At 43.7% G+C, this 72,089-nt stretch overlaps 1 protein-coding gene across 1 annotated transcript; it reads left to right on the forward strand.

Annotated features, from left to right (window-relative positions):
- The first annotated feature begins 18,128 nt into the window (after nucleotides 1-18,128).
- LOC138247181 (killer cell lectin-like receptor subfamily F member 1) lies at nucleotides 18,129-45,416 on the forward strand. The gene is made up of 3 exons (XM_069201926.1): nucleotides 18,129-18,277; nucleotides 21,622-21,728; nucleotides 44,499-45,416. Exons 1-3 carry the CDS (start codon nucleotides 18,140-18,142, stop codon nucleotides 44,614-44,616), a joined length of 363 nt encoding a protein of 120 aa, XP_069058027.1. The 5' UTR covers nucleotides 18,129-18,139; the 3' UTR covers nucleotides 44,617-45,416.
- Nucleotides 45,417-72,089: the final 26,673 nt, after the last annotated feature.

Raw genomic sequence — 72,089 nt, forward strand, 5'->3', positions numbered from 1 at the left:
AGGAGAATGACCCCAGCCTGGCCTTCTAAGTCAAGGGTATTAGCGTTCTGAATCTGTCAGTGATGCAGCAAGCATAAGAGTAGGTCCTTTCCATGAGCTGTTAGGGGAAATAAGAGCTCCCTCCCTTCTGGGCTGCTCAGTTGCCCAAGTGTCCCCTCTCCTCTCACAGCTGCCGGGCTGTGGTTGTTGGTGTCAGCTCCTTTGATTATCACGCCCTGACTGGCTGGAAGTGAGCCAGCAGCAGTGGCCACAGAACCAGAAACCCCAATCACCTCTGAGCCAAACACAACTTATGAAAGTACTTGCCAACTTCTGCCAGCTGCTGATTTGAGGAGACATCTAATTACAGACACAAACTCACATTTGTGAAGCCGGTAGGTCTGATGCTGGGGGTCTGCATTTTGTCAATTCTTGTATTGTCACAATTTTTACAAAGCGTTATTGCTCGGGCAGCTGATGTGCCCTCATTATATTTTCTCGTTGTTTTCCTTCGTCCTCATTAGGCTGTCTACTCTCTGAGCGGTTGCTGGGTCAACTTGCAGAGAAGGTCTCCGGGTGTCGGGAGCCTTCCTTTCACCCTAAGCTTTTGTAGCGCCGACCCTTTTTTTTTTTTTTTTTTGAGAAATAAACCAGTCAGCCGGCGCACTCGCGGTTGACAGGAATCGTACATAGATGCTATTAGAAACTAAGTCGGAGGTACACAACAAACAGTACAGGTGAAAATATCACAAGGAGTCAGGTGCAGAGAGCCAGGCCACTTGCAACGGGGACCTGTCTGGACCAAGAATCTCACAATATGCAAGGCGTCTAATCCCAAGCACGACGAGAAGAAAGTAGAGAGTTGCTGTCCGTCATCGATACACGTAGGCGCCGGGTGGTTCACGTCGCGCGGAGTGCAGCGCGGAGCACGAACGCTGCCGAACGCGGCCGCTACTGCCGCTACTGCCGCCACCGCTATTGCTGCTTTTTGGGGGCCCGAGGAGAACTCTTGCCGGGCGGCTCACGCTCGGAGCACGGAGTTTGGAGCTCGGAACTCGAGCCGCGGCTTTTGGGGGTCGGAGGATTCTGTGCGCCCCGGCTGTGGGTTGGCACTCCGGCAGGGTGTGTGGACGACCCCCTCCCTGCACCTTTCCACCACTGTGTTGCTTCTGTGCGGCGCGGCACGGCAGGACCAGGCGTAACCTGGGCGCTGGAGGAGCCAGAAGCCAGAGTCAGAGGGAGTCAGAAGGAGATGGAGAAGGAGAAGGAGAAGGAGAAGGAGAAGGAGTCCTGCCATCCTGCCATCCTGCCATCCCCCTGTGGACCTCCAGTGACCTCCTGCGGCCCCTCCTGGAAAAGACGCTGAGCGGGAGAGCAGACCGGGGTGAGACCAGGACTGACCGGGAGAGACCGGGTAAGCAGCCTTCGTGGGGGGGGGGGGTCCCTGTTCATACACTGCATACATTGTTATACGGGACCCTTCCTGGCCATTGAACCCCTCTCCTGCTCCTGTTCCTGCCCTCGGCCCGGCCCCGGCCCCGGTCCCGGTCCCAGCTCCGGCATCGGCACGTCGTCTCACCCAGCCTCACCCAGCCTCACCCAGCCTCACCCAGCCTCACCCAGCCACAGCAACAGCTCTAGCCACAGCCAAGGGGAGGGGTGCGGTGAGCAGTGAACGGTAACCGGAGGATGGTTGGGACAAGAGGAAAAACAAAGAAGGCTAGGGAGGCCAATAAGGCGCTCATCCACCTAGCGGAATCCCAAAGATCAGAGCAGGAGCTCAAAAGTCTACAAAGTCTAGGGTTAGACCAGAACCAGGATCAGGATCAGGACCAGGACCAGGACCCCAGAACCATCCAGCAGTCCCAGGGGGGATTCGCAAACCTAGGTGAGGACACAGCAGACACAGCAGACACAGCAGAGGGTGTCCAATTCGGGTCTCCCGCCAACAAAAGCGATTCCGAGCCAGGAGAAGTGTCAGGCGGGACATTAGAAGTGGTGACACTGCCTTGCTCGCCAGCCCATACTGACTCTGACGATATAGTGGGTGCCCTACTGAATGCAGGAGAAACTGTAGGCGAAACTGTGGGGGGCCTTCTAAGTCCTCTGTGCAGGAGACATAAGTATACACCGACGCACCCGGGCCCGGGTGGATCCACGGGAGTAAGGAAAACTAGACCAAAAACAAACACCATCACTAACTATTACAACCAAGTGAACTTGAACTCAGAACAGCCGCAAACGCAAAGTCCTAAAGCCAGTGGCCTCCGATCACAGCCACCGGGGGAAGTGGGTGGCTACAACATGGGGGGGGTGAACTGGAGCTACCAGCGACCGGGCTCCAGGATACTCGCCCACTTCAGCAGCAACAGCAACCGGTTGGTTTATCGCAATTATTCTGCCCAATGAGTAATCCTCTTGGGGATGGTGAAGTGGAGTTAAATAACCCCCCAAAGTGGAGCAACTTTTTGGGAGAGCAAAGAATAAGCAACGATTTACCTTATCCTGACCCCCAAAGGGGACTATTGAACTCCGGGAATTTTTCACTCACATCCTCTCCACAATGTGCCCAAGCAGAATTCATAGCACTCCAAAACGTAATGGGTCCAGAAACAGACTACTCACCATCTAAACAGACCCATAAAACCCCAGCACCACAGCTTCACTGCGAAGACAAATTGTTAAAACTAATTTGATGCTGGGCAGACTCAACAGTAGTTCCTTCAGTCTGGAGCTGTCCTCGCTCGACAACTCCGTTATTGGCAACACAGACCCTCAACTAAACAGCATAACATCAGAAGATCTAAACTTCCTGGAAGGTAGTATAATCATAGGCCACAGAGGAAAGGAAGGTAAGAATCCAGAAGGTCAGATAACCAACAAACAAAGTGGAAATAGAGATGACCTCTCACTAGACCAATCAATTCTTAGTATCATGAAAGTTATATGTGCAACACTGGGCTCAATCGCAACAACGATTATGGCCCAGTCTCAAAAATTTGACGATCAACTTGAACTGACCAAACAACTTACATCCTCAATACAGTCTATAGATTACAGGATGGCCCTAGTAGAGGGCGTAATTAGGGAAAACCTGTTGCATCAAGCAGTGGCCGATAAAATGGACAAGTTGGATGGACAAGTTTGTGGACCACTGCTGGAAAAATTATCGGAAGTCCCAAAAGTAATCAAAGACATAATCGAAGACTGCAAACATAGCCTTAAAAGCACACAGGGGTGCATTCACGAGCTAGGAAAAACAGAATCTAGTTTAATTGAAGGGCCAGCAGACAGAGAAAATATAGAAAGGCACTTCGGCCCAGGACGAGAGAACTATCCAGATGCAAAAAATCAGACACCTAAGAGGGAGAGAACCAATGGAAGTCCTGAATTTGGAATCAAAGTCTCAAACACAGCAGAAAAAAGGCCACCGGGTAAAAGGCCTCAACTAACAGGCAGATGGAAAAACACATGGAAGAAAGCTAGAGGAAAAAAAAAAGCACCAGCAGGAAAGGCCTTAAATATGTTACAACAGATAGGCCTAATAGGAGAAATCAGGAACACAGGTGATGAGATCGCCCAACATCAGTATAAAGATAAAAGCATTAAGTCGGAGAGTTTTGAGAAACCTACTGATAAAGTTTTCAACTTTATAAATAAAAATCCCGGATTATTGTGCCAGAAAAGTTGCACTCACCATTCCCATATAAACCGCATACCCATTGGCCCCAGGGGACACCAAGCATCTGGGCATGACTTAGACAAAGAAAGGTGGTCCGGAAAAGATCCTGGAACAAATCATGGGATAAATGAGGCAAAGGACGGTAAATGATCCTCCAGCCAACGAACAACCCAAATGGAGCCCAGGAACATCCAAACCTAGCACTGGTATCGATAAGCACCTCCCAGCTACAAAAACTGAACATTTAGTTCAGGTACACTACTTAAACATAGTAGAAGACCACTACGGAAAATGCCAGCAGCCTCCGAACTCCACTAGTGAGGGGGCAGAACAAGATAATAGCAAAGGCGAAAATAGAAGGGCAGAGACCCCAGAGTATATACGAAACGAACAAAGTATAAGAACAACCATGTGCGTGGACAACACAACAGCCCCAGTTCCCGCACCCCGGACAAAGGCAAAATATTGTTCTCAGGGCAGCCCTGGAAATTATAATCTCAGCAACCAGCCTGGGTGGATCACTGATTCGCCTGCACCATCGCGCCCAGCACTGGACCTGGAAACCAATGAAATCAAAGGAAAAAGGGACAATTGGCCTCCAAAAAGGCAACCCTACGAAGAACAAAGGAACAAAGAATTGCAACTGGGGGGGGGGGGAAAGGCCAGGTAAATCGAACATCTACTAGTCGGGCAGCTACCACTCAAGACAGACAAAATGAGAACACCCAACTCCAAGGAAGACTGTCGCAGGAAGGTGGCGGGCACACTGTGATCCGGTCTGAAACAACTAAAAAGCCCGAAGCCACGATCTTGTTTATGCCTGAGTACTCCTCAAGAGGAAGTCACGACATCCTGAACAGGTCTAACATCTTATGTCTTGTCAACTCCCTGCCAGCCTTACAGAATGTAACAACTAAAGATCTCCTTTCAGTAAGATTCATACCAAAAAAAGAATTAGAGAACGGGGAATTAACAGAAACAGTCTGGGCCTCACCTTGGATAGCAGAACAGATCTTAAAATGTTCAAATACGATGAAGACCTGGGGAATATCCATTGCTACTCCGCAAAAAGAACTATATCCTACAATACTTCTTGAAAAAGCTACAGACCGAAACATGATGCGTAGGCAAGAGGCAAAAGGCAATTTTGGCTCGATACTTCAGGGAGCAACCAGCTCCAAACAACAACTCCCTGAACGAATAAACTTGAGTAATATGAGGTTCTGCCTGGTGGCTAATTCCCCTAGAAACAGCAGGGGTAATCCCCCACAGTTACAGAATTGCAAAGAGCAATCATTTAAAAGCTCGTAGCAAAAAATGGATAACTTGAACATAAAAAATAAAATCAGTCCCACATAAAAAATTCTAAGCTGGAACATAGCAGGTTTAAAAAACAAAATGGAAGATAGAGACTGGGTTGAATTTATTAAAAAACAAGACATCAGCTGCTTCCAAGAAACTTGGTCTACTCATGCTATTGACCTAGATGGGTTCTCCACCTTCCACTCACCTGCTATTAAGCAAAAAACAGGAAGACCCTCGGGAGGTCTGAGTATTTGGATTAGAACTTCATTACTAAGGAACTCCGTAGTAACTCACACCATACAAAGCAAGGGAATCCAGACGCTCGCAGTCAAATACGAGGAATGGTCACTCGAAATAGTAAATGTGTATTTCCCACCTATCAGCCGGGCTCAAGTTATGCCAGGGGTGCGGCTCCTTAAAGAACATATCCTAAACAAAAGAACCATGGATCGGAGGAACCCAGTACCAGGTCACATGAACAATTGCTCTCTCCAACCTTGTAAAACCTTTTTATTGATATGTGGTGACTTCAACACTAAACCTCATTCTATCCTCTGGAACGAACAAGTAGCAGAGGAAGATTATGCTTGGAATATCCCAACGCCTCTTATCCAACGTTGTAATGACACCAAGAAAGGAGAATTGATCTTTGAAGCATTAATAGAAGGAGGACTTCGCACATTAAATGGGAGAACAAAGTCAGATAAAACCTTTAAATCTACCTTTCGAACTGGAAAAAGGCAAAGCATAATTGACTATATGGCAATAAACATCGAAGCCTGGCATTATGTCATCGATATGGAAATAAGGGACAGAATCGAGAGTGATCACGACCCACTGCTAATGGAGATAGTCCATCCGGGCACGAGCCCAGGGAAGGCGGAGTCTCCATTCAACGGAAATAGCCTAACAATAACTATGAGACCAAACAGGAAAAACATATTAAGGTCAAATGAGGATGAACCTTATATGAGTGTTCCCAGCCAAACCTGGTTGTCATTACTTAGCACGTTCTTAAACCCATCAGTTAATGACGCTATACCCCTCCTGCATAACTTTAATAATTTGCTACTGCAAACAAAAAAGGAAAAGATCAAGCATCCTCAAATCAATCCTAAAATGATGGAGGGCTGGTTCGATGAAGAGTGTTTAAAGCTAAAAAAGACCTTATCACAAGCACTGAAGAACCGGCACTTGAATGATTCCAACGAGCAACATTTTCATGGATGCAGGCAACAGTACAAAAAATTATTAAGATACAAAAGGAAGATATTTCCACATAAACTTTGGAAAACTTTACTGCAAGCAATAACGGCAGGGAACTCCAAAAAGTTTTGGGAGATAGTCAGGTGGGGATGCGAAGGTCCCCCGAAAAACCTAGAACTGAATATTAACCCTCAACTTTGGGTAAAGCACTTTACTGCCTTGTATCAGGAAGTGGCCAAGACAGCACCAGGGATGACCAATAACCCAAACATCCTCACTCAAGGGCTGGGAGGCAGAAATCAAAGATTAAGTAAAGTATTTCCTCTTCAAAAGACCCACGCAGCATCTTCAAATTGTCTTGTTAGATCGGTAAACGGAACCCAGAATGTACTAGTCTCTAACGAATTTTCCAGCACAAATTCCACGCAAGTAGCCCATGTCATTCCACGTGCAATGAAGTTAATATCGGAATTCAGTGAAAAAGAGATTAAACAAGTTATCCTCCTCCAAAAGCCGCATAAGGCTGCAGGCCCAGATGGCATCCCTTCAGATGCTTACCGTAACCAGCTAACGTTATGGTTACCTGCTCTAGCCCGTCTATTCAACAGTGTTTGGCATTACGAGGTAATCCCTCCTTCTTGGAAGGAATCAATAATCGTTCTAATTCACAAAAAAGGGCCTCGGGACATGGTGAGCAATTATAGACCTATCTCACTGCTTGATAGTGTTGGAAAGATTTTTGCCAAATTGATTCAGTCGCGTCTAGACCAATGGCTAGAGGACGGAGATTTAATATCAACACACCAAGCGGGTTTTAGGAGAGGCCAAAGTACAACAGACCAACTTTTTAAGCTAAACATGATCTGTGCTAAATACGCCACCCTTAAAAACTGTCCATCATACCTGGTCTTTGTGGATCTCCAAACAGCCTTCGACAGCGTAAATCGCCAAACATTATGGCAGCTATTGTCGGACATGGGCATACAGGGAAAAATCTTAAGGCTGCTAATTCTATTGCATACAGGAAACACTGCCAGGGTCAGATATTCTACGAAAAATGATTATACGGCCGAAATTCCAATTGAGCGAGGTGTAAAACAAGGCTGCGTTTTGGCCCCAACCTTATTCAATTGTTATATAAATAAAGTAAGTCAAGTTTTGAAGGAATTAAATCTGGACGTGCCAAAACTAGCCAATGAAAGTATACCTATCTTGCTCTTTGCTGATGACGCCGTATTACTGGCAAGAACAGAGATAGCAATGCATGGTCTACTTAGGGGCTTCGAATCTTTCTGTACCTCAAGGAGCATGGTAACCAACGAGGGGAAAACAAAGTTTATGATTCTCAACCAAAAACAGACGTTGCAATCGACTTTTAGGGTAAATAATAAGCCTTTGGCCCGAGTGGCCACCTATGATTACCTGGGCTGCAGATTAGATGAAAAACAGACATGGAAACCACAAATCTACAAAAGCAGAATTTCCTTGGCCCAACAAGCCGGAGCAGTACTCAGATTTGCAAAAGCTACAGGCAATCATTCCGTGAGCTCCGCACTGCTTGCATACAAAACAAAAGCAAGAGCCGCAGCACTTTACAGCGCAGAGATCTGGGGATTCAGAAAGATTCCATCAATACAAGTAACCGAGAACAAATTTTTACGCCGATTACTTTGTCTAGGTAATGCTACACCAATGAACGCAATAAGAACTGATCTACAGATGAGAAAGGTTGAGGACAACATCGCTCTGGCTCCAGTAAGATACTGGATCCGTATTTGGACAAAAGAGGCTCTCAAACCATTTAGAGACGTACTTAAGGATATCATGAAGCTGCAAAACCATCGGAAACTGCCCTGGTTCAAACATATCTCAACTATCCTGGCCGCTATCGGCCAGGATGGCTTTTGGCTCCATCCAGAAAAAATCGGAAGGCCTAGTCTAGCTGTCATAAAAAAGGCATATTGGGAGCGAAAGACAGAGATTATGTGCGAGTCATTTAGCCCTTTATTCAAGCGGTATATTTTGTTTAACCAAGAGCTTAAACCAGCAATATTCATAGACAGTATTTATCCGGAGGAAAAAAGGGCTCTCTACTTTAAATTCCGTATGGGCACACTACCAGTGACAGCGGTGGTCAACAGATGGCAATCCGCTCCTCCGGGTAGATTAGAATGTTGTCCATGCCTTCATGGTGGTCCGGAAACACTTTCCCACTTCCTTTTATTATGCCACTTTACGCTCAGACTCCGTAAATTGTACCTTCGTCCACTTTTCAGAACTTATGGAGTTAGGAAGTGCAAGGAGGCGGAAGTGCTATGTATGCGTTCAGATGAGAAATACATTGTGACAAAGGTCTCAACTTATATCTTGGAAGCATGGAAATTACGTCTATCAATGCACCTACAGTTGGCACAGGCACAATAGCCTATGTTATCCCGCAGCTATTTAGCTTGGGAAATCGGTGCAGGGTAGTGTAAAACTGGGTTAGGCCTCGGGCTTTTATTAAATGGTTGGAAGGCAAAGCAAGGCCCCAAATGATTCGTTCCATAATAAGACATTTTAAATATTAGTCTCATAATGTTTTTCTAGAATAAGTTAAGCTTTTATGTAAATTATGGTCAAATCAGGTTTTACGATAATGCATGGTAAATTGGATACATTTTGGCACATGTTAAATCAAAAATTCAAGCATAGTTCCTTTTATTGAGATGTTTTATTCAATGTGATTTTTATTGAGTTTGAGGGATTGATATCTATTGTGTGATTATTGTTAAGGCCGGATAGGCTAATAACAATTAAATAAATGGTAAAATGGTAGGATGTGCCCTCATCAATCTAAAATAGAAACATTGGATTAAGACAAAAAAAAAATTCTTCTAAAAAAATGTATGCATTACCACAGTATTCCCTGGCACTGATGGGAATTACTTTGTATGTGGAGGTGCACATTACAAAAGGGCAGTGTGCCTCAAATCAAACTAAAGTCAGCCAGTGACTGAAGTGGGCTGAAATGTTGCCTCTTGATGTATGTTGGAGTGAGTGGAAGAAAGTTTTAAGTTTATGCTTTATTGCGTAATTACTTAAAATCATTGCAACTGTTCAAGAGAAGACGTTAAAAGCTCCATAAAAGAATTAATACATTCTTGCTTTCTTTGTGGTCTTTAGTCTGGTTACGGCCTGTTCATGTGCTGATCGTCTTGAGATGTATAGTCATACTTACTGGAACAACACTGAGTTACTGACTCTTAAATTAGACATTTCTAGGAAGGAAACTAGGTGAAAAACATCAGAAAGCATTTTTTTAAACTGATAAGTAGTTCAGTCCACTGGTGGAGTATGCAGAGGGCCGATGGTGGGAATGTTGCAGCCATTATTCATGAGCCTGGAAATGACGGTGTTCATTTCCTATGCCAGTTGAGGGCTTGTTTTCTCATCTTTGTTTTTTGTGGCATGTTTTAAGGAATGTTCTGTTTTTAAAATAAATTTTGCAAAACTGGCCAGGTGTTGAATGCTGCACCACAGACTAATGGATGAAGTCTGGCTGAAAACCCCTATAAGTAACCGTGGTATCCGTCTGCAACTCACACGAGTTGTGCTGTCTCTGCCCTGTTTAAATGAAGTGCTGTCTGCACTTGCGCTTGGCTGACTCAGTCCTAAAAAAGCCTCTAGCCTTTGAAAAAGAAGGGAAGAAAGAAAGAAAAGCAAGAAAGAGAGCAAGAAAGAAAGGAGGAAGAGGGAAAGCAAAAAAGAATGAGAAAGAAGAAAGACAGGGTCATGGTTGCAGAGATAGAAGCACTAATTCATTTATATTCTGAGTTTTTCTGAGCTCCTCTTTGTATTACTATTCTACTTCAGAAGTGTGTGTTCTCCACAGCTTTTTCAGACTACCCCAGGATTAGTGCACTATTTTTATTGCAACGTGGAGATTTTTATAGACTGTTTATTTCACAGACACAAAATGACACAAAGAATCAGAAGAACAAAGGTTGCACTGCATATCCGGATAGCTTACTAGGAATCAAAACACTGAGCTATCTCAGCAGCATGGCAAGGGATCACTGATCCCACTGTCTCTGATTCCACTGTAAAGAGCTGCCTACCTGGCTCATGGATCTATACATTATTACAATGTTTATGCATTATTTCACCGGCTTCCGAAGTCTGTGTGATTATATTGTAAATGAACTATCTCACAGCTGCATGAAGATAGCCGTAATTCCATCTTTAGTTACTGAAGCATCCGAAGGTTTCTCATATTTTTACAGGAGTCACAGGATCAAATATGGGATACTAAGGCCCTCATTCTGACTTTGGCGGGCGGCGGTCCTCCAAAATCAGGCCGCCGAAAGACCGCTCCGCGGTCAAAAGACTGCGGCGGCCATTCTGGCTTTCCCGCTGGGCCGGCGGGTGACCGCCAAAGGAGCGCCCGCCGGCCCAGCGGGAAAGGCCCTGCAACAATGAAGCCGGCTCCGAATGGGGCCGGCGGAGTTGCAGGGGTGCGATGGGTGCAGTTGCACTCGTCGCGATTTTCACTGTCTGCAATGCAGACAGTGTAAATCTTTATGGGGCCCTGTTAGGGGGCCCCACGACACCCGTTCCCGCCATCCTGTTCCTGGCGGTAAAAACCGCCAAGAACAGGATGGCGGGAAGGGGGTCGGAATCTCCATGCAGATTCAGCCCATGCAGGGGAAATCCGGCGGGAAACCGCCGGATTCCCTTTTCTGACTGCGGCTTTACCGCCGCGGTCAGAATGGGCTGGGAAGCACCGCCAGCCTGTTGGCGGTGCTTCCGTGGTCCCCGGCCCTGGCGGTCCTGGACCGCCAGGGTCGGAATGACCCCCTAAATCTCTAAATGCACCCCACCTATGTTTAAATAAAAGTGTTACAAGTGTGCGGTGAATTAAACAAAACAAAAGTTGGCTTTCCTCCTGCGCAAAGTTTGTTGCAGACTGATTTATGAAACTGAGTCGAGGATAAATAATTCTGCATGACTGTCAATTGACATCCTATATTATTGAAGCTTTCGCTGTGTGTATCATGTTGGAATAGATAGATATAACTACACGTCATTGCTTGTCTAGTAATGAAGTTTCAAATAGGTACAATCTGCTAGCTGTGAAATACAGCCGTCAAATGAAGAAGGGTCACTCCTAAGGGAACTTACAACAGCATTGGCAGGAGACAGGAACTGATAAAACTGGAATGTGCCTTGTGCTCACATCAAGAGGGCCTGCTAGCTAATCAGACTCTAAACACCAGGGCACCACTAAAGTAATTATAAAGTAAAAAAACCTGGAACTAAGAACCAACCAGGTATGTGGACGGGCACCATGTGAAAGAACAAAATGCAGGTGTAGTGGGCAGAAACTTAGGTCCATATTTATTCTTTTTTAGCGCCGCATTTGTGCCACTTTTTGATTCAAAAGCGGTGCAAATTTACAAAATACAATTGTATTTTGTAAGTTTGTGCCACTTTTCCGCAAAAAATGACGCAAATACGGTACTAAAAAAGTATAAATATCGGCCTTAATGTGAATCACAGAACAACAGACCAATGGATGAAGACAGATATATTACATATATATATTCTTAGTGAAATCACAGGTGTTGGCTAGCATTAGATCACAAAAGAGGTTTCTGACCATGGCCGACTGGTGTTTAACGCCAGTCGAAGCAACGCAAGATAAACCCCTGTTGTAGATATTATATTTGTGACAATTGTATTAACATTCCATATTCACAAATTCATTTGATTTTTACTCATTAGTAAAATATTTCAAGAATCAAATCTATAATCATTTACAAATATGTAAGTGTAAGTGTGGCTCTGAAAACAATAGCAGGCGTTAGTAAAAAGGCGCATGGTAAATATGAAAAGATTGTACTAAGGGCTAATATCTTTTTCTTAGTCTAAGAGTGAAAGGTTTATCAATGGAAAGCTGGCATAGGCCTATGCTATGACAGCTTGTTGGTGTCTTTGTGGCTCCAGAAACATGTACATTTGCACAACATGCACATGTGACTGTCGACCGTAATGCAACTGGGCCCTGTGAACTTAAGCGACAATTTATAGGTGTCTTGCTTGGTGTAAGCTGTGGCCTATACATGTCATGATGGATTTAATTCATGCATTAAGACTGCACCTGTGTCTGCAGTGTTACCAAGCAGTAATCAACCCTTCAATCTATTTTTGTCTCATATTTTTGTTTCTGTTGACTGAAAGCAAAGAAGTGGCAATTCTGCAACCTCTTGCAGCCCACAGATCCATAAGAAAAACTACAATCAAGTCCATAAAACAAAAAACATTGGGTACAGAGGGTCACAAAAATCAAGATTTCCCTACAAATTTTATGACTTAGTCAGCCACTTTTATCACAGCTCATCTCCCAACACTCATTGACTCTATTAGTGAATCCATCCTGCAAAGATCACAATGATCCCTATAATGCTAGAATTGCCAGGGACAAAGTGTAACAAGTTGAGGATAGAACTAGTAAACTTCACCTGCTCTCTGTTACAGTTACAAGAATATTCTCAGCCATTGGATAGTACTCCCGGCCAGAGTAACAATCCCTCCCACTGTGTTTGTGGCACCGATTTGATAGAGTTGGAAGCAAAGCTCGAAGGAGGACGTGGGGAGGGAGGCCCTCTCCTCAATTCTGTATGATGATTCAGGGCAAGAGCCTGCTCGGACATTGTGGGATCAGAACTGAAGGAAGTGAAAACTCCAGTACTGATGATCACTGAGCATCTTACGGAGGCTTGTGGATATTGCGAACCATTAAATCATCATGGGTCTGGATGAGGAGTTAAATACTTAGGAAGTAAAAATGTTAATGCTTTATCAGTCCTATGCACACTTCCTCTTAGGGGAAGTACATAAATAATTTTAGGCATAGAAACTCAAACACTGGTGTTCCAGAAAAGCAGAAGGGTCAGCCCTAAAGAGCTGCACTGCACATTTTCTTGCAGATATCATCCTGAGCTTTCTGACTAGGGATTCTTATGAAAACAAACCCAGAGAATCACTTTTAAGAAAAATGATAATGCTAAATACTCTGTTTATTTAGATGTTTTAGTGCAATTTTAAGATAAGTAGAAGTACATTAGACTGAGCCAATTAACTATTGCATTAGGGCTCTTTTTTGAGGCCGGATATATGGATAAAGAAAGATGGAAAAAGATGGACGTTAATATACTTCTTATCTAAAGTCCAGTAACTAGAGGAAACACTCTACTTTCAGGACCCAGACAAACACAAAACTTTTTTCTAAGGGAAAACATTGAATCATCTCCGAGGCAGCCTTAATATTATGAACAAAGGCCAAAGGTGAAGAAAATGTCTGAATCATGACTTAAATTGCCCCTTCTGAAAAAACAATTTTCTATACTTATTAGGGATACCTGAATTTTCCTAGTTTTTTTTCTCTCTCTCTTTTCTAATTTACTGGCCCTTTCTCTTACGACATACAAATCTCAAGATTATAAATTATACATCTGAGGTGAAAATGGAAGGGAATAGGGGTGCCGGGGTTTTCACATCTACTATTCAGGCTATTGCAAGAAGGAGATCGTCACACAGGAGGGAGAAGCTAAAAGCAGGAGGTGTTTAGGATTACAATGAAGATGGAGTTTCGGATGTAAGTAAATTGTGTCTCTACCAATGTGCTGGAAGCTATGAAATGGAGAGCACTGCCATACATCAAGCTAAATGATGCCCTGATAATTGCAGCGTGGAATACTCATACCTTCCAGAAAGGTAGGAAAAGAGCTGTAGGGGTGCCCAATAAGGTTCCAGGAGGGCCAGCTTGTCAGGGTATCAACATCAGGTATGATATATTTTCATTGAAAGAACCAGAGGTTAAAGTAATAATATAGTAATATAGAACAGATTTGAAAATGGACACTTAAAAACTGAAAAAACACTGAAGTTCATCACTTATATTTCAGTGACTATAACTTGCTTCCGCCATGCACTGCTTATAATCTCACATTACATCAATCATGACATGTTAAATTACATCATTGATGACGTCACTGATGACATCTCGAATGACATAATTGATGACATGGCAGCTGCCATCATCCAATATATGAGACCTGTTTGCTGCTGGGTGTTTTCAGCAAGCATCAGCTGGATGAAGTGTCTTCCACCTTTGTGGTGCTAATGGGCATAACTAGCAGGACATAAAGCACTTACTGAAACAACTCACATTTAGTTAATATTATACTCTTTTTGCTGTTATTCAAATGCATAAGAAAGAAAGTCTCTGTAGACTTTATTAGATCTTAGATACTATCAAAAAGAGCGTTTCTATCATTTTCCCTTAATGTGATGCCTAATCTGACATAGACATTTTTGTCAACAGCTTCACATTTATGCTTTAGACACTAATAAGGCAAGTTTGTAAAGATTCCCTTCCACATATTCTTGAAATCAGCAGAATGGCATACCCATCACAACGCCTACAATCAGTCTGCAAAATGTATAAATTTTGAAAATTGTATAATGTCTCAGAATTTTCATTGAACTTCTGGAAATACATATCTGTACCTTATATATATTATATGAATATACAAACTGCTCATAGCTCTACATGACCACTCTCTCTAATGTCAGCAGGTGCTCTGAAATCCAGAGGTGAACAATGTATGGTAAACATAAGCTTTAGTTCCTCTCACATATTTTGGCAACGGGACTTTGATTAAAGCCACCACCCATTTGTAACGGACATCTGCTACTCACACAAGGTGTTCTCAGTCTCTACCTTGTTTAAATGGAGTTCAGTCTGCACTTAAAATGTTCTAGCACTGAAGCGTCGCACCACTTGCATTTTACCGCACTGAGTCCGAATTGTCTACAGGACTACACTATTTATATCTTATGGATGCACACAACTATATATTGTCAATGGATGCTGCAAATGTTTTTAGGACCTTTAGTATTTACTTAATTTTTTTAAATGATGGAGAGGTTTATAGAGGATTTTGAAGAGCAGTAGCTTGGATGAGGTCATCGTTGATGTCATCAATGGTGTCATAAACTATGGCCCTCATTCTGACCCTGGCGGTCTTTGACCGCCAGGGCGGAGGACCGCGGGAGCACCGCCGACAAGCCGGCGGTGCTCCAATGGGGATTCCGACCACGGGGTCCCGCCAGTGTACCGCGGCCCCATTGAATCCTCCGCGGCGGCGCAGCTTGCTGCACCGCCGCGGGGATTCTGACCCCCCCTACCGCCATCCAGATCCCGGCGGTCGGACCGCCGAGATCCGGATGGCGGTAGGGGGGGGTCGCGGGGCCCCTGGGGGCCCCTGCAGTGCCCATGCCACTGGCATGGGCATTGCAGGGGCCCCCGTAAGAGGGCCCCTACATGTATTTCACTGTCTGCTGCGCAGACAGTGAAATACGCGACGGGTGCAACTGCACCCGTCGCACAGCTTCCACTCCGCCGGCTCGATTCCGAGCCGGCTTCATCGTGGAAGCCTCTTTCCCGCTGGGCTGGCTGGCGGTCTGAAGGAGACCGCCCGCCAGCCCAGCGGGAAAGTCAGAATTACCGCCGCGGTCTTTCGACCGCGGAACGGTAACCTGACGGCGGGACTTTGGCGGGCGGCCTCCGCCGCCCGCCAAGGTCAGAATGAGGGCCTATGTCATTTGAGATGCCATGATTGTTGCGATCAATAAGGACATTAACATGTCAGGAGTAATCTAATATATGAGGTTACGAGCCGGGCAGAGCGCATGCACAAGTTACAGTTAGCTCACTGAACTTTAAATGGCGAATTTCAGTTTTTTGTTATCATTCATTTTCAACTCATTTCAACACCTAACTATAACATGACTTTACCCTTTGTTTTTTTCAGTGAATTTCAGGTTTTTTCTTAACGTAAGCTAAGAACTTATTACCATACCTAACTGTAATGTCACTTTAACCTTTGTATTTTTCAGTGAATGTCTGGGGCTCAGGGAGGGAGAGGCCTGGACAGAGATGGAGAGAGAATGTAAGGCGGGCATGAGGGTGCAGAGGCAGCAAGCTGACCATGGGGAGCCGGAAGTCACAACATGAGCATGCAGATGGAGAACACAGGGCAAGCAGGAGGGGAGCAGGAGCGGCAGGCTCACCACAGAGGGAAGGCTGTGGTAGGGTGCCAACCAGTAGGGAGTGGGCCTTTGCCAAATCGTGGCTGTGAGTGGCCGAAGCCTGTGCGCAGTAGAGGCGATTGCTGAATAGATTAACAAAACTCTAGAAATTCACTCAAAAAGCAAAGGTTGAATAGATGTTATTGTCAGATATGGTATTATGATCTCCCCTAACATTAAAAACCGCAGACCTAGGAAATACAATTGACTGGAGCACATGGGGCCAGATTTACAAGGCCCTAGCACCTCCTTGAGCCACGCTATCTCATTTTTCGCTGTGCCATCTTTACAAAGTAGCTCAATGCAAAAATTGCGCCACTCTGCAACCCCTTGCACTGCATTATGCCTGCGTCGGGCATAATGTATGCAAGGGGGGGGGCGTTCCAACATTAGGAAGCCTGCAAAAATCTACAAGATTTCACTGTGCCATTTTTGACACCATTTTTTAAAACCTGCTCAAAGCAGGCGTTAAAGTGTTGCATCCATTGTCATCAATGGTCCTCATTTCACTTTGCTGCCACAATAGCATAAAAAATGCTGACGCTATTGGCCTAACGTGTGTCATGGCGTGCCGAATTGTAAATTTGGAGCAAACATGGTGTCGTTAGGTGAGGTGGGCGACGCGAGAAAACTGGCACATCAGCACTGAGGCACCAGTTTATTGTAAATATGCCCCATAATTACTCGCAAGTTCACCGAAAACCAGAGAAAGAATACCCTGACTGTTTCTATTGCAGTTAACCCACATTTACTGAAGACAGCAGCCTAGCTTTACTAAGTGTTGCAGGGGCATTAGTGCAGCACTCTGTAGTTTTGTTCCGCACCCACAGCCCTTCTAAATGGCAAACAATTGATGCGCCACGGAAGCATCCATGCAAGATGTGAATAAATAACAAATATATATATATATATATATATATATATATATATATATATATATATATATATATATATATATATACATATATATATATATATATATATATATATATATATATATATATATATATATATATATATATATATATGTATATATATAAATATATGTATACATATATAATTATGCCTCTTGGATAAATATTACTGTGCCAAAGTTACCAAAAGATAGATTAGCCTGTTCTGAATAATGGACTCATTACAAGTTTGCCGGTCCCAAGGCAGGACCGTCAAACTCTCTGTGGCGGTGGCATCCCCCACCCTATTACAAGGTTTCTGACGGTCAGACCAGGCTGACAGGTAGAAACATTGGAGCTGAGTGTTATCTCGTACAGCAGAAGGGGCTGACCAGCATCCACCGAATGCGCACTGTCTGCAAAGTAGGCAGTGCGTATTCAGATGGTGCTGGGAAGGAGGACCCCTGCACCTGATCTCCGCCAGTCTTTTCATAGTGGGGAAACTGCCATGAGAAGGCTGGCGGAGAACAAGGTTGTAATCAGCCAGGCAGCACCGAGTTCAGTGTCATCCTGGCTGACTACAACCAAGACTGCTGTCTCCCCATCGGAATCTGTAATCATGCCTAGGACGGCGGTCTTAAGGTGGGTCCACCCGCCTAACTCGTAATGCAGCGGTTAGACTGCCACAGACTCAGGGGTCTGACCACTACCGCAAGGCTGGTGATCCTAGGACACCAGCCTCGTAATGAGGTCCTATATGTGGGAAGAAGAAGAAATAATGTATTTTTTCTGTACTACCAGGAGAATCATGATACACTTTGTTGTACCATTACAGGCAGTGAAAAATGCTGGTGGTTTGTTGGTAATAGCTGATAAAGTCAACCTCTCCCACTAATGAGCCTTTTGATGTTCTCTTCTAGCAGGATCTGAGCTGAAAATGTGTCCCGGTGAATGGCTGATGCATGGTGGAAAGTGCTACTACTTCTCAAGCGAACTGAAGAACTGGACCAAAAGCCATGAATACTGTTCATCCAGTGACTCCCACCTGGCAGTAATAAAAGATAAGGCTGAGTTGGTAAGGCACTGTAGCCCTGCTTTCCTCACTAGTGTACTCCCATGATGACACTGGTTGGCTCTAGTCTACCAAATCCTGGTCTGTGTGCAATTCGTAGTATAATACATAACACTTCTTATGTAAACAATAATAGTACATCCATCTTGATTGATTGTGAGCTCAAGGAAGCCTTCATTGTGTAACCTCCCAATCATACACAAAGCTTTCTGAGTGGTATACTCAGAGAGGTTTATTAACAATCCATGCTGCAGCAGATCAAAGAACAAAGAGAACCTCCTCATAAAAAATACATTAAAAATCAACTTGCACCTCACTCTTTCAGTCTTAGTAGCTTGTATACTGTAGGAAAGTAACATGCCTTTTTTCCATTACATCACAGCCAGGGGCATCTCTTCCCTGGCACAAAGTGTACGTCCATAAATTTACACTGGTACCCCTGTAAGTGGTGATGTGGTATGCAAGGAGGTGTGGGGTGCCTCAAATTAGTGTCTGGAAGATGTGAGGCATGTGTAATTGCTGTGGTATTGTAAAAGAAAGCAGAACATGTTGGTGAAGTTCTAAGCCTATCATGTGTACAAGCAAGATAATGTGCAACAACTGCAGTTTCATCAGACCAGAGCGTCCGCCTTAAATCCGGGTGGATTATATCATTCTAACATCCACACATTCTGAGCAGTTTTTTCATCACCATAAGTGAAGCAAACAAGAAAACATCATTGTTCCCTCTTCGAAAACTAAATAATGAGCAGATGGCAGGATCTTCTGACGTGGAAGAATGTGAGAAGTCCTTGAAGACTAAGGGACAGATTTATCATTGTTTGACAAAGCACAGCGAAGCAAGGCAACCTGCTGCACTACATCAGATGGAGAGGGCACAATGGAGCACACCTATCAAGGTATGGCACATTCCTTCTCTCTTGCTGTGCTGGTGCACTAGGTGCTGCCTAGCACCGACGCAGGCACCTAGTGCACTATGGTGCAAGAGTGCCTGTACTGCAGGCAGAGTTGTTTTTCTGCAAGAAGGGACACTATCATGCACAAAAATAAACCTTACGGGTGCTGAGGAGAAATAAAGCTATTTCTCCTCAATGCACCTATATGTGGAAGGCATACAGTTTTGATCAATTTCCAATTTTACCAATCTTGGTAAATCTGGGATGCACCAGAATGCATGGGTGGATCTCTGGGAACACCCATGCTCCACCCACCTTCCCGGCAAAGAGTAACACAAGGTTGCGACTAGCGCTGCCTTGCGTTAATCTAGATTTACTAAGCCACGCAGAGCCACACAAGGTGGTCTTGCATGGCTTGGTAAATCTGACTTAAGGAATGCGTTGCCCTTGTGTCACCTTGTATGACACAAGGGCAACACAATCCTTTGATACATCTGGACCTACATACACAAGACATAAACAAGCTCTGAATCCTCTATGTTGTAAAATGTATGCTTACTGGAACCAGTTCTTAAAGGGAGGCTACACTTACTACAAGGTACAGAAAATGTACAATTTTTGAACACTAAATAAAATGGCTTCTGTGCCTTGGAAATATATGAAAGGAGGGCAGACATGCTAGAATCACTGTGCTCCTTAGGTTAATATAAAATGATATTGCAGTTCAGACATGAAACTCATTTCTACATGTTTAAGGCATGCATGGTGATAATAGAGCAGTGTCTAGAGACCCCAAAACCGTACTATCCCCATCCAGAAAACGCAAATCGTCAGCCTGAGCCCAAAACTAACCCAGAGCGGTAGTAGGCCTTAGTGGTGAGTTGGTGCTTGTCTCCTGCTTACCACCTACCCAAGAAATTGGTTGGTCTGGCTCCAGCAGCTCTTCTCCACATTGTTTACCTTGTGTCTTGGAAAGGTGGCCTGAATGACATGGAGAGCTTCAGCAAACCTGACTGCCAGTGGCTGCAGATGGCTAGACCCTTGGCCATACCCACATGGCCTGCTTAGCTCCAGTCCTTCCTTTACAGTGAAGGCACTGACCTAAGGAGGATGCTCCTATAAATGGTGTTGTCACCTCTCCGCCTCCTGAAGACTTCCTAATGTGAGGGTCACTGCTGCCCTTGCCCCACACTGGGATGGACATATTAGACTCCACAAAAAATCCAGAAAACCTTCAAAAAATAAACTGTAGGGATTGACAGATTTATATATGTTATTCTATGTTCTAAATTAAGTCATCCCGTTCTCGCATGTGTCCACCCAGCAGGGCAAGTTTAAGCAAAGGTGTTAAGGAATACTTACTGGTGGCTCTGCAGAAAGACCTTTTACATATCAAAAATATATAACGCCCAAGAAAATTGTTTACTTGGAGGCTCCTCTTGATCTCTCTCTCTCTCACACACCCTCGATTTATTCATCTCCTTTCTCTTTCCTTTTCTCACATTTTGCCTTTTTTCAGACTTTCATTTTGCTTTCTTCTTCCTGTCACTGTTGCACTCTTTTTGCCTCTTTCTCTTTAGAGAAGGGGAGAAGTGATGGGAACATTATTAATATGGGTTACCTTACCCAGTATGTGTATGATATCACTGGAGAAAGTATGGAATGTGCCTAGAATCCAACATATTTATGTTCTTTCTCACCGTGGCCCCTCTGCGAGTAGAGTGACCTCACTGGCTGACATGTATTTGTAAATGTGCCAGCAGTTGTACTTGCATGCCAGCTTGAGGGCTGGTACTGGGGGCCAAAACATGTTTACATTTGGCAGGGATGACAGAATCATAATTCTCAATCTGCATTGTACTCTGATCATTGATCCCGGCCTATGTACCCTTGAATAATAGGAATAATTTGGGGTATACATAGAGGCAGTTTTAGCAGATATCTGGATCGCTTGCTTATTCAGGAACATTTATCTTGGCCTCCCTCTCATTAAGGTCGAGGTCGCCCTGACAATATTGACTTTTTAGGGTGGGATGTCAGCCTATGATGAAGCATGCCACAATAATGTGGGTGAGACTTTGTCTTCCATTCTAAAGATTAATGATTCCCTATAATGTTTGATGTTACTGCACCAGCTGTGTGTTTGTACGTGTGGCATATTTAGTGAAAATAGAAAAAAAACTTGAAATCAAAATACAACTTTTACCCTTAGCAGGCACCATTGTCACATTTAGAAAGACTCAAAAGTTCACTTTTCCAGAGTCTCCAACTTGACACTCTACCCACATCTAGGACCTGCTGCTAATCTTGACTGTGTAGCCCTTTGCCTTCAATCTGCTACTATCACATTTTATACACATGAAAGATCAGAGCCAGGCTTGCATTAAATGGAAAGTCACATTTTTAACATTTGGTTGCTAAATGCTGCTTTTCTTTGTTTGTTATTGTCAGGACTTTTTAAGCTCCAAAATATACAAGTACCACTGGATTGGCTTTTTCAATACAGCTCCAGGAAGATGCTGGACCTGGGTGAATGGATCAGCTTTGAATGAGACTCTGTAAGTTCCTCTACGGTATTTGAGTTTTTTTCAGGTGGAAGATTTACTCAAAAGATTTGTATTATGTGTGGCAGCAGATGGATGCAGGTTTCATGATGACTTATAAGGTTCCATGTTCTATAGAAATTGTTCAAATGAGTGTGACCCTAGCAAGGGCACATGCTTCTTTGTAGGCCTCTACAAAACAATGCTAATTTCCTGTCTCATTCCACTGAGTAATTATTGCAATCCTGAAGCACAAAGTCTGGCATCACCTAGAACAGTTATCCCTGACATAAATATCGTCAAAACACATGTTAATATACAGCTCAGTCTGCAGTATTTCTGTAGAATACTGTGGCAGATCTAAGTTTACAACACTCTCTTCAGGGAAGCAGGCGTTTTGCCATTGGCGGTGGCAGAATGTTGGCACTTCTGTGACTGACAAAGGCAGAGGAAATAAATCTCTAAAGGTACATTGTTTGTACCCACCTATTGTAGTGAAATAACATGCAGAGCTATGCTTCCCAGCGAGATATGGAACCAATACTTGCCTTTCCTTTCTGCTAGTGGTTCAGAGGCTGGTAGCAGACAAGTGCTGTTGTAAATGGGATGGCTCATCCACCTCCATTGTTTGCTGCATTAGTACTGCACTATGGCTGAAACAATGGCAGAGACAAAGGCGTCACTGCACCAGGAACATTTGATATAAAGGCAAGTCAAAACAGCTTGTCTCAATTGCAAGAGTTTCAGATGATGGATTTCCTGTTTTTGGTGTATTCTTGGTAACCATTGTCATAGCTTTGCACTAATAAATTCAAAGGTCCGATATACAGGATTGGGTCTATATGAGTCCCCAAGGAGGAGCGGCCTTGAACAAATACATTAAACCTTTGCAGGACAATATTTAAAGTCAAAACCATAAAGGTTTATTCAAAATGTAAGAATCATTACAGAAGGTCAAGTGAGTGTCTAACTAGAGATCATCAAGAAGATCAACATGTAGGTGGTCATTTTGACATTGGCGATAAAAACCACCTACCACTTAGGTGATGGCCGGCAAAATACCGTCACTGCGGCTACCATCCATCCGCCATATTATGATCACTGCCGGTCTTCCGCCACAAGAAGGGTGGAAATCTGGATGTGATCATGCTGGTGGACGGTGGTAAGAAGGCTCTGCTACCACCAGCACCGCCATGCCAGTTGAACGCCGCCAGCCGTATTATGACTAGTAATACAGCCTGGCGGTGTTCTGCTGGCTGGGCGCTGCTGGTGGTAGCATTGCCCCTTCCCGTTCCCTGCCGGACGACCTCCTTGCCGGACAAGGTAACTAAGGCGTCCGACAGGGGAGGAGGGTGGGAGGGTAGGGGTGTTGTATGTGTGTGTGTCTGAGTGTGTGAGTGCGTGTGTGAATGCGTCTGTGTGTGTTGTGTAGTTTGCGTGTTGGTATGCGTGTGAGTGAATGGGTGTAAGAATGGTGAAGTGAGTGCATGTCTGCATGTCAGTGTGATTGTGTAACAATGTGTGTCAGTAAGTATGCGTGTATGAATGCATGTATGCAGTCTGTGTATGACTGTGTGTATGGCAGTGTTAGTGAATGGGTGTATGCGTGGTGCGTGTGAGTGTCTGTGTGCGTGTATCTGGGGAGGGAGTTGTGGGGTGACGGGCAGTGTTCTTGGGGAGGCGGGGGTGATGGGTGCGTGTTTGGCTGTGGGGTTAGTTGTGTGGTGTGTGCGTGACTGTGGGTGTGTGCGTGTATGGGGAGTGGGGTGGGTGTGTTGATCGGAGGGGGTAGGGGTGTGGTTGTGTTGATCAGAGGGGGTTAGTTTGTGTATCGTGGGTGGGGGGGTGAGTTTGGATGGAGGGGGTGGGGGCATCAGGTGAGTGTTGGGGGTTAGGTGAGCCACCTACTGGTGACAAGGAAGGCATTGCTAACGCCACGAAAACCTTGGTGGTAGGCAAGCTCATAATGCCGCCGGCAGTACTGTGCCGGCCGCTGGGCTGGTGATTGACATCTCCAGCCCGGTGGCTGATACCGCCATGTCGGTATGAGCGGAGAAGTGGTGGGTTGGCTACAGCCAACCTGCATTCTCATAATGTGGAGGAATGTACCACCAGCCTATTGGCAGTACTACCGCTACATTAACACTCACCGCTGGGGTCATAATGACCCCCCGTAGTCTTCCTCAGAGAAAGGAGTCAAAGTTCAGATTAGAAATCAGCAGATAGTCTATCATGGAGACTGCTAAATTGCAAGGCAAAATAACACCTAATTATAAAGTCAGATTAAAAACAGCCCATTATGATATTTCTGGGTATGAAAGCAAAGAAAAGTCTCTATGTATGAATAAAATAGACACCTGCTTAATTTGAGAAGGTGGTTGCCTGTGGTGTCCATCAGCATTACTTTTCCTCATTGGGCATATACTGAGAGCAAGAGAGGGAAAACACACAAGGGAAAAAAAGTAGAAAGAAAAAGATGGAAAAACTGTCAAAAAGGGAGGAAGCAGGAACCTGCAAAAGTGAGATAAAGTTGTCTAGTAGCTGATCAGAGAGACCTGAGGTATTCAGCACTCCAAAATGCAATAGCGGTGGCAGCAGGTTTCTGAGCAGTGCTTTGGGCATCAGCATTCATTGTTTGCAAATTAAGCACTGAAACAGACTATCATAGAGCCTGCCTATTTGAAAGTGAGTAAAATGTCTGGCACACATCCTAAAAAAGGCCACATTTTATAGTTCCAGAGAAGTGAAAAATCACACACCCAACATGGCGAGCTGTGGTGTCACAGGGCTTTACTACCAAAAGTACATGACATAAACCAATCAACATTGCAGAAATTGTGCTACTTAAAATAAATTACTTTAAAAAAACACCTATATCATGAATGAATATTAAATACCCTTCACACTAAAAACAAGGACGATTACCTTGGACTATTAAAACAAACCAAATAATAAGTAATTTGAAATACAATTGTGGTTTGGGCCATAGTAGGTCTTGAATATTGCAACATATGAGAACATCAATAAATGATTCCTTCTAAGGCACCCAAGCAAATACATTTTGTTCAGAACATAAACACAGCACAGCTAAATAATTCACATTCCATCTATTTTTCAATAATAAAACCACAGGAAAGAAACATGCACTTAGGAAACTTGTTCATGGAACTTTAAAGCCACATTTTCTTCAGCAAGATAAATATTTTTATTAAATAAGGTGGTGAGACTGTGGGCCTTATTATGACTTTGGCGGGCGGAAAAGTCCATCTGGCGAAGTCCCAATGGGTAGGTTACCGGTGTGGCAGCCTCCCCGCCGGGCCCATTACAAGCTTCCTGCTGGCTCAGCAGGCAGTTTCCATCCGCTGACCCAGTGAGAAACAGCCTACAGCATTGTCTCCTGCTTGTAATAGAGCCAACAGCAATGCTGTAGTGCGGAGGGTGCACCAGCACCAGATGCAATGTTCACTGTCTGCAAAGCAGTGAACATTGCGATGGAGCTGACTAGGAGCCCACCTGGGGGGCCCTGCACCCCCTCTCCACCAGCCTTTTCATGGCAGTGTTACCGCCATGTAATCGCTGATGGAGAAGGGGGTCATAATTCCCAAGGCAGCGCTGCTTGCACCCCTGCCTGGCGGATAAGGACCGCCAGCATCGCCAGAACGACATGAAGACGTAATCTGGCGGTGCTGGCGGTCCAACCACGACGCTACCCTGCAGGGTTTAATATGGCGCTTGAACCACTGCATTGGCGGAGGCCCGACCGCCACCTCGACCCTGGAGGACATTAGACCACAAGGGCTATAATGAGGTCCTATATGACAATATTTTAAATTCAATTTTAAGCACTAACAAACTACATGCATATTGATTCAGCCCTCTTTTACCTAATGTCATCCAGGGGCGTAAGAACAATGTAATAAAAAAAACAACAATTAACAATTGTGAATTAATACAATACCACATAGAAGCTGAAGATCCTTGAGAAAAAGATATGCTGCTAAGCACACGCTAAAGAGTTTTCTTCAAGAAGAGTGTCATTCAGAAATAAACAAACATGATTGACTTCATTACGTGCAACAGAAATAATACATAGTGAATGTGACATCTATTCTGAACAAGGTGGCTTTGAGCCCTAACTGAGGTATAAATACCATATGCCAAGAAATTATTCTTTAACAGATTAAAATCGTTTCAAAGGTAATACTCTCATGTCAGTGTACACATGTGAATTTAAGTGTAGGTCATTAATCCCCACGTTGTTAATAATGCACAATTTTAAATTACAAGTAAAAACTTCCATAACTTCCCCTCTGTTGTTACACTGTATCACTATAATCCTCAATCTATTTACATTATACCCTGCCTCACTTTTTGTTTCTTGTGTTTTGATTCTTTCAGTATGTTCAATATCTTGAGTTAATTGTTCACTCGATCTCTGGCACCTTCCGTTTCCAGTTTAACCCTCAGACTTTTTTCTCTTTATGCTCACATTTTGAAAATATTAATTCAGAAATTTGAACAAGGGAAACAGAACAAGTATACAAATTAAACACACATTCACATGTGTTTGGATTTCCTTTAACATGCCCCCACCCAAACTGTCAAACCACTTATCAGCCTTACAAAAAAACGTTTCCAAACCCATAAACCCAGGAACCTACCGATTCCCATAAGCCACACTCTTCCAAAGACTGAACTTCACAAGAAACATTAGTAATATTAGCAATATAAGCCCCTACGAGCTTACTGTTATCTGTGACGAAGGTGCAGCTCTCTTTCACCTTCAATACCCTGCAAACACCACCGTCCTTTCCAAGAAGGATATTTAGCTCTAGGCACGATCATCTTGCACATAACAGCAACCCATCCATACATGAGGTAGGTTAACATAAGCAGTTTTATCACACACATAATAAATTCCTCTAAATATTGGCCCTTCGACAACCAGAAACTCACTACTTACAGCGTAACTTCTCTGATAATCACCCTTTCCCAAAAACTCAGTTAACCTAACTCCTTTAGTTCTGTGAAGCACCAGGACTATTTTGCCCATTCTCTCATGCTCCATTTTCAAGTCTTGGATGTAAATTGGATGATCAAAGCTCCTCTTCAACATTATTCTGCTCTCTGATTTTCTCTTCTTCTCTCCAGACTTTAAAACCTGTCACTTTCCTTATATTCTTTAACAAAATCACGATTGTCTATACTCAAACAGCACACATACTCCCTTTTAGTCCTGCAAATATTTTAATTAATTTATGCAATGTGATTCAAATTCTTAAAGTAGGTTACCAAATGTCCAGGATCTCAAGAAAGAGGAAGGTTTTCTGCCACTAAAATTCAGTAAATGCTATTTTGATTGAGATCAAAAGCACAATTCAAAATAATCTGTCTCAGAAACTTTTCTTTTTCAAAATATTAATAAATCTTCTTCTTTTTAGGCCACATATCTTCTTGATGCACTCTTTGAACTCTAGATTGTTCAGTCATGACTACTGCCGAGGCATCTTCACTCACAGCTGAACTTGTAATTTGATCAGCATTTTGATTCCTTTTCTTTGGGAATTCTTGCGACTCAAGTTTTTAACTGGGGCTTTTCATGACCTAGATCAGAGGATGCCAGAGAAGTTTACAGCAATGTGCCACAAGCACAATTTGATGTGGCCCTTTCCATCTGGGTTTGAGGCAGCTCTTGTGAACATGCTTCCTACCTGGTTGTAGTGAATGACACTGAATTCCGTTTGATGGTGCTGTTGCCAAATTCAAGTGATGTGAGGCAGATTACACCACATCAGGTAGACTTTTGCAGTAATCTAATACAATATCATCAGTTATCAACACAAGTGTTACTGAAGGAATTTACACTACTCTCGTAGCTCTGCCATTAAAATGCCATGGGCTAGGGACCAGTCATTTGTCTGAAGTGCTTCTAACACTCATAAGAACAATAGGAAGAGCATCTGTGTACCTAGGATTTATGGAGGCAAACACTTATTCTTGGTAGTGCCATTCATCTTCTCCACGATTCCAGATGGTTGAGAACGATAACTACAGTAGAACTTCTGCTCAATTTGAAGAGCAGTAAATAATACTTTAGCATCTTATTCTTGAAATGAGTTCCACAATCTGTCTCAATAGATGCAGGCAAGAAACTCTTGGTATTACCTCTCTCAACAAATGTTTGGCAAATGTCATACCGTTGCTTCTCCGGGTTGGATATGCTTCTACCCACTTGAGAACAAGCAGACAACTACTATAACATATTTTAACCTAATAAAAACAGTCAGAACAATAAATCTGCTTGAAGTCTAGCAAAATGGCCTTCTGATTTGCCTTTTCCTGATTCTTTCCCTGATTGCATTTCTGGCAAGTAACACACCTCTGATAAAATCGTCTGTTATATTTCTGGATTTTGAAATATGCCAGTACTTTCTGAAAGTCTTGGTCATCATATCCATCCCTATATGTGTATGGCCATGCAAATAATGAGCCACTGAATGTAAGATGGAGTTTGGGGGCAAATACTGATGTTCTGGTGATTCACAAATCAATAAAGTCTCCTTTAGAACCAATCAATTCCCATTTCTTTATCTCGTCCTCTTGTACCTGGAGCTGAAGTCCCTCATTAATGTAATTTGGTCTGTATTCGATTCAACAAGAAAAAATACATAATTTGCATTCCCAGCAATTTTCCCTTTAGATTCACATGGTTCTGAATTGTGCATTGTGATCTGATCATGCAATTTCTCTGTTTCATTTCCAAGCGCATGAACCATCTACAAACAAGGTCAGATCAGCCAGCTCAAGAGGAGCAGATTTGATACCTGGTCTTGGTACACAGTTCAGTCACATTAACGCAATCATGGTCTGTGTCTGGAGCAGCATCTTCATCCTTGTGGGAAAAAGGCAGCAGCGTTGTAGAGTTCAGAGCATTGCACCGTATAATTTGAAATCTTTTCAGGCTCTAATATTGTCTGCTCATATCTTATGGGACAGCTGTTTGACCAATGCTATGTTCTGATGTGAGTCAACAAAATTTCAGTCGTATGTGAGACAAACAGAATGAGTGTATTGACCCATCACAATTCTTTCACTTTGCTCAGTTGCAAGGCAAACAGCTGCAAATGCCTTCAGACAAGTAGGATGAGCTACAACCACTAGATCCAATATAGCAGAAACGTTAGCAACAGGCTTTATCATACCTCCATGTTTTTGGGTAAGTATCAAGAGTGAGCACACACTCTTCTTATGGCAAAAAAGGTAAAACTTGTCATAATCAGGCATTCTGAAAGCAGGAGCATATCATAAATTTTCTCTTAATTCTCAGAAAGCCTTCATGCATTCATCATCAAATATTACCGGATCCTTGATATCACTGTAAAAAGCCTTATTAAAGGGCTTGCAGTCAGGGAAAAGTTAGCATCCCAATAAGGACAGTAGCAAACTAGTCCTAGAAACATACTCACCTCTCTCTGAGTTGTTGGAGAATTCACTTTTAGGATTTCAGAATCAAGAGTTTTATTGCCCCCTTCCCAATGTCTGTCAAGGTCGGGTCTGCTGCAGAGTATGTAAACGCTCCCTATATCCTATGAATTTAGGTATTAAGGATAAGAAGGAAGAACTGGGCTTGTGCAATAAACCTAAACCTACCGTAATAAATGTCCACTCACTTCCCAAACATGCTCATGAAATTTATATTCTTCTTGAGGAAGAACAACTAGGCTTGCTCTTCATGATGGAGACCTGGCTCACTGAGACCTCCAACCCTGATTTACATTTGGCACTCCCCTGCAGCACTTAGCTTGCCTACATCTAGATTGTAAGGGCAAGAGAGGTGGTGGGGTGGCCATTGATTTTAATTTAACATTAAACTGTGCCACCTTTAATGTTGATGGTATATTGGAAGCAGAAGCCCTAGGGTTTATTCTCTCCCCCTCGGCACAATGTTCCTTTGTGAGCGTGCTGGTATATCAGCCTCCCGGTTATGCTGGTAATTTAAATAATTCTCTCTCTCCAGCTTTAGTTCCGAAAGTTTTCAAGTACACAAATTTCACTGTTTTAGGGGACTTTAACATCCATCTAGATACTTTTTCGGATAATTTGACAGCAAACGTAGGTGACTCTTATGCAGATTTAGATCTTTTTTCATCAATATTGGGCCCTGCTCATAAAGGAGGCTATAATATTGATGCCATTTTCTCTAACACAAAGCTGGAAATAGTCATTCCAATAGAAGGGTTATGGCCAGACCACACCCTTCTTTCTTTCTCATGGCTTTAGTCAACCCCCAAAAACTTAGGGAGGACTAGACACTGTCAGTCACATCGTGCCTGGAACAAGGTGAATATATCTTTATTGAAGCACACTCTTGATTCCACCAAGCCAACACTCCCAAGAGACAGTATATCAGGCAAAGGGAAAGCTACAAATTGGCTATCAGCAGCCACTGATATAGCCGCTCGGGCTACTAGACAATCACAGCCCGCCCGCAGGTTCACTTGTGGACTGGCCACTGAGAGAAAGTCCTGCAAAAGGTTAGAATGACTTTGGAGGAAAAATGATGACAACTCAGACAAGAGCTGATAAAAAGGAGCTATCAGGGTTTATCATCTAAACTTGAAACTAACATGTGTCACTTATTACTCAAATCTAATTGCTAAATCTAATTATAATGCCAAGGACATTTTTTTAATTGTATCTGATTTTACTGACCCAATACACGTTTCATTTCCTTTGGAGACTAGTGCTCACTTGTGCTCTTAACTGAGCACTTTCTTTGAGGATAAAATTAGAAAGTACAGGATAATCTGTCTGAGACAGTAAATTTGTCTTCCTCTAATAATGAAAGACAATTAGACCCCCTAGCTCAGAATAAACTAATACAGTTTATTCCCCTACTGTAAATGAGCTAGAATGCTTCTTCAATCAAGTAATTCCGGATTCCCGCTGGATCCTTTCCCCCTCCTATTATGAGACTGGTGGGGTACAGTTTAGCCCCTATGTACCAGGAGCTGTTTGCAACCTCCCTACTTTAGGAAATAGTTCCCCCTGCTTGGAAAAGGGCGAGTGTCATTCCTCTATTGAAGAAACCTAATGGGGACCCAAAAATACAGTCCAATCTCAGACCTATATCCCTGCTCCCTGGGATTTCCAAGTTTATTGAAAAAATTGTTAATATCCAGCTCATGGCCTTCCTGAAGTCTTCCAAACTTCCCCATTCTCCCCACCCCAGTTGTAGAGCCTGACACAGTACGGAAACTGTACTTATGAAGATTATTGACTCCATTAAGTTAGCTTGAGATGCCAGTAAGGATGCCGCCTTAATCCTTCTCAATCTCTCAGTGGCCTTTGACACGATCTCACGTGAGATCCTGTTACATCGTCTGGCCCATATTGGAATTGAGGGGAAGGTGCTGGCTTGGTTAGGATCCCTCCTAGAAGAAAGGGAACAGGCTGTCTGGCTTAAGCCTTTTCGGCCGGAATCCAAACTCATCAAGTTTGGAGTGCCTCAGGGATGTGCCCCAAACACTTTTAAATATCTATTTGATTTTGTTAGCATATCTCATTGAGTCTTTTGACATCCAGGTTGTTGCCTATGTGGATGACACCAATTACTGTTGACTTATAACAACAATGACTCAGAAGCCAAAAGTAACTTTGCAGCCTGTTGGACAGTTGTTATGGGTTGGCTTACAAATAACTCATTACAATGCAGCCCATAAAAGATGGAAATCCTGCTCTTTGGCACTGAACCCCTACCAGGTTGGCTGGGTGCATGGCCATCCTGTCGTACTGCTCCTGCCTCCCCTTCTGAGTTAGCCAGGGGTTCTTATTTAACACCCAAATCTTATTTCATTCCCAGATTGCTGCTGTGATTAAATCCTCCTTTTGAATTTTGAAGATGCTGAGAAAAGTTCTTGGGTTGCTACCATGGGAGGCCCAACAAATGGTAGTTCAAGCCCTAATTCTGTCAAGACTATACCATGCTAATATTCTTTAAATAGGCCTTCCTGACTACCTCATACAACGATTGCAAAAAATCCAGCATTTGCCGGTACGCCTACCATTTAAATTGCCTTGCCATGCTTCGACTCTCAGAATTATTCCTGAGAAGCGTATGTTCCAAAAACAACTCAAAACCCATCTGTTCAAAGCTTAAGCTGTCTCTCACTGTACTGGTAATTTCTTGCTCTGTGCCCAGACACCCTATTAGTAGCTGCGCACTATATAAAGTTTGTCATTCATTCATTCTTTCATTCATACGTTCTTTAATTCAATCAGTGCGATGACCAAGATAAATACCTTGTCTTTTACAGTACTGCTGCTAATATGGTTCAGACCTTGTGACCATCTGCAGTAAGATGATTTAGGTGTGTAACTGTATCTAATTTGCAGTCATCTTTTGTCCTTGATTCCACCCATAGGTCATCAATGTATTGGACTAATACTGAGATACAGGGTAACTGCAAACTTTCTAAATCAAATCAGGAGCTGATTACAAATTGAGGGACTTTCAGTATACTCCCATGGAAATCAACAACAAATATGGGGCTTTATTTAGGGACTGAAATGAGCAAAGATATTGACTATCCTCATGCAGAGATATGGAAAACAACACTTAGCATAAGTCAATGACTGTGCACCATTTTCCATCCTCAGGAATCGTTAACAATGTTCCAGCAGGATTTGGTACCACCCGACAACATAGGATTATGATTTGATTAATTCTTTTGAGAACATCTACTATCTTACACTTACTACTCGGTTCTCTAATTCATAATGCCCATCACAGGAGAGTTGCAAGGAGATAGAATAACTTGTTCTGTCTTTTTTTCTATGCTGAGCTTCATTCCTTCATTTGCTTCTTTTGAAAGTTTATATTGCCTATTTCTGGCATAAACAACATTAGGTGTGACCTGAATTTTTTGCTGGTTTGGCAAATTTTCAGCAGTCCATTATTTTTTTCCTGTAAAATCTTCTACATTTTATTAGACAGTATATTTGACAGTATGGCCCTCATTATGAGTATGGTGATCAGCAGACCGCCGCAGTGGAGTTGGCGGATACACCGTCGCAGGCCTGGCCATGAAGACTGCCATATCACAAGTAATGGGAAGGCACCCGCCAAGTTACAGTTCGTACCGCCACAGCAGAGGGGCCGGTGCGGCAGGCAGCATCCATCTTTAGGTGGGCGGTCAGGCAGTATTCCATGACCACATTACGAGGTTGCACACCGCCAGGATTTTCGGGGCAGACCCACCTCCACCAAAAGCTTGGAAGAAACAAACAATATAAAAGGGAACACCTACCTTCAGGAACACAGGCACGTCCGTAGGTGCCATGGCAAGCGAACTGCAACTCCTCCCAATACGCTACCTTGCCATGCAACTCCCAGACCAGCGACGGCAACCAAGATACCAACCGTAAGTACACCAGCCTAGCACACACAGGAGGGAACAACATTAGTACACACACACGACACGGGAAGCCACGCCCACACACACACACACACGCAAACTTGCGTACCAACACACACACACACACACATACATACATGCATACACGCTAATACCCACAACCACCACACATATATGAGGAAGGAAAGCCAGGACAAGGTAGGTACCATCGACACAAACAGTGTTGTGGGGCACAAATATTAGTAACGTGAAAACTATATACACACAGGCCCAAGGGGCAGTCAAATAGTTCACAGTGCCCGAGCACACCGGGCACAAGGTGACACCCCAACTTGACTCCTGGCTGCAAAGTTCAGACCTCCACAGGGCTGGGGCATCAATGAGGGTTGGCTGTGGGGCTTGGGCTTGGAGGGGGGGCCCTTTGGTCTGGGCTTGGGGGGTCCTTGGAATTGCTCTTGGAGAGGGGGAGTTTAAATGGGGGGGGGTTGGGCTTGGCCTTTGAACTGGTTGGAGTAGGCTTGGCCTTGGAAGTGGAGGGAGTGAGCTTGGCCTTGGAAATGGAGGGTGTGGGCTTGGCCTTGGAAGTGGGGGGAGCGGGCATTGGCTTGGGTCTGGCAGGAGGAGCAGTGGACGTGACAGGGGCGTAAGTGGCAGGTGGTGGAGGGGCATGGCCAGATGCAGTGGTGGACTGGGAGGTGGAAAGCAGGGGCCTTGGAAGGGTAGCAGGGTGCTTGGGGGGAACAGGGACTGGGTCAGTGGTGGGGAACAGCGAAAACTCTTGGAGGAAATGTTATTTGGGGACACAAGGAGGTCAAGGTAAGGACATTTGGAAGTGGAGGGAGTGGGTATAGTTGTGAGGTGTGTACGTGTAGGTGTCTTGTGTGCAGAAAAGGACTAATCACAATGGCCTGACACCCCAGGCCCAATCATCCTGTTGCCATGAGCTGGCAAGCACATCTAACCAGTAAGTGGCCACACGGTTACAACACTGGAGGAGTCTGCCTCACTACCACTGACTGCATGGCATTACCCACACCTGTGATGCCAATCCTGCTCTGATGGACTTTACCCATAGTGGACATCATTTTACCAAGCACCCATGCCACAGCTAGCCAATAGTGCCCACCCAGAGCCACCATGGCAACACATGTTGCAAGTGATGGTGATTACTTACCCCCATGTGGCTGCTGTGCTGCCCTTAAGCGCCCATCTACCTCAGGGTAGGCTACTGCCAATATGCGGGCCATTAGGGGGGTCAGGGTTCTGACTGTCACCCCTCCCTCGTTGGGAGGATGTCCCCAGCTGCGCCTCTGCACTCTTCCGAGCCCAGCATCTCGGGTCCTCCTACAGCTTTCTGCAGTGGGTGCTTCACCTGGCATGGACCCCCAGGATCCGCACTTGCTACCAAGGTCCCCATTTCCATGCACCCAACTCACATACAGGACAATGACATTGGGCTCACCAGCTGCTCTGGTGCCCCAGACAACTGTCCGTACAGGGGCAGGACCCCGTCCACGAGTCGCTCCAACTCTTCCTGGGTGAAGGCTGAGGACCTATTTCCTGTAGGACATGGCATCTTGGCTACCAGAGTCAGGAGCAAACGTAGTGGAGGTCTTCAGTGCATGAGGTTCAGGAGTCAAGTGAGCATGATCATGAGCATGAGCATATGAAATCGTGGTTACGGCCGCCGCCGACATCATTGTCACCGCCGGCGGTGATAACCATTCGCTCCTGCCTCCCATAAGCAACATTGTTAACCAATGGTGAGTGGCACGGCGTCGTGACCTCCTACCGCCATGACATGTTTCGCTGGCGGGATGATCTCACTTCCACCTGTCCCATGCATGCAGCTGCCATTGTACATGTCCAATGTGTAATGTTTGTGCAAGTTTGGGCGTCATAGGTGACATTTGCTGAACTGTGGCCACATCAACACCGTCAACAAAGTCTATGGTGCATGACATAATTCCAACTCTCCTGTTCCCAGGTACGATGTAAGGTTGAGGATGAGGAATATACCAGTGTACAGGCCCCTAGTCGACCTTGCCACCCTGGAGGAGCGTCACATCATCCAGACCTATCGCCTGAGCAGCGTGACCATCATGCAACTGGTGGTCCAGTTGGAGCCAGATCTGTTGCCTGCATTCACCATCCCAATGCCATCCCTCCCACAGTGCAGGTGTTGTCAGTCCTCCAATACCTTGCCTCAGGCTCCTTACAGGTAACAGTGGGCCTGGCAGCTGGGATGTCACACCCCATGTTTAGCAACGTCCTGAGGGATGTACTCTGTGCCCTGCTCAATCCTCTGGGCAGATACATCCAATTCCCCCAACATGCAGAATTGCCCACTGTAAAGGCTGCGTTCTACGGTGTGGCACACGTCCCTCATGTCACTGGGGCTGTTGATGGCACCCACATTGCCCTGGTGCCACCCAGGTGGAGTGAACAGGTCTATAGGAACCACAGAAACTTCCATTTGGTAAATGTGCAGGTTGTGTGTCTCGTGGACCAGTAAATCTTCCAAGTGGAGGCCAGGTACCCAGGCTCTGTGCATGATTCCTTCATCCTGCGGAATAGCAGCGCCCCACACATGATCGCACCACTTCAGAGGGACCGGGCCTCTCTCATCGGTATGTATCCCTGCATATGTGTGCCCCTCACCTCTCTGCAGTCTTGTGTCCCTGCCCTATCACCTTCCCAGTCTTCACATGCCTCTTACCTCTATGCATACAGGTGAGTCTGGCTACCTCAACCTGCCCTGGTTCCTGGCACCCTTGAGGCATCCAACTTCTGCTGCAAAGGACCGCTACAAGGAGGCCCACCGTCTCACCTGACGGTTCATTTAGAGGTGCTTCGACCTGCTGAAGGCCTGGTTCCGGTGCCTGCTTGTCTTCTGGGGTGCCCTGCTCTACAAACCACAGAAAGTGTGCCAGATCATTGTGGCCTGTTGCATTCTGCACAATCTGGCCCTGAGGCATCACGTCCCATTGCTGGATGCAGAAGAGGGGGTAGCTGTACCAATGGCTGATGAAGGGGACATGGGGAGTGATAAGGAGGGGGATGTTGAGGATGCAGCTGACTCCAGGGCAGAGCTGATTCGACATTACTTCGGCTGAGATGCAGGTATGTGACAACTGTCCGGTATGTGTCCTCCACAACTGTCTGCCTTGTCCCTGCTACCACCTGTTGTCTGTGACCATTAATGGTATTGGTTGCAGCTCTGCCTCTGGATGGGTTGGGGGGGTGTCACATGTGCCCATGACACAGGTAGTTACAGGTACAGGTCAGGCCTATAGTCAGGCACCTGTTGTGCTGGTGCACTAGTGCCATCAACGTGTATGTACAATGTTCCCTGAGCTGCCAGTTCATGTGCTATGTGTGTGCCACACCCGTTTGTTGCATCAGTGCAGCATCCATTCTCCAAGTCGACATTAGGTGGCAGTGCTACATTGTTGTTGGTGGCAGTGGGTATGGGGTCAGGTCTAGCGCTGGGAGCTATGTGGGTGGGACCATTGGATTTGTATGTGTTGTTTTTGTGTGTTGGTAATGGACCTACTGTGAATTTGTGTTGAGTTGGCATCTGTGACTCCTACAGTGATTGCTGTCTCTGTCTTGCTCTACTTTCAGGACATTGTAGTGGTGTACTCTGGTCCCTGCATGGCCTGTTACCTCCCTTGACAAATATCTCCAGCCACTGGCTGCTCCACGATTGACCTCCCTGCATTTTGCTTCCCCCGTCACCCTCCCATGCATGTGCTGGGTGAAGGGTTGCCAGTTGCACATATATTGTCAGTTCCATTCGTACTCATGACAATAAAAGATGTAGGCAGTAACTGTGCTCAATTGGTGTTTATTTGGGATTGACAAGTGCAAGGGGTGATGAGTGGGGTCATAGCGGCTGAGATCATCAGGTGATGAGGCCAGCTGTGGGTAGTCCAGGTCCAGTCAGCTGGCCATGGGAAAAACTGAGATATGAGAGTGGACAGTCGACAGGGTGTTTCAGTCACACACAACGGAGAATGTTCAGGAGAGGGTCACTTCCTCACGGTGGTCGTAGTCTGGGCATCATGTCCAGCTGGAAGTCTAGTTGGATGTCCTTGCTTGCGTGGGGGTTCCTCAGGTACAGAGGTAGGGGGTGGCGGTGTCCAGCGAGTCCTGTGGCGGGGCCTCCTTGCCACAGGCTGCCACTGACGTGGAGGGCTCTGATGGGATGTGGCCAGTGGAAGGGGCCTGCTGGTGGGTGGTGGAATCATGCATGATGGTGGTCAGGTCCTTGATCATCCCTGCTATGGAGGCCATGGTGGCATTGTGGGCCTGCCACTGTTGCATGGCCTCCTGATGGTATTCCCCCTGCTGCCGCTCGGTCTCCTGCACAGTAGTGAGGATCTGGGCCTCTGTGTCCTGGGTCTGCTGGTATACAACCAGGACTTGGTTGAGGGACTTCTGGGCAGTCAGTTGGTGTGGCTGCCCGAGCCTTGGACCAAGGTACCCCTCCCACTACCCCTGGCCCCTGTGCCCACTTCCAGTAACAGCCAGGCCTTCATTGTCTCGGGTGTGTGCTCTTGACTCTGGCCCCTGTACTATGGGGCGCACCTCTGGTTGTGAGATCCTTGGGGCACAGGTTTGGAGTTCAAGGGCTGGCTGTGGTGTTGTTGCCACATGGGTAGGGGTGTCAGGTGTGTCCAGGGTGGGTCTGCCGTTGGTGTACTGTCCAGTGGCCCCAGATGGCCCAGGCAAGTCGCCCTCATCCAGACATCCAGTGGGGCCTTTATCCTGGGGAGGGCTGTCTGCAGGGCCGTCTGCAGGCTGTCAGTGGCAGGGAGACCTGTGGATGGAAATGGTATTAGTAGTGTAACTGTAGTTGTTGTGATGCATGCAGTGGCTCAGCTTGCTTCCCAGTGATGGCAACGTCAGCTGCTGCACTGCAGACATTGATTTGGTGTAAGGGTTTGTGGCATGGTTTCCATGTGGCATGAGGGTTTGTGGATGGTGGTTGCCATTGCTGTCATTGCTATGTTTTGGGAGGAAGTCGTGGCAGCCAATAGGTGTGTGCTGTGGTATGGCTGTCCATGCAGAAGTTCCACTGTGCAGGGGGTCTGTGGTGTTTTGCTATGTGGGTTGTGCTGTATTGTGGGAGCTGTGGTTCTTCACAATATGGTTGACATCCACGCATTAGGAGTGTATGAGTTGGGATGGTGGGAGTGGGGTGGTGTGGCCTGCAGAGGAGGGGGTGGCGTGTTTGTGATGGGTGCAATGGGGTGGGTTGTAGTGGGTTGGAGAGTGGTGGTTGGTGGGGAGCCATGCTGCACAGGGGTGGTTGGTGCTTGGGGGGTATTAATGACTTACCAGAGTCGAGCCCTCCGCTGATGCCAGTGAGGGCCTTGGGTTACATGATGTCCAGGACCTTCTCCTCCCAGGATGTCAGCTGAAGGAGAAGAGGTGGGGGCCCACTGCCGGTCTTGTTCCGGGCGATCTGGTGCCTGGACGCCATGGAATGGAACTTCACGCTGAGGTCGTTCCACATCTTCCTGATATCCTCCCTTGTGCCTGGGTAGGTGCCTACTGCGTTGACCCTGTTGATGATCCTCTGCCATAATGGTGTCTTCTTTGCTATCAAAGTTTGCTGTACCTGGACTCCCATGAGCTGTGGCTCTACTCTAATGATCTTGTCCACCATGACCCGCAATTATTGTCAGTGAACCGTGGGTGCTTCTGGCGGGACATGTTGTGGTGTGCATGTAAGCTGCAGTGCGGGGTGTGTGGTGATGTGGGGGTGTTTGGCTGTGGATTCTGGTGAGCCGTGGTGTTGATTTGTGCAATGTGTGCTGTGTGATATTTTTTGTTGTGTTTGTGGTGTGCTTCACGTCTAGTGTGTCTGTAGCAGCTAGTAGTTCTCGCTAAAGATGATGTGTGTGTGGGGGGGGTGTTATATGGTGGCGTGTGCAGGTGTGCATGGTGTGCATGAGTTTCAGGTGTGGGATATCCAAACTGGCGAATGTGGTGTTGGCTACATTCAGCGGGGCCTTGTTCCGCCGCGGTGCAGAACGTCATCCGTTTCTGCTGTGCAGGTTCCACTGTGCCGTCGGCGGTTGCACAGTCACTCTTTCGCCATGGGTTGGCCTGGTGGTGTTGGTTTAGTGTCTGTTTTTGGACGGTTTGTGATTTGTGACTAATAATGTGGCAGTCGCTATACCTCCACCATTGGAGGTATAGTGCTGCCATTTCGCATGGCAGTCTTGCCCGAAAAACACCAAACTCACAATGAGGGCCTTTGTCTCCTATCCAGACACAGGTCATCTTTTGTAAGAAATGGAAACAGATAAACTTTTAAACTCAGTGATTTTATTTCAAACACAGAATTTTCATCTTAGGTTTCAATTGCAACACCAGCCGGTGTGCAATACACTACACTATTTATCTTGTAAAGCATGTCCCTGCCAAGTAAATTAACTGAACTTGAATGATATATTAGGAATTAGAGACTGGTTTCCATCAATCCTATTTTAACTGGGACATCTGCCATAACCTGATTAATACTCTAATGCCTACAACAGGAACCTCTTTTCCTATGAGGGTAGGTTTGGAACCACCACAGAATGAACTATAGAGTGGGTAGCACCAGAATCGCTAAATAGAGTAACTGGGTGGCCATTACCTTGCAATCTACCCATGGGCCACTCTGGGCTACCTCTAGGAGTTCACCAAGTATGCAATCTTTGACTCTTCTCAGGCATTGTCATTGTGAATTTGTCTATGGTGAAAACTGTGGAAAATTATTGCTCAGAATCAATGGATTCTGTTGGTAGCCTGGATTATATGACATGTTGTTTCTCATTTTCTGCTGCAAAAACTGGAGCAATGGGCATATTCATATGGAACTGCCATTGATTTTGCACATATGGCAGAGAAGTCTGCTGGGAGGGGGCAACAAACTCTGTCTGCATCTAATTGGTGTTTTGATGGATGAGGAGAACAAAATAATTCCTGACTTTTTCTGCATTCTGTCTACACTTGCTCTTCAAATATCCAGTTTTAGTGCAGACATGAAAAGAAGTGCTCTTCGTTAGCAAATTGATATCCACGTTCACACCACAGTTATTCACAATTGTTCTACCTCAATCTTGTGTATCCATCTCCTTTCTCATTCTCATTCCTTTCATCCCATGTTTTCCATTCATTCCAGAATTTACAGACTGCCAAATAGCTGAACCAGAACCCATCATCTGATTTCAGTTGTTTCTCAAAATCTGCTAGGTCTGTGCAATCATCATCTTTTCTTCAATCTTTTTCTGCTTTACATCAAAACAATCACTACTGTCCTTTGGCATACTTCAGAATACCATCAATACTGCCAACACATTACACTCTGCTGAATATGAGAGCTAAGCTACTGACGCAAATCCAAAACAAAAGCAGGCACAAATGCGCTATCACTTAGGTTTTTTGGGCTCTTCAACTTCACTATACTAGCTATAGATACGAATAAGTCTTTCATAGCAAGCCTACACTGGCTCTTTCGATTCTTGTATAGCTCACATTATTTTTCCCCAGTTCACTTCCTCCTCTGGCACTGCTCTGTAGTTTGCCATGACCGCAGCAGCTGGAGCATTATTAGGGGGAACCCTAGCTGGTTCTTTAGTCTTCAAATGTATCAGAATCAATCCATCTTTTATCACCAATATATGAACCTCCTTATCCCATTTGTCAAGTTCCTCTCTCAGTTTTGAAAGATTTGTCATAATGCCATAACGATCACCACTAGTCCAAGGCACATGCTCATAATTCACTCCATGTACTTCCCTTAATGGAAAATCTGGCGCTGTTCCTGCCTCGGGGTCACTCACAATCACTTTTGTTTTATACCCTGATATTAGGTTTCTTTGTCCACATTTCGTTGTATTTCTTTAAATCTCTCCAACCATTGGTAAGTTAAATTAAAACTTTAATGTCTGCTTGCAAAGTTGCTAGACCCACCCACTTTTTTTCTCCTTCACTCAAATTCATCCTGTAATATCTCTGTAAATCCTTTGTCCTGCCTATATCAACCTTATGTCCTTCAGCTAAATCATCAAGCATGTTATGTGCTTTATTAGCAAACTTTGATGCTTCTCTGATCATGTATCTCATTTCATCCACACTATTTGACATTAGTCTGTCTAAGTCAATGTTCCCTGTAAATGTTCAACACATTCAGGGCTAATTTCTCCAGGTTTTGCATGGCCTTTGCACCATGCGAGGGGATGCAAGGGTGACGCAAAGCCTAAGTGAGATTTGTTAAGCCACACAAAGCCACCTTCTGAGACGCTGTCTCTGGAGTAATGCGAAGCAGTTGAAGTATCTGCTTTGCATTACTGTGCCTCAGGGAGGCATTCCATGAGTGGAGCGTGGGTGTTCCCATGCATCCACCCATGGATTTTGGCTCATTCCCGGAGTTACCATTTAAATAGATTGAACTCAACCCAAAGGTACTGGAGCACTGTACATGATTAAACTACACAAGGACAAATGTTTTTGTCTTTTCCTTTTTTTGTTTTTCTTTTAGACAGGGGGAGATTAAGGGCCAGATGTGCTATACATGTTTGTAGTCACAAACAACCTGATTTGCAGAATTGGGCAGTTTGCAATCAGCCTGTTTGCATTCACAAACATGCCTGTTCAGATGTAGTAACATTAAATTGCGATTCTGTAGCACATTTCTGATTCACAATTTGTATTTGTGAGTAAACACTAATTCGGTATTTGGAAGAGGCGTCCCATCCAAATACCAAATCAGAATGATATGTATTCATGTTTTGTGACCCAATTCTGGTTGTAAAACAATAAAATACTGCCTACAAACTTGTGTTGCTAACTCATTCGCAAATGGCAATTGGTCCCCTGAGGACTACTGCCCCTTTGTGAATGTGAAAAAAAGTTTGTTTAAGAGGAGACAGTGGCATGTAGGACCACTGCATCTTTTCAAACATACAAGAAAAAACAAATAAACTTTTCTACATAAACGTAGACCTGTTTCCTTGGAAAACATGCTGCTTTATCAGAAAGCAATCACAGGCATAGTGGTTTGCTGACCCAAGCAGACCACTATCTTTGTGATGGCACTGATTCCTAGTAGGTTGCGAATTGCGACCTACCTCATTAATATTGATGAGGTAGGTCAATTTGTGACTCTTAAGAAAAGTTTATAGCTACTTATGGAAAACAAATTGTGACATGGAATCTTTCTAGCAGTGAGAAAGGGCAAGAGCTGAGGGGATATTAAGAGTTATGAATCTACTCACTCATTCTGAGATTAGCAAAACGCAGTACCATCACACCTGGTAAATACAGTTTTTCTGGGTCGGTATTTGCCGGCTGTATGAAATGACTTAAATTTATTGGTTGCCATGGGAAAAGGAAGATTGAATGACTGAAAGAGGTATGCATGCACTAGACTTTTTTCAGACATCTTCGCCTATACATTTCATCATATTCAATCTGTTCAAATATGTTTGGGGAAACGTCAGTGGGTGCAGTGTTTACTCCAAAACTCTGAATTCCTATCTCTACACAATTCCTATTAGTTTAGGAATCAGAATCAGGGCCATATATGTCTTTCATATTACCTACAGGACGCCCCTCCGGTGGAGGCAGCATTTTAGTAATGAGAGGAGCATCACTCCTTTCAATGCATGGGGGAGACTGTTCACCTTTTGAAATAACCTACAGCCTGGACAACACTTTGCGTGAGATTTTTACTCATTTTGGTGGATCTTACATGGCTGGCCTGTCATAAATGGTTTTGTTAGCGCGTCCGTCCTTAATAAGTAAACTTAGAAGGTGACACTTATAGGTCGATGAACCTTTTGATTTGCATGGAGTATCCTAGCTATGATGTAGCCAATGTTCTCATTATTCAATGTACAAAATGTAATAATCATTGGACAAAACATTAATCAATAATCAATAAAACAATAAACATCACATCATAGCCTTTCAGCCATGAAAAACCACACCTCAGTATATGTTTTAGTAATTTTAGTTCCCTATTATTTACAATACTAACTCATGAGATTAATTCAAATTTAATTTAATTCAAACAAGAACAGCATTAATTAGTTAGAAGATGCCAAAAACATAATCCAATCAAAGATTGCATCAGAATACATTCTAAAGCATTAGCATGAGCCAATAATAAAATCAAAGACAATAGATCATTTCTAGTCATGGAGTTCAGCAAAACAGTCCATCAACCATTGTCTCTGTAATCTGTCAATTGTCATGACAGAAACCCTCATCTAACCCAGATTAGCATGAGCATGTGGGACTTAATGCAAAATAATTTAGAAAACAAGAATTTAGGAACATCTAGCTAAGAATACTATTTTGACAGCGCAGTTGGTACCTAGAAAGGTAAGGCCCAAAAATACAATTCAGTCACATTGCCATATATACCTATCATCTGTATGGGTCAGCAACAGAGTCAGTCTTCATCCTCAGGTCATCAGTCGATCAGCATCACATCAGACTCTCAGTCTGAGAATATGAGCCTAACAACAGAATCTCAAATATGGCCTGTTCCCCTAACATCTGTGCTCTCTTCCCTCTGTCACGTGGTTATATCAAAGTCACCCAGACTATCCCTCAATTTCCAATTGGTCAATTAATCATACATTATTACCCTAACCAATAATGTCTGTAAATCAAATCTATGAATTCTAATATTTCACAGTTCACACGTCGTTGATTGGTCCGCTTTACGATGTTCTCATCATCCGGCTCGTCAGGTATCAAAAATGTTGCATCTTCTTCTCCAGTCAATGTCTGCAATGTTCGAATCCTTGGAAAGTACATCTAGCACACATTACACACTATTTGATACAATTCTAGAGTCATCATCTCTTGACCGTCGGTTCTCATAAGAAGCTCCAGTTAATATTTTTATTAAACAATGAGCAGTTCACGGTTAGATAATTTTTGTCAGCATTTTCCATTGAACGTTAATAAATATAACTTCTGCATGAGGCCTGGCAATACTAGGCCCAGACACTCGCTAAGTTAAGGCCTACAATTATTGCAGAACATAGGTTATAACTCTTAATATGAGATATTACTACATTGAACTAATACATTTTCACTATTTCATGTATATTAATCACTCATTTAGTACAATTTGTAAATACTGGTGGCCATTCTCCGAGGTCACAATTTCAAATGTGCACATTAATTTTCTACGTTAATCATTTTCTACTAATTTAATTATTCAAAATACGTAAAAATTCATTAATAATTTTCTAATAAAGGCTTTTGCGTTAACAATTTTGAGTGACAGGTGGAGCCTGTGACACTGTCTGCCCATTGCTTCACATACATTTCCCCTTTGTACCTGCAGGTTCACAGTTAGAGGCTCTGCTGAAGGTGATCGCTGTGGATCAATTAAAATTACCAACCTTGAATCCAGCGCTTGCATCAATGAACTACGGTGGATCTGCGAGAAGCATGCCGAGTGATCCAGCTGCACATCTGAATCATGGACCTACAAGGCAGCAGCACACCATCCTAGTCCTTGTTTCTAAGTCATATGTGATGTAACCACCAGTGGCCAAGATTTGTTAATAGTTTCTTCAGGATGTCTCAGAGGAAAACCCTAACAATCTTTCCAGGAACGCATGAACACACCTGTAAATGGCCACACTTTCCACTATTAAGAATGAACTGCAAAGGAACTGCTTCAGATTTTCAACAGTGACGGAGTATCCTCTTCACCAAACTGAAGGTCTGTGTCTGATTTGCATTCGGACAGACCTAAGTGCTACCCCGCCCGAATCGCTGATATACTCCTCCAAAGGCCAATGGTGTAAGGGCCATTGGATATTTAGCCATATATTTACTCTCCCTTTCCTTTGGGAAAATGTGGTGGGAAGGGACAGTGAAATTGTGAAAGTCATTAGTTTCTGTTTATATAAAAACAAAATCCCACATGGGGATTTTGATTTTTTTTAAACAAGACAAGCTGAAGGTTTGACAGACTACTCTCAAATTAATGGTACATTTATCAAACTTTCAATTCATTGACAGGAACCACCATCTCAATGGTTTCTGTTGATGACTAAAGTTGTCCTTTGGGCCAGCAGCCATCTCTAAATTTGGAATATGGGTACTTGGCCAGGACAACAGTCTATTTCACTCTGTTGCAAATGCAACATTTTCTGGCCAGGTGATTTCTTTATAATGTAATGTATAATAGTTTACTTCACTTTAGAATTCCACTATGTAGGAAACCTTTACCCTGTGATAATAATTAAATATGTACAACAAATACACAAAAGGTGATGGGAGGAATGCTTGCAATTTGTCTAAACAATGTAATCTCTCAGGGTAGCATCCCAACTCATCCTTTTTTGCTTTTCAGGCCACCTCAGTTTGGACCCAACTATCTTCAAACCACTCTTGATCTTGCTCCAACAGGAATAGTCTGACTCAACTGCCATGCCATGTCCTCCCTGAACTGGAACACAAACAACTCAAGCCCAGTTTCATCCTTCTTAGGGATCATCAGTCAGATATAGCTTAGTTCAAGTGGCACAGTGAGCTTGGGACCCACTTCTGGGCACACCCTTGCCACTTAGGTTGTTAAATCAAACACACAAACGTTGAAGGAATAAGTGATTGCAATTTGTCTAACCACTTTCAAACCCATCTTACCTAGAGCAATTGCCAGTGGTGAGACAAATTCCAAGCATTTCTTCCATCACACTTTGTGTATTTGAATCAAATATGCATATCAGATGTGTTCGGATGTGCCCCTTATTTAGTTCAAAACTTTGGTTTTATTACAAATCCACATCAGCCCCTGCTTTTTTGTTCTAAAAGGAAAACTTCAGTGTCTGTTTCTGTCATTATACTAAGCACAACTTTTTAAATGTAACTAATATTAGATCTCTTGATGAGTACAAAAAGGGGTTAAAAGGAAAGAGAATGGTAAAATGTAGGCAGACACTAGAATTGAGTATATATGGCATCTCCGCCATTAAGAAAATCAATGTCCATCATATCTGACCTTCTTCCTCAGCAAACATCTGTACCACTGGCACATCTGTCAATGTAAACACACTGAGGGCAGACACCTGGTGCTGCTGTGGCGGACCAAAGTCCACCATATTTAGAAATCACAATCAGTGTTGCCTTTAGAGAGATATTCCAGATTACACGACTGTGACATCAGCAGCCACTACATGGTGGGCTGCCACCATGGGGGAAATTGTGTTACACTGCATGTCTGCACCTCATTAAGTAAATAGCCTTACCCTCTCATTTCTAATAAAAGAGCTAAAAACTTGTGGAATAGACTGGTAAACACTAGACACAAAGCCATTATAAAACAAGCGAATAAGATCCACAGGACACTAGAACTCCGAGAAGGAATAGATCATCATCTGACATTTGACCACACCTACAAAGGAAATTGACCTAGGTTTACGTACTCAGTGACAATTACGGTGTCACACTAATTGCAACATCAAACAAGTGGCATATCTGATAACTTGTCCATGCAAACTTAGGTATTTAAGTATGACGACCCGAAAGGTCAGCTCAAGATTCGGCAATTACAAGAAGCAACACAGAGGTCATGATTGTGGGGAATGACCCCTCAAAATGGAGGAAAATTGACGGGCCGGAAAATTTAGGAGACTGTCCGAAGCCAACCAAGGGCCTAAAAATACTGGGATTTTGGATTGATGAGAAACTTAGTATGGAATCCCAGACCTGTAAATTATGCTTCAGCATTCTTACATCTCTCAGAAAATGTCTCCAATCGCTCCCTCCACCTACTAAGAGAGGGATAGTTCAGAGCCTGATCTGCTCAATGTCAAGCTATGGTAATTCATTGTATATAGGCAGGACAAAATATGTTAATAAAAGGCTACCCATAGTCCAGAATGCCGCCACAAGTATTCTATACAAAATCACCAAATACCAATCGACATGTTCTGCTTCTCGCAGCCTTACATTGGCTGCCAGTTCGTAAAAGGGTCATGTTTAAAGCATTATGCATCGCCCCTAAGATAATCCACTGAAAAGGCTCTCCAATAACCAGGAAACTGATTTCCCCTGATGTTCCTAAACGTACACTACGTTCACAATCACATGGACTTTTGACAGTACCGCAATCAAGAGAGTAAGATGTGGAGGCCGGTGTTTTTCTTATCTTGTACCCAAACTGTGGAATGACCTCCCCACAGATTTGAAATTCCAAAAGCTAGAAACAAGATTTAGGAAGCTGCTTAAAACAAACCTGTTTTAGACTTATGTACCAGTGCTGCCTCTGTCCTATGTGGTTGAGTTAGCGCTGGGGCGCTCAGTCGGGTAACAATGCACTTTACAAAACTGAATACAATAGAACAGAATAGAATAGGGGCAACATCAGCTGTAGACGCAACAATACCAAAATGTTGGAACAATATATTACTACCGGGCATTCGGTTAAAGATCATAAATGGGTGATCCTGGAACATGTTTCAGCAGAGACACAGAATCTGGAGAAAATTCTATTTTAAAAGGAACAGCATTGGATTTAGAAATTATCCATGCAGAAGAAGGGATTGAACGATGATATCTCCTGGTAGAACATGCTACATTGACAAAAACAGATATAAAGATATTTAGCTCACTGCTCTGGAGCTTATATCATTGAATATGGAGTGCTTTTTGTCAGTAAGTGTGGGCATAACGTACATATCTTCACAATATCACACATTTCACTGAATATCGAAATTGTCTTTCTTTTAATTTTCAGTTTTAGAATATATTTTAAATATATTATTTTTTCATAGCATTTGTTCATATAAAAATCCCTAAGATGGGGCTCTTTGGTTGCATCATTTTGCACCCCATATCTAATAATTCCTTTGCACTTGGATTGGGGACTACATTTCCCAGCTTAGACCTCCTTTCGACCCATAGGGCTCTCAGGAGGTTGGATCACATTTCCCAGCTTTCCCCATGTGACACCCCAGTCGATAGGAAACGTGGTCTTCTTAGCGGGATCATGTGACCTTGATCATATGACTTACGCCTCACTTCCTCATGCAGCTGAAAAGACAGCCCGACTCGGGCAGGGCAGTGTCAGAGGAGTACAGGGAGCCGGCTAGGTGATTAGGAGGACAATATCCCTTGGCGGAGTAAGTGCGGGGGTCCCATGACATTCAAGTTTCTTCTTCTTAGGTAAACAATATGGGGCATATTTAAGAACTCCTAGCCCCACCATAGCATCATGTTTTTGATGCTAAGGCAGCGCTAAAGTGTCTTTTTCTATGCACTGTATTACAAAGTGGTGGAATCCATGCATTGCGCCACTCTGTGAACCCCTGTGCCACATTATGCCTGCGCCTGGCATAATGTATGTAAGGGGGCGTTTTGGCACTAGGATGCCTGCAAAAATTCACTGTGACATTTTTTGTGTCATTTATAATGCCTGCTCAGAGCAGGCGTTAAAATGACACTCCCATAGAAACCTATGGGCCTCCTTGCACTTTGCTATATTAGCGTAAATTTTTGGGATGCTAGTGTAGCAAAGCACCACATTAGCGTCAAAAATGTTGACGCTATTGTGCTAAAGACAGCTATGGTGGCATTATAAATAGGGTGCAGCCATGGTGTCGTTAGTTGCTGGTCGGGGTGCAGAAAAAGTGACACATCAGCTCTGATGTGCCACTTTTTCTTAAAGACTGTCCTGTGTTTTCTACCTCTATAGTGTGACTCCAGGGATCGCCCATCCCCCTGCCTCACGGAGCCTGAATTCGTAAGAGTTATGTAGGTGGCATGGACATGGGGTATGATTTGATTAACACTCACACGTTCATGCTTAACACTATTGGCTATTTATTATTTTTTCAGATGTGTTTTTTTGTCGTGCATGTTTATGTGCATATATATGTTGAGTCCATCACCTGGGGAAACTCACATAACTGCATGATTTGTTTTGCACACAAGAATTGCAGTGTGCATAAGCATAAGACAAGTTCATGAATAGGACAATAATATGTTTTTGTGCTCCTCTGTTTCAGAGACCATTAATTTGAAAAGGTCCTATATGCTCTGTATAATTGCATGCTTCCTGTTTAGCACACTGTGTAGACCAGCATTAGGAACTGGTTCATATTATAATCTGTAGAATTTCCATAGATGTAGTCGTTCCTGAAGAAAGCCTGATGACCCTGAGTGGCACTTGTGAGAGGCAGAACTTTAGAGCAACGGTTCAAGCCTTGTAGTTTCCTGCATTTGTTATGAGAGCTGGACTTTAAATGGAGTCACTAAAAATAAACCTGAGCCACTAAAAGAAGTCGTTAACACAGGTGCAATGCTGGTGTTTGTTACAGAAAATGTTCATAGGACATTGGCCCACTACCATGGGACCACTGCAAGCTTTCAGTGGAAGCAAAAATACAATTAAAATCACCATCTTTCAATCTCTCAGGAACAGGCAGACTTGATTCAGACAACCACATTTTTAATTCAGCCCCTTTTTCTTTTTTTGTGCATTCAACTTCCTTCCAGTTTGTGGTGGAAACGGGTGTGACTTCTGAACATGATGGCCAATTCACAAAAGCTGTAAACCATTACATGTGCTAGGCCCTCTGGTTGTGGGGATATATAGGGTCTGTGGGTCTTCCAAGAATTCGAGGTACCCAGAGCCTGTAAATGAGCTGCACCTTGCAATGGTTTTTCATTTTGTACCAGATATAGAGCAATTCATATGGTAAAATATGCACCAGGGAAACCTATGTATTTCTGAAATGGGCAACACAACGGAGTGTAGAAGCAGGGGTTATTTGCACATCTTTGAATTTGTGGATACCCATACTAGCATGTGATTTCGGGGGTAGTTCAAAATTACTTCTTTCTTACAGGTGCAAATGCAGACAAATACAATTGGTAATAACAATTGTTATACTATTCTTTGTTGCCCTGTTTCCCAATAAAAAAAGCACCTCACTTGTGTGGGTGGGTCTAGTGCCCACAGGAAATGGCCCAATATGCAACATGGACACATCAAATTTTTCCCCTGAAAACGGACTCGTTTTTTTGCAATGTTCCTAGCTGTGGATTTTGGACCTTAGCTCATACAGCACCTAGGGAAACCTAGCAAACATGTAAATGTTTTAAATCTAGACACATAGGAAATACAGCATGGGGTGACCTGCATAGCTTTCACCAGGTTGTTTTACCAAGAATACTCAAACTTTGACCTCAAAACACATTGTTCTCAAATTTCTATGATGGAAAGTTCTGGAATCTACAAGGAGCTACGAACCTTTTACCACCCAGCATTCCCCTAAGTCTTCTGATAAAAATGGTACCTCACTTGTGTGAGAAGGGTTGGTGCCCACAACAAGAAACGGACTAAAATGCAACATGGATGCATCAAATCTTTCCAGACAAAACTGACCCATTTTTGCAAAGTGGGCTGATGTGGTTTCTGGGCCTTAGCTCAGTTGGCACCTACAGAAACCTAGTAAACCTGTACATTTTAAAAAACTAGACACCTAGAGAAATACAGGATGGGGTGACGTGCATGGCTTTCACCAGGTTGTTTTACCAAGAATACTTTGCAAATCTCAAACTTTGACCAAAAACACATTTTCCTCAAATTTCTGTGATGGAAAGTTCTGGAATCTGCAAGGAGTCACAAACTTCTTTCTGCTCAGCATTCCCCTAAGTCTTCTGATATGATGACAATGGTACCTCACTTGTGTAGGTAGGCTTAGAGTCTGCAACAGGAAACTGCCCAAGCGGAACATGGACACATCAAATTTTTTCTGGCACAAAAGAGTCAGCACCTAGGGTAACCTAGGAAGCCTATAAATTTTTTAAAACTAGCCACCTAGAGGAATCCAGGATGGCGTGATGTGCATGGCTACCATGAGGTTTTTTTTCATCCACAATGCTATACAAACCTCAAACTTTGCTTGTAATCTTGCATTTACATTACATTTCTGTGATGGAAACTTCTGGAATCCACAGGAATCCACAAAATTCCTACCACCCGGCATTTCCCCACTTGTGCCGAAAAAAATGCTGTGACACTTGTGTGTTTGGGCCTAATGCCAGTTTCAGAAACTGAACAAACAAAAGACAATGGGAGCCCTTGTGTGGAGACTACTATCGACTTTGGTTGGATCTGTTCCTATCGCTGACAATAGGCCAAAATCTATCACCAATTATGAGGAGCGGCCCCTGCTTAAAGGGCCACTGCCTGCAACTAAATTATATCCCTGGTGTCTAGTGGGGTGGATCCCTGCTTGGAGATTGCCCTCCTTTGGTGATTCCCAAGCAGGGATCCACTTCAGAAAGGTATCATTGGAAAGGGGAGATGTTCCCCTTTCCAATGGTACTTTCCCATGTGCTTTGGTGCTTGGGGGGCTGAAATGTGTCCCGAAGCACTGAAGCTGTGAAAGTGAAATAAGACGATCAACTTATTTTACTTTCACTTTGAATGTAATGACGTCAGCGTGCCATGTACGTCACTTGACATTACATTGAAAAAAAAATGCCTCAGTGGCTGGGAAAGCTCTTCCCCAGCTCCTGAGGATAACAAATAAAAAGGCAATCCCTCTGCTGTAAACAGCAGAGGGAGTTCCTGACTCCTGTCTGGGGATGGCTTTGAGCATCCTCTTCAGATGAACACTGCGGTGGAGGACAGCTCTAAGCCGTCTTCCACATCGAAACGGTTAAGAAAAAAGTCTGAATCTTACTTATTCCAGCGCCACATGAATGAGTTTGTTAAAAAACGAGTTACAAAATTTTAAATTTCTTATTCTGCTATCATATTGCCATTCCTAATCATTTTAGATTTACAATTTGCATTTGATTTCTGTTACTTTTTTAACGCAAAACCAGTGCGAAGTGTAGCGACTGGATTAACAATTCAATGCAAATCACAATCTGCGTTAGATCGTAACCAAAAGTTATGCAAAGATGCACAATGCTTTTCACTTTGAGTCAAGGGGTGTTCCATGGGTGGTGCATGGGAGTTCTGATCCACCACCCTTGGGTTTTGACATAAATACCTATATACAAATAACTGTACACAGGAATTCGCTCCAAAATCCTGCACCTCCTTATTACAGACATCGCAAAGAGAAATGTTTTCATTCCTGCTTGTTTTTCCCTCTTTGTATGTGTGCTGCCTTGTACCTTGGTCTTACCTAACACAGTGCACACACTGTTGCAAATGAGATCCTTTGTTAAATTAATAAGATCTTTAAAATGGACTTGAGCTCACCCAATATTTACCACTGATTGGCTTCATTGTCATTCATTTTCCTTGGCTTTCATTGGTCAGCACCACACAGTTTCACTTCCTCTTTGTGTGTTTGTCCGTTGTGTTGAGTATGGTGCAAGTACTGCTTCTTTCCAGCGTCCAGTGTCCTTTCCCCTTGGCAGGTGCGTTCTGATCTACTCTTTTCTTATTCAACTTGCTGGACCCCACAAGAGTGCATGTTTTTTAGGCAGTCTCCCAACTTCCCCTGATCTGCATCTTTGCTTGCATGATCGAACTACTGTCCGTCATCATGGTGTCCCCTCCCACCCTCCCACATCTTGCTGCTCAATCGTGAATTATTACTTGTATCATTGTGTTTTCCCTGTGCCACCTCACTGCGTCCCTATTCTTGTGGATTGAACCCACATCCCCCTCCTTCCAGCATTGTGGCTTGCCCACTTCCCCTCGTACATGCCCACCCACAATCGCACCTGTGTTGCTTGCTTCTCCCCCCTCCTCCCTCTCCTCTCAACACAAAAAAAACTTTGACAGCCAAATAGCTCACACAAATGCGAGAGCTGTTTGGCTTTGTCAATGTGTTTTTTAGCCATGTTGAACAACTGTGCGGAATCTGTGCCACGTGGTTGAAATAAAAAAATAAAAAGTACTATCACACGGCCAAAGTTTGACTGCCTCATAGCATTTTTTTTTACTTTCAGCCAAGCTACATAGCAACCATGCTGCTGTATAACATGACTAGAAAAATACTGACCAAGCCAATAGGTCTTGCATAGGCGAGATCTTTTGGCTTTGCCGGTGCTTGTCTTTGTACTTGACAGTAAATCTTCCTGTACAAAAAACATGCTTGCTACATCATGGATACCCTTGTACTATGGTGCAGGGCTCTGCATTGACACCATGCAGCCAAAAGTGCATCAGTACAGGGAGATAGAACAGCCACGCTACAGCTTAGTTGATAAGGCCATGGTTCCGCTCTCACTTGTTCATGCACCACAGCATAGAACAGCGCAGCAACTTGCTGTATTGCATGTTTGTTTTTTTTAATCCTTGCACCTAGATTTTAGGTCACAGCCAAATCCGAAATCTACCCATGTTATGTTGTTATCCTTTGTTATAAGTTATGTTATGTTTTGTTGGTATATAGAGTGTACTATCACCTGAGAGGGTATTGTGGTGCTGAACAGGTGTGAGGCTAGCCAAACATAGGGCCTAGTGGGACCGCTTGAAAAGCCAGCATTTCAGCTTGTTTCAAAATTCAAGACAAGACAATACTTTTGTGTGCAGCGACTGGTCATTCCACGCTTTAGGAGTGATGTAGGAGAAGGCTCAACCACTGGATCTTGTTTTCCATATGTGTTGGATGCATGCAAGTATGAGTCCAGAAGTGCGGAGATGTCTGGAAGGTTTGTTGAAGCAGATGTAACTGTTGAGGTATGCTGAGCCCGTTTGAAGTAGTGCCTTAAAAATGTGGTGGAGGAGTTGGAATTTTGCTTGTGTGTGCATGGGGAGCCAGTGGAGCTCCTTCACCAGTGATGTGATGTGAGTGGGGCAAGGGAAGTTGATAGTGATTCTAGCTGCTAAGTTCTAAATTGTTTGCAGCCTTTGGGTGAGTTTTTTGTTGTTCCTGGCATACCATGTGTGATTGTCTTCTGGGTGCTGATTGGGAGCCATCAGACAATCTTCTTCAGCATCCTCATGATATGGAAGCATGAGGCAGTGGCAGCATTGACTTGGGCGGTCATGTCACATTTGCTGGTAATGATGATTCCGAGGTTCTTGGGGTGGGAGTCGGTCCCAGCTCTGTTGGCCACCACGTGGAGTCCCAAAATAAACTGTTTTTTCCCCAAAATCACGATTTTGGTCTTGTCGGTGTTCGGCTTTGGAAAGCTGGTCTTCATATATTGGAAGTGCTCTGGGTACTGAGGATCTTGTCCGTGAGGGAGAGAATGAGTTCTGGGTCATGGGCATAGGAGAGGACACTGATATCATAACGGTGGATGATTCTGGCTAGAGGGATCATGTATGCGTTCAAAGGGTTGAACTCAGGGAGGATCTTAGCGGAACTCTGTAGATAAGGTTGCAGGTGTACCTTGCTAAGCTAACCGACAGGAAGGAGCAGATCCCCTGGGGTGCATGTCCTTGGATTCCAATGTTATTTACACATTGGATGAGGTGGGAGACCATGCCAATTGCTGCAAGGAGGTCCAGGTGAATGAGGGCCACCATGTCTCTTCTGTCCAGAGTAATGCGTATTTCATTTTTGGTGACGATGAGGGCAATTCCATGGTGTGGTTGTGGTTGGATGTGAAACAACATTGGGTTGTGTAGAGGAGTCGGTGGCCATTGGGGTACTCAGTGAGGTGCCTACTGATGATTAGTTGGCAAGCATTTAAGTGTCCATGAAAGGTTTTTTTTAGCTATAGGAAAACAGTTGCTGGTTTCCAATCATCTGGGAAGGTTTTGAAAGAGATAGAGACATTCAGAATGAGTGTGAGCAAATGCAATGATGTTTGCAGTCCTCTGGAGTAGGTGTGGTGCAGCACAGGTCCAAATGGGTCCTAGAAGGATGGACTTCATGGTGATGGTAACTTATTATGGGGTTATGACAGACCATGTGGTTAGCATTGATTTTTTTTTTATAAGATCAGGAGATGTTTGGTGAAGTTTGTGAGTTCCATTTGCGAGTTGAAGTTGTAAATAGCATGATTTTATTGCTGAAGAATTGAGAGAAATTTGTAGCAGCGGTTCTCCTAGGTGGGGTGATCAAGTTGGAGGCGGCCACCAGTGAGGTGAAATCCTTCACAATGGTGACACTTCATTTGCTTCTGTTACATTGATGCAGTCTGCCAGAGTAGCAAGTTTTTTACTCCCCATCATTTGGTGGTAGCGTCCCAGGAAGAATTAGAATGAGCTCTTTTCTATATTGTTCTGACTCATTATCCATTCATGACAGGAACAGGATGGCGGTAGGGGGTGTCAGAATCCCCATGGCGGCGGAGCGTGCTCCGCCGCCATGGAGGATTCTCCCGAGCAGCGGAAAGTCGGCGGGAGACCGCCGACTTTCCGTTTCTGACCGCGGCGGAACCGCCGCGGTCAGAATGCTCGAGGGAGCACCGCCAGCCTGTTGGCGGTGCTCCTGTGGTCGGTGACCCTGGCGGTCACCGGCTGCCAGGGTCAGAATGACCCCCTATATGTTTTCATTTGTTTCATTTTGAGACAAATTGGTCAAATTGTCTGGAAAAATACTTTTATAAGTGTCCCATGCAATGAATTGTGTTAATTGTGTCCCTAGTCCTACAGGAGTGTGCCGTAGAGGGTGTCTATGTTTTGAATGCATATGATAGTATTGTGTCATGTAAGTCCCTGGTACTGTGAGAGTATGCAGTAGAGGGTGAATGTTCCTAAGCCTGCAAGTGTTAGCAGTGAAGATTGAATGTGTAGTGCTGGTCCTGATGCTAAGTTGATGTTTTGGGATAAGCGTAGGTTGAAAGAGACCCATTGATAAATTAACAACAAGCTCTGTTTTGGGATGAGTGTGGGTTGAAAGAGACCCGATGATAAATTCACAAGGTCCCAAGTTCTCCTGGGTTAAGTGAGGGTCTAAAGATACCCATGTTGTGGTTTTAAGTTTCATTTGATTGTTTCTGCCTGGTTGAGTAGTAGGTGGTGTGTTATGGGTCCAGTGGGGCCTGTATATAGATGTGCTTTTGGTTTTGTATGAATGGGGTCGGAAACAACCACTGTGTGAATAATTTTATAGGGTTAAATAATGTATTGCTATTATCAACGCTTGAGTCTCTTATGTTTTCTTCTTGTGTTTTTTTAAATTTTCTATCTTATGTTTCCTGTTTCTATTTTATTATTTTCTAAAGGAAGGAGATGTGGTATATTCTGTTGTGCTTGTGATGCTTGTGTGCCAGTGTGTGATGTCATGAAATGTTCATGAGTGACTGGAGGAGTGTGAAAGCGTGAGAGAGAGGGCCGAGCAGAGAGGATGCTGCTCCTGGAGGGGTTTCCTTATCAAGTAACTTGTAACTTATCCTGTAACCCTTTAAATAAATCTACAACCTCCATCCTATATGAACTGGGTACCTGACTCCTACTTGCCAAGAATGAATCTTTGATTACAACATCAACCTTTCACAATGCAGCTTCCTCACCTCTTAAGTGTTGACTTTATGCTTGTCATTGACAATGTATAGTGCTCCTCTGCCTGTTGGTTAGGGTCGTGCTAATGAAATAGCATATATGTAAGTAATAACTTTAATCGGTTAAAATAACCATAAAAGAACAGAAGACTAATGTTGCAACAAATAACGGGTTACAAGATAAAAATGAAACAATAAAACCAGGTAATACACAATATACAATAAATTGCACATAAAGGATTGGCAAGATCCGTGAATAAGTTCACAGGTGATAGTGAGCAATGTGCAAATTGTCAAATCCATTGACGCAAGAAAATGGAAACAATAATCACACAGATGGAGTGCAAGGAAAAACCACTACCAACCAACATAAAAATAAAGAAAAAACAAGCATAAACAAAAAACAGAAACCATAGCCGCCATCATTATACATACATATACCATAACAATTGATTAAAAAGCCATAACAACTATCGTTGGGGCCTACAAAATTGATGAAAGCCCATCTTAGACCTAAGGCAAATATCATAACGAATAAAGTAGAATAAAATAGATGAATTATAAAGGTAGCTCAACGTCACAAAAGTGTATGAGTTTGAATTACAACAACCTAAGATAAAGTGCAATGTCACATCATCAGTTTCCTAGCATGTAGCATATGTAAACATAATTACATCACCAATTTCAATCCAGTAGCTTGGGCATGTCAGGTAGGATTCATTTATCTGTCAGGCCAAAGTGTCTTGGATACTGTTGGATAAGATTATTACATTGTAAGTAGCATTATGATGGATTTCCAGACTTACCAAGGATGGGCTCCTTGAAGTGTGGACACCACTGGATATATTGGAGGCATATTTATGGGAGGCTCTGAGTCTTAGTTATGGCTCGCTGGAAAGCCACAGTGTGTGGCATTGAGTGGCCTCATAAATCTTGCGCAATGCAGCTCAGCACAAATCGCTGAGTCACCTTACTCAGCAAGGGAGCCATTCCATGGTCATTGTAGTCGGTGTTCCCACACAACTCCTGTGGGCTTTGATCCATTCCCAGATTTACAAGGACTAGTAAATCTGGGAATGCATCAAAATCGTACGCCTCCCCAGCACAGGCATGATGAGGAGGAATATCATTATTTTTACTTGTTTTTTCCTATTTCTGTGTGTGCTGCATTCTGCAGGAGGTGGTCTTTACAAGCTTTCTCTTGAAATTCTAAGAGAATGGTGTAGGCTCCTGGGAAATTCTAGGAAATCCAAGTATTAATTTAGCCTAATGACTGGTCAAGAGGAACTGAGGCACTGGCAAAACTGAGGTGTTTTCACGAGAAACTGAGGTATTGCCTTTAGCAGTGTCTTTAAAAAGCTACAACTCACTTAAAAACACCTTGTTAAATTAAAGTGCATCCGAAATCAGGTCTCTGTTTTCAACTCCGCATGCTGACAAAAATAGAAGTGCCAGGTCTGTTTTTCAAATAGTCAGAGATGCAGAGATTGTAGAGCCTGAAATTTGGAGGCAGGAGATGGTGTGGTTTTGCATATAATCAATAAAGTTTCTAAGAATCATAAAACATACAACTTCAAGTACCCAGGCCCTACATCACTTTTGGTATCTAGAAATAGAATATAATAACGGGTGGCTGAGACCTAAGAAATGTGTCATCTGCCAAGCAGCCAAACGGCCTGTATGAGAACAGGAAGCTAGGCAAGTCTTCTGCCTGTGACCAAGACTGGGGACCAAGACCTACTAGTCTCCCTGCTGTGTGAAGGAACATCACCCAGAGAAGCCAAGACCACCTGCCCTGGAGCACCAGCACCTGCCTGCTTGGCAAGACCAGTGTGCCCTGGGAGGAAGCGGAGAACATTGGAGGGAGCGAGGTCAAGTAGGGAACCATACCGAGGGGACTCCCAGTGCAAAGTGTGAGGAGATGACTGTGCACCATTGGGACCATTGCTTGTGTGCAGGAGTGACTCATTGACCCCCAACTCCCAGGAAGGTTCCACAGTTGACTGAGCCCTGAATTGAGTTGACAGCAACCCCTTATGCCAGGAGGGGCCGCCATAGTGTCAGCAATCACACTAGAGAAATCTACACCTTACTGGCAAATACCACTGCAACCCCATAAGGCAGGTGGGGTTGCGGTACTGAGTTTTGCCAAAGATCGGGTTGTCACTGAGGAAAACTGTAGCTGCGATTTGTCATTGAGACAAGCACGCTGAATGACCCTGAGGAAGCAGAAGGACACTGTAAGGACTTTGATCCATCACTGAGTTCCAGTTGGAAGAACAGAAATCAACCTCCTCCCCCCATGCTGGAAAATTGAACTTACCGAGCCTTTGGAAGCCGGAAGCACCTCCATTCACTTTTGAGGTTGTCAGCGCAGCTTGGAAAAGGGACCCTGGACCTTCTGGATGCTTCTGTGTGTACCGCAAGCAGCCTGACTCCTCCAAATAGGCCCAGAGCTGCAAGTGTCCACCCGGTCAGGGCACCCGGTAAACTGCTGCAGATTGCACTGTGAACAGGGCCTGGCAGGTTTCAGGGGACTGAAAGAGTTGCAACACCATACATACTTTTGACTTGTTTCTAAATATTCAAAGGGGACTCTTGGCCGAAGGCCTATTAGTGAGCATTTCCTGGGTGCGGCAACCAGTGAATAGGAAATAACCCCAATCAACTTGCATGAACAAGGGTGGGACAAGAATTTGCCACATAAACACAAGAGTCCCAACCTCAAGGGGATTGTGTTGTCACTTACGAGTGTTATTATTTCTTTAAATATGTAGAGTTAGAAATGAAATACCTTTTATATATATAAAGCAAGTATTGATTTGCTGACAGTACTGAGCACACGTTGAGATAAGAGTTATGTTCGCTAATCTGTATCTATACTGGCCCCTCCCCCGAGACAGCCTTTGACTGCCCGTCCACAGCTATCACAGAGAGTCCAATGCAGAAGGGGTACCTGTCCCAGTTGCGCAGGATCCATAGTAGGTCAGACTCTGGGATATCAGGAGTAAAAGGCTCTAACCACCACGGTTGGGGCCAGTAGCGACTTCTGTAGCCCTCTGAAAGGGGTTCTAACAGTGACCTTGTGCTTTCCCAGGCCACGTGTAGGAAGAAAGGCAATTATAACAACCAGAGTTTGTTTCCACCTGGAATCTATCATATGAGCTGAGACAGAGAATTACAACAAATTATCACGTGCCAGAAGGACTGCAGATATCACAAAATGACAGTGTGTCAGCATTCCATGTACATTTTAACCCTAGATTTGGTACCAAACCTGTATTTTTGACCTAAGTAAGATGGAACCGTACTTTGGTGCATAGTTCACCCATGATGTATGATTCAGTGAAGCACTAGAATGAACTCTAGCAAATATTTACAACCCAATAGATTAATAAAAGCTCGAAGGAATGTAAAATGATCTGAGAAGCTATGTGCAATTTATTATTGATCTCTCAGTGCTATTTATATTATCAAACATCATCGGAATCTGTGAGAAATTACGCCTCTCCGTGTTGAAAAATCTCTTATATTTACAAAGGAAAGCATTTTAGTAAATATTTACCAAAACTTATTTTTAACGTTTAATATTGACTCATGAATTTCTTAAAGCACTTTATATTCCATATAAGCTCATTGAGTGTTTTAACTTTTTTATAGTAACTTGTCTCTTATCCTTTCATATTGGCGGTCTTATCTATTTTAATGATTTTAAGTAATTAGAACTAACAAAGAATATAAGGAATTAATTCAGTGAACAAAGAATATAATTAATTATTTCATTGAAGCAAACGTGTTTTTCAGCCGTCACTACTGATATACACTTTGAATGATCACTCACAATGTAAAGCCTGCACCAGGTCAGCACCACTCCCTGGAGAATCCCTCCTGTGACAGGCTACCTGTGCACAGATACCAGGCTCTCACGCTCTCCCCAAACACATGTGAACACACGTGTTCATATTCACGTGCAACTAGTCCAAAGCCATTTACCCTGGATATGGCGGACCTTATCTTCAAAGGCGGACGCTGGTCGTTAGCACTCTCAACTGATTATCAGATTTTACACTGTGTGAAGCTCTGCTGGTGGGGCTCAGTCACAGTGAAGGTTCTGCAAAAGCAAACACTCCAGGGGGGTAAATGAAATGGAATTCATTCGCTACTGTGTTATACATCGTCATATTTAGTTTGCTAGGTCTGTGACTCAAATCGTCCATTACTCTATGTTCTCCTATGTTATGGTATGGTAAGGTATGCTACGTCAGATGGCACACACCTCCATTTACACTTCCTGTGCTGTAAAATGCAGTATGAAACACACTGGTAAGCAGAGCTATGGATGGATATTGAGTGGAAAATGGAAAAGTGTTCTTTACTGACATCTCCTGTTAGCCAAGGCCTTACCTTCAGACTCAGGTAGGTCCAGGGTGCCCAACTTCTCCATTATCTCCGGCAACCTGTCCTTGACCATTCCCTGGGCCCGTAGTCTATCAGTGATAGCTTGGCAGACCACCCTGCTCAGGGATGTGGCGATCTCCGCATCCCACCATTAACTGATTCTCATGGGACAGCAAGCCCTCTTCATACATATCCTGTTCCATTGCATACTCTTGCGTAGGACACTCTCAGTTCATTCATCATCCAGAGGAGGGCAGCAACGTGCCCCGTGTAGAGCGGTAATATGGCATATTCAGAGAAAAGGAAGGATCCCATGTGAAGGACAGAGTGTTCATTGGCCTGGACTGAGTTGTCCAAGGCATAGGGAGGTGCATGTGTACATGAAGATGGATAAGCTGGAATCCATATGAAGGTCATGGTATGCATAGAGCTGTGGGGTGCTCAGGAGGATCAGGGTGTCAAGAGGAAGGAGGTGCCAACATTCTAGTCACAGAGGCATCCAGGGATATGCCAACATGCAAGGCAGAGGGCATCCATGGAGGTGGCTTGTGAAAAGTACTTTATCCAGGAGGCTGGGAGTTGCCTGGGGGCAGGGTGATCATGCACAGGAGGCAGGTTGCCCGGTGGTGATGCCATGGACAGGGCACAGAGGAGCCCCCTTGTGGAGGTCCTGGGTTGGGACGGTCCTGAAGGAGTGGAAGCACGGCCGGCAGGATCCTCACGAACATCCCACACCCACCTTTAAAGCATGTGCCAGTGGATCAGTAGTCGTTGTAGGTTATGGGAATGGAGAGATTTCTTACTTTCAGAAATTGAGGTGCAGACATTTTACAGTGTTTATATTGTGTCCATTTTTTGTTATGTAGTTTTTTTGTGCTTGTCAGTGTCTGTTGATGCCTCCGATTATTGTGCTCTGCAAATAAATAAGTAAATATAGGAAATTATTATTTAAAACATCTGTTCTAGTGCATGGGGTCCTACTCACCCTGACTGTTATTTTCCATGCCTTTGTGTTACATGTAGAGAATGTTATTTTTTAAAAAACTGCTGAAGAGCAAACAAAAGTATGTTTGGCAGAATTTTCAAAGGGGCAGGTCAAGGAGCATTGCCTTCCAAGGTCTATGTTTACTGACCTGTTTGAAGCGGGACACCAATGGTACAATCCCTGCACCGTATTTCCATTATGAGTGAAGGATGTAAACTCTCCACCCGGAGATCCATCTGGTAGAGCTTAGTTACTTCTGTTACAGTCACCCGGTACATAGTAAAACATCTCAAGGTAAACTTAGACTTTTGGCCTAAACTTAGACTTCAGGTCTAAACCTAAACTTCAGGTGCAAAATTAGACTTCAGGTGCAAAAATGGACTTGAGGTTTAAAGTTAGACTTTTGGGCCCAGATTTAAGAAAAGTGGCGCTTCATTTCAAGAAGGGACACTTTTCTTGCGGCCCATTGCGCCCCCCTAATGCCACCGTGTGAGCGCCGTACTTAACATACAGTGCACCACAGTGCAGGTTAGGGACAATAGCGTCATAATTTATGACACTGTTGTCGTACTTTGCAGGATTAGCTGCAAAAATGTTGTGGCTTATCCTGCAAAGTACATAGAGGCCCATTATAAATAATGGTGTGTTTCTTTTTAAAATGTATTTTCATAGATTCCACTGTGCCAGTTTTGCAGGCCCCTCCCGTTGCATACATTATGCCTGCTGCACGCATAATGTGACGCAAGGCTTTACAAAGTGGCGCAATGCGTACGTTGCGCCACTTTGTAAATATGGCACTGTTTTTGCCAAACTATCGCCACATTAGCGATGAAAAAATGTTGCTAGTGTGGCGATAGTTGGCGCTAGGCCCTTCATAAACCTGGGCATTGGTCGAACTTTACCTTTGTGAATTGGGCCCTTAGATGTCAGCTCTAAGATTACCTTTGTGAATTCGGCACTTCTATGTCAGATCTAAGATTACCTTTGCAAATTGGGGCCTCTGTGTTCATAGAAATCGGTGTATTCCCTTCATCCCAAGTGCCTGCTTTCCAAGGAAACAGTGCGCCTGACCACCAAAGAACCCTCCTGGGACAGTGGTGGGTGAACACCAATGAAATGCTGATGGTGTGTTTGGTGCATTGAACTCGCAGACTCTGCTCTTGACGTGCCCTGGAGTTACAGAGTTTGATTCGCCAGTTTGTTGTGATGGGGCCCACTTTTCTTCTTCCGCAGGTTACAGTCATGTACCGGGTGAACATATCTACTTTGTATTCGGGATCTCAAGGACCTCGGTTCCAGTGTTATGTTAGCTGCGGGTGCCTAGTGTTTACCTTCAATGTCATCATTTATGTGAGGCATATGTCCTGATGTATAGATAATGGCGCTGTCACGCTGGAAGGCTCATGGGAATCCAGAAATATTGTATATTAAGGGTCTCAGGTGGAGACATTTTACAGTATAGTTATGTTTCAATTTATCTATCATATTATGTTGAGCTGATTGTAAACTTCGAATAAGAACTTTTGGTCAAAAAAAAAACTACTGATCCTTTCTGAATTCAACACTTTGTTTAGTTATTAGAAAGATGCAGCCTTTTGGTGTCTGCATTTCTTCCTGACTCTTCTCATAGAATAAGAAGGAGCAGATTCAAACCCACTAACAGCAGAAACAGACCTCCTATTACAGGAGTGACACACCTCTGAAAAAGTATCGAACTCGGCAATTTTTGGAAACCTAAAAAAGGCATATTTTCGAAATATAACATTTGTCGCAAAAATAAAAAAAACACTTTTGAAACAAATGTTACTGAGAATAACAAAACATTTCAAATTTTTGGCTACGTTTGCAAAGAAGTCAAATGAAAAATTATGCGGTATGGATACATATTCAAACAAACACAAATGATGGACGGCTTCCGGAACCAATCAAACATTCACCCCAGTCAAAGATCTGGGTTTAATCCATCAAATATTTTGCTCACCATGCCACCCCAGTTTGGACCCAGCCCTATGCAAATCAGTCTTAGCCCTGTTCCCCCTGGGAACAGTCCAGTCCGAACTGCCAGGCCAAGTCCTCCCTGGACCGGAAACAAGCATCCTGGGACTGGATTCAGGGTATCGCCCTTCATCAGCCAGAATTCAATACTAGGGACCATCCTGGACTTGGACATTTCAGATATTCCACAAATCAGCACTGTAACCATCTGTGGATCCTTCAACTACTTTGCCCTCATCTTTGCAGTTGCCCTGTCACACACCACTTACAGCAATGGGATTTATGGAGGCCTCCCAGTGAAATCAAGAAACAAGCATCACAGAGGGCAGAACTGTGCTCCCTGTTTTTATTTTGATATCTCACATGCACAAGGGTTATCCTATTGCAGTTCCTCATCATAAGCCTCAGCCTGGAGAACGACCTGAAAAAAATCAGTAACTACCTGAAGACATTCTCCTTCCACCAATCATTTATACGTGATCTGGTCTAAGTCTTTCTGCATCCACTTCCTCTTCCACACTTACCATTTTCCCTCCCAGGGCACTCCGACACGCACATCTGGCTACATTAGAACTATAAAAAACAATTATGAACTTTAGCCAGTTCCCAGTTAGCAAATGTGAACACGTACACCATCTAGGTGTAGGTCAGGAGCACTGTCAGATGTTCAACCCCCCTGTGGTATTGGATTTGTTGTATCTTCTCCCTTACATTTATTTTCATATTTTAACGATGACTTATAACAAATCCTCAAGATGGCCTCTTCTTGCCTTGAGTCTTTCAATGTCCCCTCTCCTAGTTCCAAGGTGAGCAAGGTACCACATGAAAAATGTAGTTTGGTAACAAAGGGCTAACAACAAAGATGGGGAAAACACTTCAAATTCACTCAAATGGGTGAAGGGTTTATTCGAATTGTCCATCACCGTGGGGAGCAACCGCCTTTATATGAAATGAAATAATTTGAAATTGTTCAGCACAAAATTGGAGTACTATAGCTTAACTCATTCACAAAGCCAGGAAAATTCACTTTTATGCGGGATCCTCTGGTGACCACATCCAGTATTTACTTATTCTATACACAATGAAGTGGAGTTAGTCTCCGAATATAATAGGCCACTAGAATGCAATGAAGTGAGGAAGGGGATTTAAATAGGATGTATGCAGGGTGGTGGTTTCACTTCATGTGTGATGAAGTGCAGTTTCAAAGACTCATTTACGACACATAGTTGAGATACATATTTTTAAATGTTTATAATAATTTTAGTAAATGTCTTTTTTTTTATTAATTTTTTTTATGTTTTAGTAATTTGGTAATTTATTTAAAGTTCTGCAATATATTTGTTAATATTTTTTAATGCTTCACATGTAGTAGTAAATTAAAAAAAAGAACTCAAAAAAATTAATCTAATGTAAATCTAATGTTTTTAATAGTGTTCCATTATATATATGTAAATATATACATATATGTGTGTATGCTTAAATTAGTGTATGTTTTTATAAAATATTAAATATAATTTACATTTATTTAATTTACATTTTATTGATGTTAGATATTAAAATAGTTAAGGTTTACTATTTTAAACTATATATTTCATAAAAGAAAAAAAAATTGTATGTTTTTTATCAATATTAGTGTGAAACGATATTTTTTCTATATTTTTGTATTTACCATCATAAGCATACGAAAACAGTATTTTTTATATCAATATCTTTGCCACAAGATTTTTGTTGCACGGTATTGTTGGTTTTGATCTTATGTCAGTGATTCGAGGAGAAGCAGCATTGTGATTCAACCCATTGAAGCTAATTCCTTATATTTAACTCTGCAGAGTGGCTGGTTCGGACAAGCGACAGCTTCATAGTGCACCTCCATGAAATCGATCAGTCATACTGTTGAATCACTCAATCAAACATTTAGAAAGCACTTCAATTACTCAGGATGCTTTCAAGGCGCTAGAAATGTTGGCTACTGCATGGTGGTTTAATCATTCGAACATCCAGGTTTTTAGTTCTTTCCTGAATTGCTGGTGCGACGGTGTGGTACTGAGGTTCAGGGTGAGGTTGTTCCATGCCTTGGCTGCCAGGTGCAAGAAGAAGCATCCTTCACTGTTGGTTCGGCAGATCCGTGGGGTGTCTGTGAGGGAGAGGATGAAAGGTGTCTGGTTGGTGGAAGGGCAGGAGTTTGTTGATGTATGCTGGTCCTTTGTTGTGGAAGGCCTTGTAAACGTGGGGCAGCATCTTGCTCTGGCATCTCTCATGAACTGGGACCCAGTGTAGTTTCTTGAGATGGGGTGTGATGTGGGTCCTTCTGGGGGTCATTGAGTATGAGTCTTGCCACTGAGTTTTGTACTGTCTGGCATCTTTTAGGGTGGCATGCAGGGATTCCTACATAGATTGTGTTTCTGTAGTCCAGTCTGCTGGTTATGAGGTCCTGTATGACGGTCCTTCGGGTGTTGACTGGGAGCCACCTGAAGATCTTGCGGAGCATGCAAAGGGTGTGAAAACAAGCGGATGAAACTGCATTGACTTGTCTCTTCCTGGATAGCTTGCTATCCAGGATGATGCTGAGGTTGCCGGCTTGGTCTGTTGGGGATGAGGGTGGGCCGAGTTCCACGAGCTACCATGTGGCGTTTCATGGCGAAATGTTATTCTCAATGATGAGGATTTCTGTCTTGTCCTTGGTGAGTTTAAGAAAGTCCTCCAGTGATCCAGTCCTCGACGTTCAGCAGCCATCTGTGGAAGTTGGCTTTCATGGTGGGGGGGTCTTCGGAGAGTGATAGGTTGATCTAAGTGTCATCAGCGAAGGAGAAGATGTTGAGAGGTGCAATCTGATGGTGGCAGCCAGCAGAGTCATGTAGGTATTGAAGAGAGTGAGACTGAGAGTGAGACTGAGAGTGAGACTTGGAGGACCCTGCAGATGATTTTCTTGTGCATCGTGGTGAATAGTGGGAGACGGATCCTTTGGATTCCACCAGTGAGGGCTGAGGTGATCCCTTTGAGGGCATCTACCTGGCTCCAGATGTGATGGAGTCTGGTGAGCAGGATGTGATGGGAGATGGTGTCAACCGCGGGGACAGGTCCAGGAGGTTGAGGACTGCCATTTCTCTGAAGTCCAGGAGGACTCTGATGTCATAAGTGGCTGCGATTAGTGCTGTCTCAGTGGGAAGATGGTACCCCTTGCAGCTTTGAGAGGCTGGTACCTCACAGTGTTCTCTGCAGAGGAGTTAGTATCAAGGAGCAACAACTGAGCGCACATACCTGGAGCAGAGCCCGAGTTACCCAAATCCCAGCAGAATGCAACTATGGACATAGGTATAAAAGAATCACGATTCTTGAAATAACAAAAAACGTTTTCCAATGGGACTTATTCTAGGAATACCTACAGTATGACTTCAAGGTATTCAGTTGAATTGTATAATGATTAGTGTTACATTGATATATATTGATAAAAACATTAGTTAAAACCCAGCACTTCACTCCTTGGAAGAAATAATATTAAATTTCATGTACGCTATGAACATACTCTGTGCAAACTGTACACTGGAAAGTGCACACAATGCAGTGCTGTTGTAGTTGAAAATAAACAGAGTGATACAAAATATGCAAAATACACTGTACATTTTCCTGGTTATCAGCAATTTGGAACACAGTTTGTGTTCGAGGATTACATTACTTTGTATATTCCCTCCATGTGTTTCTGTAACCAGGGAACTTGGTATTGATGCTTCGACCTTACCTCAATTGTAAGATCTCATCAAAGTAATGTCATCTATCTAAAGCACCTAGCAGGTGGTCCTCTTCCAAAAAGAACAGTCACCACACATTGCTAACTCTGATCCTTTCTGTATGTGAACACAAGCGGACCAAGACTTGTTCAGAAAGTTTGGACCTTGTAAGTGAGGTGCAGCTTTAGTCCTGTGGCAAAATGAGCATGGGACCCACATCTAGGCATACCTTCGCACTAGGGGCAACGCACAAAGGAAAGAAAAAAATGATCACTGGTCGACTTGGATTAATCCCAGCAATTAATAATTACACAGGCTACATTTCAGTCCATCATTTATTTGACTACGAAGAAAGTCATTTGTTAAGGGGTCTGGTGCTTAGTGCAGACAGGGTGCAGATCCTGTACATTGCCACAGACGTCCTCTTTGCAGGAACTTCACAGCTGTGCAGCACAGTTTTATCCTGAAGAGGTGCTCAGTGCAGGGACACAACCAAGCATCTAGCACCTCTTTATCAAGAAGAGGTGGTGGTGCAGGGAATGAATGACCATACAAACATTTACAGTGAGTAAAAGCAATAACTGTCAATAGTGTACCCACAGGATTTATAAACGGGGGGGGCAGCATGCTTCCATGTCATCATCCCTACAAGAAGGATAGAGTGAAAAACAGAGTTGGCCGAAAAAGAAACAAATCTATAGTACTTTTTTTTTAAATAAACAAGCAGTGCTCAATGCAGCTAGTCAGCAACAACAAAGAAAGCAGTCCTTTTTTCAAGAGCAGCCACAGTGTGTGGACGAACATAGCCATACAATACAGACGACTTCAGTACAGGTGCTCAGTGAAGATCCAGATACAACCAATATGAGTCCTTTCACCCACGTGGGTACCTGTGTGTACAAACATACATAACCATGCATCACCTCTTTGTCAAGGAGAGGTGCTGAATGCAGGGGCAAGTCAAACCCCATCACAAAATTCTATCACATCCAACCATATCTCACCTCTTTATCGGAGAGCAGAGATCAGTGCAGAGTAGACATAGACTCATGTGGTCTCCTTTATCTTTTACCTAGAAGATTTACTCAACCATAAAAAAACCTCTGTACCCAGGACAGATGCTCAGACTCCACAGAGGGACAGATTCAACAATATAATCCTGACTCACCCAGTCGCTATGCTGTATATTTATTGCAGCTCCACCCATGCAAGATCTCATCTAATCAGGAGTAGCCACTGCCAGTATGTAGTGGTTGTACCACTAGAATATACCTGAAGGGTACAAGTGCAGACTGCTCACTTTTAAAAAAATCAGTTCAAGGTAGAGAAGAAGTCTGAAAAGTTTAGGACACTGACAAGAGGTGAGCAGGAAGCTAGGATTAACAACACTATCTCAGTACTCAGAATAATAATAAGGCTACCATCTTCAGTGAATACTGCCCGGTGCTCTTAGTTTTGAGCACATAAACACCAATTCAGTGCTTATAGCGAGGTAACCGCATTTTCTGAAATATTATTTTTATTTATTATTTTACCCTGTTTGTGAAGAAGTAGCAATATAAATTTTTCTATTTGGAACAGAAAAGTTATAGATTACTATGAACATTTTTTGTGTATATACATTCTATTAAAATTAGAACTAATACTTGTACATTCTGCAACAAACAGCAACCAGCTTTGTTACATATGCATTTAGCACTTACTCCAAACACCAAAACCTGTTATAGCCAGGATTAGAATGATGTTCAGAGCTGCACTTATCCACAGTGCACATCTGTATAAATGGTGACGTTCTGGACGAGCTGCAAAATTCAAAAACAGAGAAAGTAACTTGAATTAGTAGTCAATAACTAAGTACACACAGACATGTCCTTACATTGGCAGTTTCAGTGTCCCCCGAAGAAAAACAGCACTCAACAATATATTTGGCCTTATTATGAGGTTGGCGGTCCGAAGACTGCCAGCCTTGTGGTGGTGGTCGAACCTCGGTGGCTGTGGCAGTCCTATACCTACATTATGAGGTTGGCGGGCAGACCTGTCAACCTTCCGCCATCCCCGCCAGGATCCAGGATACGATGGGCCGAAAGCATTCCTGGTTGTAATGAGCCAGGGCGGCACTGAACTCAGCATCGCCCTGCTGATTACAACCGTGTTCTCCGCAAACATTTCATGGCAATCTGACTGCCATGAAACTGCTGGTGGAGAAGAAGTGCAGGGGACCACAGGGGCCCCCCTGCCGTGCACCCTGCTGTGCAGACAGTGTGAATTTGAGGGTGCTGGTGCACCCTGTGTGCGGCAGCATTGCCGCAGGTATACTGGACAAGGTTTCCGCTGATCAGCTCAGGGGGAAAGTTGTAATGGGGCTGGCGGGGAGGTCACCAACACTGCTTTGACCTCCCCGTCAGGAGTTTGGCGGATGTATGTTTCCATCCGCCAAACTCATAATCAGGCCCATAATCATTCAGGGCCTGTCATTTTTATTGATTAAAACTGTCTAAGCCTCAAGAATTATTCAGTAACTTCAATAGTTTGTGTACAAATTTCTTATTCACTGGTACCACTTAGGGCCTGATTACAACTTTGGAGGAGGTGTTAATCCGTCCCAAATGTGACGGATATACCACCAGCTGTATTACGAGTTCCATAGGATATAATGGACTCGTAATATGGCTGGTGGTATATCTGTCACTTTTGGGACGGATTAACACCTCCTCCAAAGTTGTAATCAGGCCCTAAGTGTCTGCAATACAGAGTCAGACCTGTGCTTTAATGTAAACATTGCCTTTGGCTGACATCAAGGGGCATATTTACAAGAAACTGGCGCATCTGTGCTAATGCACCAGTTTTCTTACGTCGCCCCTGCCCTACCTAGCGGCCCCATGGGTGTGCTTTATTTAAAATATGGTGCACCATGGCGCACATTAGACCAATAGCATCAACATTTTTTACACTACTGTGGTCCTTTGCTGCCCTAGCGTCAAAAATGTTAACACTAGTGCAGCAAAGTGCAAGGAGGCCCATTGATTAAAATGGGTGTGTCACTTAACAACTGCTTTGAGCAGGTGTTAAAAATGACACCAAAAATGGTGGGCCTCTAACGCTGGTAAGCCCCCACGCATACATTACGCCTGACGCAGGCATAATGTGGCGCAAGGGGTCACAAAGTGCAGCAATGCATTCATTGCACCATTTTGTAAATATGCCACGGTGAAAATTGCCTCCTTGAGCCACATTAACGTAAAAAAAAAAAATGACACTAGTAAGGCGCAAGAAGGTGCTAGGTCCTTGTAAATCTAGCCCCATGTCCATTAAATGTCTCTGCAGGAAAATAAAACTGAAGTGTGGCCAGAATTAATCCCAAAACCTCTTTAGGAAAGAGCTGAAGACTACAATCCACAACCTATCTCCCTCGCCTGTTACTCGTTAACTTTATGCAAGTAATTGAAAACGTACAGAGCTCCTCTGTCTTTTGGCTAAGCTAATGAAATATATATACGTACACAAATACATATATACATACATATATACATCATCAGTTTCAATCCCAACCAGGTAAACGAGCAAGGAAATGTTTAGTAGTGCACACATATACATACATATATGTTAACCTGCAGATGGATACAGCCAGGACAGTATAGTCTACCAAAGCCTCTGTCTGCTGCAACATTATGGACTCTAATTGGCTTTCAGATTTATCTTGCTCATAAACTGTCTCCTGAGCTTACAAATTCTTCAAATATTGTGATTAGAAGGCATTGCTTACCAAGGGTAATTTGCCAGGGCATTTTACAGGGCTCAATGTTTCTAACTGGAAATTTCTCAGGAAATAGTCTCCACACCATTGTTAAGTCTCCCAAATCAAACCATGATCTGTTTCATGTAAGACCCATAGAATGCCTTAGGGCCCGAGTTAGTGTTTGACTGATGGGTTTACTCTGTCACCAATGTGACGGATATCCCGTCTGCCGTATTCTGACCCCATTATATCCTATGGATGCATTTTGGTATGTATTAGTTCCAAATTGTGTTACCGAATCGCAGTTTGGAATGGTGAATACACACCGATTCAGTATTGGGAAGGGGGTGTTCAGGTCATCCCTTCCTAATACCGAATCCCAGTAGTATGTAACAATGTTTTACGACTGAAATGCATTTGTAAAGCATTTGCATTTTACCACCTACTTCAAGTAGGTGGATAACCCTTTTGGAAATGAGAAGGGGTACCCAAGGGTCCCCTTCCCCTTTGTGAATATTTGTACTAACATTTTTTAGGAGCAAGCAGTGGTCCTATGGACCACTGTCTACTCTTAAAAAATTAAAAGAAAACTTTTCATTTTTATTTTTTAAAACACATCCTGTTTTTCCTGTAAAGAAAACGGGCTGCGTTTAAAAAAATAGATTGGTTCATTAAAAAGCAATCACAGACATGGCGGTCTGCTGAGCCTAG

Source organism: Pleurodeles waltl, chromosome 7 (assembly GCF_031143425.1).
Source record: "Pleurodeles waltl isolate 20211129_DDA chromosome 7, aPleWal1.hap1.20221129, whole genome shotgun sequence".
NCBI lineage: Eukaryota > Metazoa > Chordata > Amphibia > Caudata > Salamandridae > Pleurodeles > Pleurodeles waltl.

Bases quoted from the DNA above. Each gene is read 5' to 3' on its own strand.
- LOC138247181 (XM_069201926.1), top strand. From the start codon at position 18,140: ATGTGTCCCGGTGAATGGCTGATGCATGGTGGAAAGTGCTACTACTTC. The intron at 18,278-21,621 runs GTAAGGCACTGT...TGTTATTGTCAG, and splicing joins TAAAAGATAAGGCTGAGTTG to GACTTTTTAAGCTCCAAAAT. The intron at 21,729-44,498 runs GTAAGTTCCTCT...TTGTACCTGCAG, and splicing joins TCAGCTTTGAATGAGACTCT to GTTCACAGTTAGAGGCTCTG.